A 63,409-nucleotide genomic window follows, 5' to 3' on the forward strand; every position below is an offset into this window, starting at 1 on the left:
AGGGTTGGAGGGAAGAGGAGAGGGTTGGAGGGAAGGGGATAGGATTGGAGGGAAGGGGTAGTGTTGGAGGGAAGAGGGAGGATTGGAGGGAAGGGGATAGGGTTGGAGGGAAGAGGAGAGGGTTGGAGGGAAGGGGATAGGGTTGGAGGGAAGAGGAGAGGGTTGGAGGGAAGGGGATAGGATTGGAGGGAAGGAGGTAGAGTTGGAAGGAATGGGGTAGAGTTGTAAGGAAGGGGAAGGATTGGAGGGAAGGAGGTAGAGTTGGACGGGGTAGGGTTGGAGCAAGGGAGTAGTGTTGGAGGGAAGGGAGTCGGGGTGGAGGGAAGGGGTTTGTGGTGGAGGGAGGGGGTTTGACATGGAGGGAAGCGGGTAGAGTTGGAGGGAAGCGCGGGTCGGGTGGCATGGGAGGGGAGGACGAGGTAATGAAATTGGGTGAGCGTTGGCAGAATGGCGGACCTGAGGTGGCTATCTCCGGCGGTTTGTGTTACGGTTAGACAGAGCCGAGGCATGAGACCCTCCTCTGACCAGGAGAACTCCAATGCCAAGCAGGTAAAAATAACATTCGTGGCACCTTGCACTGCCTCTAGGCCGTCCATTCAATGTTATGGCGGATAGGCAGGATTGTTGGCACCTCTGATACGGTGGGCCAGTTTCCACATTTTCCACACCAGCCATTGGGACTGTCCAACCTTGCAAATCACCACCTTGTGATTGACCCAACTCAAACTGAGGAGACTTCCATCCCTTAACTCAGCACTGGATTGAATCCACAGGCCACATAACCTGTGGCTAACTGACTGCCGGTTCTCTCTGCTGGTAATTTTAGCAAGTTGTTTTACACTGACCCACAGCTGCACTTAACTTCATGCTTTGTCCCTCGCCCTGTCACAACTGAAGTTCTTCAAAACCATTTTGAGGTTAGCCCACCTCCCAACTGATAGGTGTTTTGCCAAGATTGTTGGGATCCTAATTAGGGCATATTGTTATCCTGTTGGGCATCCCTCTCTAACTGAAGGAGGCAGAGTAGGATCAGAGGAGTGAGCAAGGCCAGCGTGTCAACATCCTGGGCATTTGACAAGATGGTCCCCGTACCTGCAGAAGGCGACAGTACAGATTAAGTAAGTGGTCATCTCAAAAATGATCTGCAAGAGGAGACTATAACTTTACCGGACAGAGCATGTCCAATATTACTGACCGTTTACAACTTCAGTGGAGAGTCAAAGGTGGGAGAGTGTAAATCCATCCTTCCACCCGATCTGCCAGTTTCCCACCAGTTAAAATGGACCCGATAACCACTTTCCTGAAAGGAACAACTTGGCCCCTGGCCTTCAATGTGACGGCTTGCTTCACTACGTTATGTTATTGAGCAATGCCAGGGTAGGTACAGCAGCAGCCTACCTTCACACGTGGAGCACAGCCTTTGTAATTGTACACAGCATTTGGGAGACCCTGTGATATGGTGATTGCTGACGTAAACTTGTGTTCAACTTCGGGTAGTTTATAAATTTCAAGACAGCATGGACGCTATTCTGCAAAGGTTGAGTCTCAAGAAACTGAACTAGTTTCTCATTTTGTCACGCAAGTGAAGCCCTGGAGTCTCACATTCTTGATACCATTTTCCTGCCCTCCATGTATGTCAGGTTCAACCTTCTAGCTCAGAGCTTTTTCTCAGTGCCCAGAATATTGACAAAATATTCTTGTAACGTTGCAGGCTGCCTTAGGCTATAGAGCTTGCACATCACCACTTGTAGACATTCAAACTCCTCATTAGGATTCCCTATCAGACCTTTCTTCGTTCTTCGAAAATGTAACAAGCAAAGTGGATAATGGGATCCTGTAGATATAGAATGTCTGGACTTCCAGAAGGCAGTTGATAAGGTGCCGGACAAAAGGTTAATTCACAAGTTTAGATCACATGGGATTAGGGGTAATTTATTAGTTTGGATAGGTGACTGGCTAATGGACAGAAGACAAAGAGTCTAGATAAATGTTTTTTTTTGTGGATGGCAAGAAGTAACTGGTGGGGGTGCCCCAGGGTTCGGTCCTTGTGCCCCAGCTATTTACAATCTATATTAATGACTTGGATACAGGGATAGAGGCTCTGTAGCCAAATTTGCAGGTGACACAAAAATAGTCGGGACAGTAAGTTGCAATGAGGAAATAAGAACCTTACAAATGGATATCGATAGGTTAGGAGAGTGGGCCAAAATGTGCCAATGGAGTTCAACATGGATAAGTGTGAGGTCATGCATTTTGGTCCCAAAAATGGGAAGGTAACTTATTATCTAAATGGGGAGCGACTTCAGGGTGCCCCGGTGCAGAGGGGTCTGGGTGTCCTCGTTCATGAGTCACAGAAAACTAGCATGCAGGTACAGCAGATAATAAAGAAAGTGAATGGAATGTTGGCATTTATAGCGAAAGGAATAGAATATAAAGGTAAGGAAGTATTGCTGCAACTATACAAGGCATTGGTGAGGCCGCTCCTGGAGTATTGTGCACAGTTCTGGTCCCCTTATTTGAGGAAAGATGTAGTGGCATTGGAGGCAGTTCAGAGGAGGTTCACTAGATTGATTCCAGAGATGAGGGGTTTGTCGTATGAAGAGAGATTGAACAGTTTAGGCCGATACTCTCTGGAATTTAGAAGAATGAGGGGAGATCAAATTGAGGTATTCAAGATGATAAAAGGTCTGGATAAAGTAGATGTGGAGCGGATGCTGCCTCTTGTGGGGCATTCTAGGACGAGAGGTCACAGTCTTCGGATAAGGGGCAGCAAATTTAAAACAGAGTTTGAGGAGAATCTGTGGAATTCGCTGCCCCAAAGTGCGATGGATGCTGGGACAGTGAGTAAATTTAAGGAGGAGTTAGACATTTTTTAATTGGTAATGGGGTTGAAGGGTTATGGGGAGAAGGCAGGAAAATGGGGATGAGGAGCATATGAGCCATGATTGAATGGTGGAGCAGACTCGATGGGCCGAATGGCCTAATTCTGCTTCTATAACTTATGAACTTTCACGTAGATTGTGTTCAGGAACATTTTCAACTGTGGTTATGTGTCCAGTCCAACAAGAAAGGATGCACTTTTGGACTGGAGGCATTCAAGAGGGTATGAGATGATTATTTGAATAGAAAAAATGTACAGGGGAAAAGGCAGGGGAATGGCACTAAATCATAGGGTACACAGAACAGTACAGCATAGTAACAGGCCCTTCGGCCCACAATGATGCCAAATTAAACCAATCCCCTCTTCCTGCACTTGGTCCATATCCCTCTATTCCTTGCATGTTCATGTACTTATCTAAAAGCCCCTTAAATGCCCCTATCGTATCTGCATCCACCACCACCCCTGGCAGCGCGTTCCAGACACCCACCACTCTCAGTATAAAAAACCTGCCCCTCACATCTCATTTGAACTTTCCCCCTCCTTAAGTGGGTGCCCCCTAGTATTAGACATTTCAACTCTGGGAAAAAGATTCTGACTGTCTGACTCTGTCTATGCCTCTCATAATTTTATAGACTTCTATCAGGTCTCCCCTCAGCCTCCGCCACTCCAGAGTTTGTCCAGCCTCTCCTTATAACTCATACCCTCTAATCCAGGCAGCATCCTGGTGAACCTCTTCTGCAGCCTCTCATGATGTTCGTTTGGAGAGCCAGTGCAGGTGCAATGGGCCGAATGGCCTCCATGCACAGTAACAATTCTGCGATTCTGTGACATGAAGAGCCAGAATATAGAAGAAATTGCGGGACAGACCAAGGTCGTTGAATTTATTCTGTTCTGATCCGGTGCTTGGTCTTCAGATGGACTATATAATCCCATGCCCTTTCCTCATTTTGAATTCTGTTTTGAATGATGTTATGATCTCACTCTTAGCCGCTTATGTGGTAAACACTCCTTGTTCTAATACACATCTGGATTAAATAAGGTTCTTCTAATTGCAACCTTCTGGTGGAAATTTTATATTCCACCTAGTTAATGATTTGCCAACCATGGAAAGAATCCATTTGTGCTCTCAAAACCTTCTTGTAAATATTCAAAATCCTTACCAGATCATCCTGCAGACGTCTCTAATCCAACAAAAAAGTTGTTTGCTGATAAATCACAGAATTGTTACGGTGCAGAAGGAGGTTATTTGGCCCCTCTTGTCTGCACCAGCTCTCAATGAACATTTTACCTACTACTGTTCCCCTGTAATCCTGCAGATTGGTTCTTTTCAAATAACCATCCAATTCTCTCCAGAATGCCTCATGAAACTCAGTGAATTATGTATGGACTAAAATACAGTGAGGGGGGAGTTTTCCCATCCTGCCCGCCAGTTGAATGGTAGCGGACATGGGATGGGGGACGGAGGGGGGGGGATGCGAAGGTGCGTTGACCTCGGACGGGATTTTCTAGTTTTGGGGTGAACACGGCTGGAAAATCCCGCCCTGAGTGCAAGACATATGTTCAGAAACACAGCGATATCTAAGAGACTTCCTACTCACAACAGTTAAACGTTACTCTGTGATTCCAGCAACAAAATAAAGCACCCACAACCACAGAACAAATCTGCTATTACTCCATAAATGAATAAACTAAACAGGCAGCAATGAAAAGTAATCGTTGTGGCTCACAGAAATTAAACACCTACCTGAACCAATTATCTTTACACCAAATTTTCAACATATATAATTACGCATGAGGTGACATTGCCATTAATGAAACAAAATTAATCAAATCATTTCTACATTGAGGTAACAAACTCTGCTTGTTACACTTTGTAACCCTAGCTTTGAATTTAACTAGCTGGTATCTTTCAATTCTGGTCCCATTCCAGTGAATCTTTGCTGCAACCTTTGTAAAAGCTAATCGATTTCCTATAATTGAGTAGGTGAGCTGCTTACAGGCTCCAGCTGTGGCCTAACCAATGCCTCGTGCAAATTCAACACTACCGGAGTGTTTGTGCGCCCCCGTCTGCCTCTCGAGCGTAAACAGCGACCATGGCCTGGGTTTTGTGGTCAACAAATTGGTGACGTTTGCCACTGACTTCGAACAAAACTGCCTCCAGAGATTGAGTGAGCTCGGGGCTTAGCCAGTGACGCCCGCATCCCATGAACGAATAAATCAAACTTGTGGATGAATCCAACAAGAAGGGTCAAAAATATGAGAAGTAATTTTTTTTAAAAATCAGGAGAAACTTTACCCAGAGAGCAGTTAGAATGTGAAACTTGCTACCAGGTAGCAAATAGGGTAAATAAGATAAATGCATTTAAGCAGAAACGATGTGTGTAGATGTGGGAGAAAGGAATAGAAAGTTATTCTGATCACATTAAGATTTGCAGAGGACACAAAGGCATGAAAATGACTGGGTGAATTGCTCATTCAGAGAGCCAGTGCAGACATGGTGGATCGAATGGCCTCCTCTGTGCTGTATGATTTCATTCATTGCACAGATTGTTCAATATCTCATCAATAGGGTGGTGCGATGGCACAGTGGTTAGCACTGCTGCCTCACAGCGCCAGGGACCCGGGTTCACTGCTGCCTCACAGCGCCAGGGACCCGGGTTCACTGCTGCCTCACAGCGCCAGGGACCCGGGTTCACTGCTGCCTCACAGCGCCAGGGACCCGGGTTCACTGCTCCCTCACAGCGCCAGGGACCCGGGTTCACTGCTGCCTCACAGCGCCAGGGACCCGGGTTCACTGCTGCCTCACAGCGCCAGGGACCCGGGTTCACTGCTGCCTCACAGCGCCAGGGACCCGGGTTCACTGCTGCCTCACAGCGCCAGGGACCCGGGTTCACTGCTGCCTCACAGCGCCAGGGACCCGGGTTCACTGCTGCCTCACAGCGCCAGGGACCCGGGTTCACTGCTGCCTCACAGCGCCAGGGACCCGGGTTCACTGCTGCCTCACAGCGCCAGGGACCCGGGTTCACTGCTGCCTCACAGCGCCAGGGACCCGGGTTCACTGCTGCCTCACAGCGCCAGGGACCTGGGTTCACTGCTGCCTCACAGCGCCAGGGACCCGGGTTCACTGCTCCCTCACAGTGCCAGGGACCCGGGTTCACTGCTGCCTCACAGTGCCAGGGACCCGGGTTCACTGCTGCCTCACAGTGCCAGGGACCCGGGTTCACTGCTGCCTCACAGCGCCAGGGACCCGGGTTCACTGCTGCCTCACAGCGCCAGGGACCCGGGTTCACTGCTGCCTCACAGCGCCAGGGACCCGGGTTCACTGCTGCCTCACAGCGCCATGGACCCGGGTTCACTGCTGCCTCACAGCGCCAGGGACCCGGGTTCACTGCTGCCTCACAGCGCCAGGGACCCGGGTTCACTGCTGCCTCACAGCGCCAGGGACCCGGGTTCACTGCTGCCTCACAGCGCCAGGGACCCAGGTTCACTGCTGTCTCACAGCGCCAGGGACCCGGGTTCACTGCTGCCTCACAGCGCCAGGGACCCGGGTTCACTGCTGCCTCACAGCGCCAGGGACCCGGGTTCACTGCTGCCTCACAGCGCCAGGGACCCGGGTTCACTGCTGCCTCACAGCGCCAGGGACCCGGGTTCACTGCTGCCTCACAGGGCCAGGGACCCGGGTTCACTGCTGCCTCACAGGGCCAGGGACCCGGGTTCACTGCTGCCTCACAGGGCCAGGGACCCGGGTTCACTGCTGCCTCACAGCGCCAGGGACCCGGGTTCACTGCTGCCTCACAGCGCCAGGGACCCGGGTTCACTGCTGCCTCACAACGCCAGGGACCCGGGTTCACTGCTGCCTCACAGCGCCAGGGACCCGGGTTCACTGCTGCCTCACAGCGCCAGGGACCCGGGTTCACTGCTGCCTCACAGCGCCAGGGACCCGGGTTCACTGCTGCCTCACAGCGCCAGGGACCCGGGTTCACTGCTGCCTCACAGCGCCAGGGACCCGGGTTCACTGCTGCCTCACAGCGCCAGGGACCCGGGTTCACTGCTGCCTCACAGCGCCAGGGACCCGGGTTCCATTCCCGGCTTCGATCACTGTATGTGCAGAGTTTGCACATTCTCCCCATGTCTGCGTGGGTTTCCTCCGGGTGCTTCGGTTTCCTCCCACAGTCCGAAAGACGTGCTGGTTAGGGTGCATTGGCTGTGCTAAATTCTCCCTCAGTGTAACCTGATCAGGCGCCGGAGTGTGGCGATTTTCACAGTAACTTGCAGTGTGAATGTAAGCCTTGCTTGCAACACTAATAAATTTAAAAGGATGACCCCTAATTTGAAAACAGCGCCCACTCATTCTGGTCGCCCACAAGATGAAAAGTTCTTTCCATGCCCACCTTATCAAAACCGTTCAGGAGCTTATAAGCTTCAATCAGGTCACCCCTCACTCTTCTAAACTCCAATGGGAACAAGCCCAGTCTGTCCAACCTTCCCTCATTAAACAACCCACTCATTCCAGGTATCAGTCTAGAAAATCTCCTCTGGACCACCTCCAATGCATTTACATCCTTCATTGTCTGTGTGGAGTCTGCACATTCTCCCCATGTCTGCGTGGGTTTCCTCCGGGTGCTCTGGTTTCCTCCCACAGTCCAAAAGATGTGCAGGTTAGGTTCATTAGCCATGCTGAATTCTCTCTCAGTGTCCCCGAACAGGCGCCGGAGTGTGGCGACCTGGGGGATTTTCACAGTAACTTCATTGCAGTGTTAATGTAAACCTACTTGTGACACTAATCAATAAACTAGATGAAACTAAACCTTAAATAAGGAGACCAAAGCTGCACACAGTATTCAGAATGCTATCTCACCAAAGCCCTGTATAACTGGAACATAACACCCTTACCTTTATGTTCAATCCTGCTCCTAATAAAGAATAGCATTCCATTAGCCTTTATCTGTTGCACCTGCATGCTGTTTGTGACTCATGCACTAGAACATCTGGATCCCTCTCCACCACAGACTTCTGCAATCTTTTTTCATTTAATTAATACTCTGCCTTCTGGAGAACCACCTTGTCTTTACCAGGGTCATCATTGAATTGAATTTATTTTCACTGGAGCCTACCTGGTAGCCTTTAGCATGTTCCTTAGGGCAGAGCGTACTATTCATAGCGTCACAATGAAGAAATGGTTGCCTCTTTTGGAACTGAATGAGAAGAGGATGAAGAAGGGCAGAGAATCTCCATCCCTTGTAGAGACTGCGTTACAAGTGATGAATGCGGTGGGACTATATGCCCAGCAGCCAGAGAAAAGAAAAAACGTACAGCCTAGCGCTTGCAATGCATTACAGTTGATAGTCGCTTTCCTAATTTCCTCCCACTCCTTTACAAAGTCCATATTGTCAAAGGACTTTTGCCAATTCCCTTCCTAAGACAAAAGTCTACATTTCTCCCGCATTCAGCCAAGTACCAAAGTTTGCAAGCATACACAGAACACTTCAGTCAAGCCAGGTTTACTTTGCAGAACAGCATTCACCAACTTCTCAACATCGTGACTGCCACTAAAACCAACCTCATACGGTTAGACATGATATGCCATCTTATCTCGTTGTCTACTAGTTCTATGAGGTTCTTTCTAAGTCAGATGAGCTTTAACCATGTAAAGTTGGCACAGTTCCTTGGATACTGAGGCCTGAGGTGACACCTATCCTGATGAATGAGCTGTCTCAGAAGCAATTTCCACACTGTTGCAACGTGCAGACAATCCTCAGTGTGGGCTCCTGGATGCCGAGCTCCCAGTTATTCTGGTTCCTTCTCTACAATCAGATGCAGCACGAGATTAAAAAGTCAAAGAAAAATATCACATTATTACTGGAACAGAAGTACCAAGGCGGAGCAAACTGAACATATTTGCTTTACACAGTCTAAAGATCAGATAATAGATGTCAGGCCTTAGATGATGAATAGATTTAGATCGGGGAGATGCTGTTTCATTCAGTTGTTTTAATCTGATACAAAATTGGCCGATTAATAGGAAGCAGGGAGTAATGGTCAGTGGATATATTTCAGGCTGGAGGAAGGTTTGTGGTGCAGTGCCCCAGGGGTCGGTATTGGGACCCTTGCTTTCCCTGAGATATATATATCAATAATCTAGATCTTGGTGAGCAGGGGGCAGTTTCAAAGTTTGCAGATGATACAAAACTTGGAATTATTGTAAACTGTGAAGGAGACAGTGCAGGACAAAAGGACAGGGACAAGTTGGTGGAGTGGGTGGATAGGTGGCAGATGAAGTTCAATCCAGAAAACAGTAAGAAGTCTCCAACACCAGGTTAAAGTCCAACAGGTTTACTTGGTATCATGAACTTTGAGAGCGCTGCTTCTTCATTAGGTGAGACTTCTTACTGTGCCCACCCCAGTCCAATGCTGGCAACTCCACATCAATGCAGAGAAGTGTGAGGTCATCCATTTTGGTAGGAGGAATATGGAGAGACAATATAGAATAAGGGGTATAATTCTAAAAAGGGTTCAGGAGCAGAGGGAGCTGTGTGTATCTGTTCAGAGATCATTGAAGTTGGCAGGACAGGTGGAGAGAGCAAGGAGGTTATGCTGAATTTATACAAAACACCAGTTAGACCTCAGCTGGAATATTGTGTACAATTCTGGGTGCCATAGAAACATAGAAGATAGGAGCAGGAGGAGGCCATTCGGCCCTTCGAGCCTGCTCCACCATTCATCACGACCATGGCTGATCATCCAACTCAATAGCCTAATCCTGCTTTCTCCCCATAACCTTTGACCCCATTTGCCCCAAGTGGGATATCCAGCCACCACTTGAATACATTCAATGTTTTGGCATCAACTACTTCTTGTGGTAATGAATTCCACAGGCTCACCACTCTCTGGGTGAAGAAATGTCTCCTCACCTCTGTCCTAAATGGTCTACCCTGAATCCTCAGACTGTGACCCCTGGTCCTGGACTCCCCCACCATCGGGAACATTCTTCCTGCATCTATATTGTCTAGACGTTAGAATTCTATAAGTCTCGATGAGATCCCCCCTCATTCGTCTGAACTCCAGTGAAAACAATCCTAACCTAGTCAATCTCGCCTCATACATCAGTCCCGCCATCCATGGAATCAGCCTGGTAAACCTTCGCTGCACGCCCTCGAGAGCAAGAACATCCTTCCTCAGAAAAGGAGACTACAACTGCACACAATACTCGAGGTGTGGCCTCACCAAGGCCCTGTATAATTGCAACAACACATCCCTACATAGAACATAGAACAGTACAGCACAGAACAGGCCTTTCGGCCCACGATGTTGTGCCGAGCTTTGTCTGAAACCAAGATCAAGCTATTTCCTCCCTATCATCCCGAAGTGCTCCATGTGCCTATCCAATAGCTTCTTAAATGTTCCTAAAGTTTCTGACTCCACTATCCCTGCAGGCAGTCCATTCCACACCCCAACCTACCTAAAAAACCTACCTCGGACATCCTTCCTATATCTCCCACCATGAACCCTATAGTTATGCCCCCTAGTTACCGCTCCATTCACCCGAGGAAATAGTCTTTGAACGTTCACTCTATCCCCCTCATCATCTTATAAACCTCTATCAAGTCTCCTCTCAATCTCCTCCGCTTCAAAGAGAAAAGCCCAAGTTTCCTCAACCTTTCCTCATAAGACCTACCGTCCAAACCAGGCAGCATCCTGGTAAATCTCCTTTGCACTCTTTCCAGTGTCTCCACATCCTTCTTATAGTGAGGTGACCAGAACTGCACACAATATTCCAAATGTGGTCTCACCAAGGTCCTATACAGTTGCAGCATAACCCCACGGCTCTTAAACTCAAACCCCCTGTTAATGAACGCCAACACACTATAGGCCTTCTTCACGGCTCTATCCACTTGAGTGGCAACCTTCAGTGATCTGTGGATATGAACCCCAAGATCTCTCTGTTTCTCCACATTCTTCAGAACCCCACCTTTGACCCTGTAAACCACATTCAAATTTGTCCTACCAAAATGAATCATCAGGGTTAAACTCCATTTGCCATTTTTCAGCCCAGCTCTGCATCCTATCTATATCTCTTTGCAGCCTACAACAGCCCTCCACCTCATCCACTACTCCACCAATCTTGGTGTCATCAGCAAATTTACTGATCCACCCTTCAGCCCCCTCCTCCAAGTCATTTATAAAAATTACAAATAGCAGAGGACCCAGCACTGGTCCCTGTGGCACTCCGCTGGTAACCGGTTTCCAGTCTGAAAATTTTCCATCCACCACCACCCTCTGTCTTCTGTTAGATAGCCAGTTACCTATCCAATCGGCCAAACTTCCCTTGATCCCACACATCCTTACTTTCTTCATAAGCCGACCATGAGGGACTGTATCAAACAGTCCATGCATATGACATCAACTGCACTACCTTCATCAACACACTTAGTTACCTCCTCAAAAAATTCTATCAAATTTGTGAGGCAAGACTTGTCCTTCACGAATCCGTGCTGATTAAGCTGCATCTTTCTAAATGGTTGTAAATTCTATCCCTAAGGACCTTTTCCCTGCTCCTGTACTCGAAACCTCTCGCAATGAAGACCAACATGCCATTTGCCTTCTTTACCGCCTGCTGCACCTGCATGCCTACCTTCAGCGACTGGTGCACAAGGACACCCAGGTCCCGCTGCACACTCCCCTCTCCCAATTTACAGCCATTCAGGTAGTAATCTGCCTTCTTGTTTTTGCTTCCAAAGTGAATAACCTCACATTTATCCAAATTATACTGCATCTGCCATTGGTTAGCCCACTCACCCAACCTGTCCAGGTCATTCTGAAGGATCTCTGCATCCTCGTCACAGTTCACCCTCCCACCCAACTTGGTATCATCTGAAAACTTTGACATGTTACACTTTGTTCCCTCATCCAAATCATTAATATATATTGTGAATAGCTGGGGTCCAAGTACTGATCCCTGTGGCACCCCGTTAGTTACTGCCTGCCAAATTGAAAAACATCCATTAATTCCTACTCTTTGTTTCCTCTTGCCAACCAGTTTTCCATCCATCTCGATACACTTCCTCCAATCCCATGTGCTTTAATCTTGCACAATAACCTCTTGTGTGGGACTTTGTCAAATGCTTTCTGAAAGTCCATATATACCACATCTACTATAGGAAGGATGTAACACATTGGAGAGAGTGCAGAAGAGGTTTACAAGAAAGGTTCCAGGGATGAGAAACTTCAACAATGAGGAGAGATTGGTTGGGACTGTTCTCCTTGGAGAGAAGAAGGGTAAGAGGAGATTTGATAGAGATGTTCAAAATCATGAGGGAGCTGAACAGAGTAGGTGGGGAGAAACTTCCTGCTCGGCAAAGGATAAAGAACGAGAGGGCACAGATTTAAAGTGATTTGCAAAAGAAGCAAATGTGATAAGAAATAACTTTTTCACAGCGAGTGGTTAGGATCTGGAATACACTGTCTGAGAGTGTGGTGGAGACAGATTCACACAGCGAGTGGTTAGGATCTGGAATGTACTGTCCGAGAGTGTGGTGGAGACAGATTCACACAGCATGTGGTTAGGATCTGGAATACACTGTCTGAGAGTGTGGTGGAGACAGATTCACACAGCGAGTGGTTAGGATCTGGAATGTACTGTCCAAGAGTGTGGTGGAGACAGATTCACACAGCGAGTGGTTAGGATCTGGAATGTACTGTCTGAGAGTGTGGTGGAGACAGATTCACACAACGAGTGGTTAGGATCTGGAATGTACTGTCTGAGAGTGTGGTGAAGACAGATTCAGATAGCGAGTAGTTCAGATCTGGAATGCACTGTCTGAGAGTGCGGTGGAGACAGATTCAGATAGCAAGTAGTTCAGATCTGGAATGTACTGTCTGAGAGTGTGGTGGAGACAGATTCACACAGCGAGCAGTTGGGATCTGGAATGTACTGTCTGAGAGTGTGGTGGAGACAGATTCGCACAGCGAGTGGTTAGGATCTGGAATGCATTGTCTGAGAGTGTGGTGGAGACAGATTCAATCAAGGTTGTCAAGAGGCCATTGGATGATTAATTGAACCAATGTGCAGGGGTACGGGGGAAAAGGCAGGGAAATGGCACTAAATCTTTCTGCTCACCTTGAGCCGGTGCAGACACAATGGGCCGAATGGCCTCCTGCACTGTCACAATTCTGTGATTCTGACAGTCATGTAGAGGCGTTGTTCTATTTGTCAAGGATATTGGACAGGGAGGTTGGTGACCACTATACGGTGAATATTTCAGGCATGTAACAGAAATGTATCAGTTCCAGCCTGTCACACAGACGGTGCTGAGCAATCAGCTTCTGAGAGTGATCTGTCATCGAACACTGGTTGCTGCTGTGCCTGTCTCCTACTTCCCGGCCCATAGCAACAATCCCTTTCAGGGGAAAAGCTGTGCTCGAAGCAGCAAGAAACAATATTGTTGGATATTCTGGATTCCATGTTTCCTCTCATTCTGCCCTTCCCCCTCCCCCAGCCTGAACCATCAGATAGAGAATGACATTCGGTTACCGTGGCTGCAATGTTAATCTAGCCTCAGCTCCCTGATGGGATCAGGTGCAGTGATGAATTTACACCCTAATTATTTTATTCTCCATTGAAGTCAACGCGAGTAACATTGGGTCAGGGTAAAATGGTGGTCCACCCAATCCCATAGGTTTAAAATGGCCAGCCCACCAATAACCATTCAAGCAGAAAGGATGGAACAAGGATGTATCTTATGGTTAAGTGGTGATAAATGTTGTTAGAAAGGACTATTCAATTTTATAAATGATTTAATATTGATGAGCTGGAATCGTCGGACCATCAGGCTTTCCAACATCAGTTCATCATATCCAGTGCATGTTATTCTTGATCATTTAAAATACATTAAATTTTTTTGCTGGTGCTGTTTCCATTGTCTGGGCGCACTGAATCCTCCACTCTTTTTCTAACATAAGAGTTCCCAAAATCCTGAACGGAACCCCACAGCTGGAATATTCCCCATAAGATTCTTGAGAGGGCATTGGTGAGGCCGCAGCTGGAATACTGTGTGCAGTTTTGGTCCCCTTATTTGCGGAAGGATATATTGGCCTTGGAGGGAGTGCAGAGAAGGTTCACCAGGTTGATACCAGAGATGAGGGGTGTTGATTATGAGGTGAGACTGAGCAGATTGGGTTTGTACTCGTTGGAATTTAGAAGGCTGAGGGGAGATCTTATAGAGACCTATAAGATAATGAAGGGGCTGGATAGGGTAGAGGTGGAGAGATTCTTTCCACTTAGAAAGGAAGCTAGAACTAGAGGGCACAGCCTCAAAATAAAGGGGGGTCAGTTTAGGACAGAGTTGAGGAGGAACTTCTTCTCTCAGAGGGTGGTGAATCTCTGGAATTCTCTGCCCACTGAAGTGGTGGAGGCTACCTCGTTGAATATGTTTAAATCACGGATAGATGGATTCCTGATCGGTAAGGGAATTAGGGATTATAGGGATCAGGCGGTAAGTGGAACTGATCCACTTCAGATCAGCCATGATCTTATTGAATGGCGGGGCAGGCTCGAGGGGCTAGATGGCCTACTCCTGCTCCTATTTCTTATGTTCTTATGTTCTTATGTTTCAAGTGAGCATTCGAAAGACCACATCAGCCGATGTACGTGCTCTGAATTTAACAGTGAGTGTTTTTCAGGTTTGATCGGAAGCTGCAGAACATCTTTTCTCATCTCACTCCAAAACGCTGAAAATGAAATACCTTTTGATCTTGTTGCTTCTTTTCGACATCATCACTCTGGGTAAGAAAGACCACGAGTGCACACGATGAATTTAAAATGGAGGAATGTTGATCTAATGAGATTAATTTTTTGTAGATGTGTTACACTGCTGACTTAGTTGATTCAATATCGAAGCTTGTTATGCCAACTTTACATTTACCATTCAAAAGCAAGTATGATTGGAGTAATCAATTCAAAGTATGGTGAAAATCCTCTTGTAAAAAAAGTAATAATTAATTCTATTTGATTATCCGTTAGTAAATTTTTTACACTCATCCTGGCATCCTCCAGTCAGTCGAGGCCTTGTGAATTCAGTAATTTTGCCAGGATGCATTTATCAGCCATGGAGCAGAGTCGATGGGACGAATAGCCTAATTCTGCTCCTATATCTAATGGTCTTGTGGTTAATCAACATGTATGTATAACCTGAAGTTACTGATGCAGTTTTTAAACATTCACTCCCTCCACCACCAATGCTCAGTGGCAGCTGTGTGTACCATCTACTGCAGCAACTCACCAAAGATCCTTAGACAGCACCTTCCAAACCCACGACCACTTCCATCTAGAAGGACAAGGGCAGCAGATACATGGGAACACCACCACCTGCAAGTTCCCCTCCAAGCCACTCACCATCCTAACTTGGAAATATATCACCATTCCTGGGTTAAAACCCTGGAGTTTCCTCCCTAACAGTATTATGGGTCAACCCACAGCACGTGGACTGCAGCGATTCAAGAAGGCAGCTCACCACCACCTTCTCAAGGGCAACTAGGGATGGGCAATAAATGCTGGCCCAGCCAGTGACACCCGTGTCCACGCATGAAAAGAAGCGAAGTATCACTATTTCTTACAGCTGGGTTACCAGTACCATTGTGTTGTCATGAAATCAGAATGGTTGCAAGTGCCTGACTTTCTGCCTGCAAGCTCACTGCCCCTTAGGGCTGCCAAGTGAATTTTTACAGGACCACAGGACGATCCATTAGCCTAGTTCAGTACCACACTATCTGGATGTGAGACACAGAGGGGCCACCACAGTATCACATGGTGAAATCCAGCAAAGAATATTTGCAGGCCTTCAAAAAAAGTATTTCATGGGATGTGGCCCAGCAGTTGTTGCCCATCCCTCGTTCCCCTGAACTGGGTGTCTCGTTCGGCATTTCGGAGGGCATAAAGAATCAACCACATTGCTGTTGATCTGGAGTCACATATATCGTATACTCGCAACATTGCAGGAGAGGCCTTTCAGCCCATTGAGTCTACACCAACTCTCCAAAAGAGCATCTTACCCAGGCCCACCCATTGCCCTATCCCCGTGAACCCATTCATTTACCCCGCTAATTCTCATAAGCTGCACATCTTGGGACACTAAGGTGCAATTTAGCATGGCCAATCCCCCTAACCTGCACATCTTTGAACACTAAGGGACAATATAGTACAGCCAATCCACCTAACCTGCACATCTTTGAACACTAAGGGACAATATAGTACAGCCAATCCACCTAACCTGCACATCTTTAGACACTAAGGGGCAATTCAGCATGGCCAATCCACCTAACCTGCACATCTTTAGACACTAAGGGGCAATTCAGCATGGCCAATCCACCTAACTTTCACATCTTTGGACACTAAGGGGCAATTTAGCATGGCCAATCCACCTAACCTGCACATCTTTAGACACTAAGGGACAATTTAGCATGGCCAATCCACCTAACGTACACATCTCTGGACACTAAGGGGCAATTTAGCATGGCCAATCCACCTAACCTGCACATCTTTAGACACTAAGGGGCAATTCAGCATGGCCAATCCACCTAACTTTCACATCTTTGGACACTAAGGGGCAATTTAGCATAGCCAATCCACCTAACCTGGACATCTTTGGACGCTAAGGGGAAATCTAGCATGGCCAATCCACTTAACCGACATATCTTTGGGCACTAAGGGGCAATTTAGCATGGCCAATCCACCTAACCTCTCATTTTTGGACTATGGGAGGAAAGTGGAGTACTTGGAGGAAACCCATGTAGACATGGGGAGAACATGCAAACTACACTCAGACAGTCACCCAAGACCGGAATCGAATCCAGCTCCCTGGTGCTGTGAAGCAACAGTGCGAACCACTGTGCCACCGTGCTGCCCATAATATGTCAGATTAGGTAGGGATGCAGCTTTCCTTCCCTAAAGGACACTGGTGAATCAGATGGGTTTTTCCAACAACCAATGACAGTTACTGAAACCAGCTTTATATCCCAGATATTATTGATTGAATTGAAATTCCATCATCTCCCATGGTGGGATTTGAATCCGTGTCCCTCGGACATTAGCCTGGATTTGTGGATTACTAGTCCAGTGACATTGCCACTGGCCCACCATCTGGTGAGAGAGATTGGGGAACAGAGGTGTGTAGCCTTCTTTCTCTGACAGATGCGTGAATTGGTTCAGGATGGCTTTCCAAATGGATTCCATGTACAGGAAAAAGCAAGTGAAGGAGTTACCAGCCTGGAGTTCTGCCAATCTCAAACTGTTTCGATATGTTTAGTGTTCAGGCTGCTTACGTGTCTTTCCAGCTCGCCCTCTGTTATTCCAGCATAGTTAATGCACATTGCTTACTTTTCCCATCCATATGACACTTGCTTATACTGAATTAGAGTCATAGAATCATAGAGGTTCACAGCATGGAAACAGGCCCTTCGGCCCAATTTGTCCATGCCACCCTTTTTTTTTAAACCCTTAAGCTCGTCCCAATTGCCTGCATTTGGCCCATATCCCTCCATACCCATCTTACCCATGTAATTGTCTAAATGCTTTTTAAAAGACAAAATTGTACCCGCCTCTACTACTTCCTCTGGCAGCTTGTTCCAGACACTCACCACCCGCTGTGTGATACAATTGCCCCTCTGGACACTTTTGTATCTCTCCCCTTTCACCTTAAACCTATGCCCTCTAATTTTAGACTCCTCTATCTTTGGGAAAAGATATTGACTACCTAGCTGATCTGTGCCCCTCATTATTTTATAGACCTCTATAAGGTCACCCCTCAGCCTTCTATGCTCCAGAGGAAAAAGTCCCAGCCTATCCAGCCTCTCCTTATAACTCAAACCATCAAATCCCGGTAGCATCCTAGTAAATCTTTTCTGCACTCTTTCTAGTTTAATAATATCCTTTCTATAATAGGGTGACCAGATCTGTACACAGTATTCCAAGTGTGGCCTTACCAATGTCTTGTACAACTTCAACAAGACGTCCCAACTCCTGTATTCAATGTTCTGACCAATTGTACCTGCTTTTCATCTTCCCACTTCATTCAACGCTCGCTGTCATGTTTTGAGTTGCTTCTGACAATTCCATGGCAAATTTCACCACTCTTCTAACAATTCCAACAATTCCATGGCAAATTTCACACAGTGCAGTGAGATTCTGAGAGCTGGATATTTCTCCGAATCAGTCGAGAGGCAGTTCACTCAGTACTCCTCCCACCACACTGACGTCTCTCATCCGATGACTCTATCCAGTTTCTTATCCTTCCCTAGTGTTTACTCAGAACCCCTATAGTTTGCAGCCCGGCTTGCAATCTTTTATGAAGGACCTTATGAAATGTATTTGCATGTGTGGGAATGTTATGCCACAGGGCAGTGATTCCCAAACCTCTATTGGTCATGTTGCCCCATTTAGATTCACCACTCTTTTGCCTATCCTTCAGAAAGTTACTTTTTTAACGACCTTACCTTTTGTAAATCAATATAATTGCACATTACGGTAAACATACATCCATAAGAATAACTTTCACTCACCATTAATGTGGGTTACCTTGCTTGTTGAAGCATAAGCAACTGAAGTTGGGAGGAGTTGGCCATAATTTCAGTCGGAAACTGTTTTCAATGTGCGTACAGTGACAGTGCTTTGCTTTCATTCGTGTAAGTGGTGAAAATCCCCTTTCACAAAGGTTTGTTGCAATTAATGGCATCAAACATTGATAGCTCTGCCTGATGTCTGAGGATACTCCATTTGGATGTGCACCCAGGGATCTGCTAATTGCTTTTGGTGGAACTCAAACACGTGCATGCCATTAGCTGCAGTATTAAGAAAATCCTCTTGTTCCTTCATGGTCAGCTCTCCTTGTGATCTGGGAGTTGGAAAATTTGAGAAAGGCAAACAAATCCTTCGGGGAGAAGTAACCATAAAATTGCTGTGCCAGTCCAGTGATATGCTGTTTGGGGGTCAACCTTCTGATGACTTGACAAAGATCCCTGAAGAGCATTGGTCTCCAAAGCTACTGATTGTTGTGGAACAGTTCAGGTTCCAACGAAGGAATCAAGTGGAAGGCAATGGGAAAAAGGCTGGCACAACATTGTGAGTTTGGTGAGTCATTAGAAGATACTCTTTGAGATTGTCTAGTTTGTGGTCTCCTCTGTGAGGCTATCCAAAAAAGATTGCTTCATTAAACATGCTTTGACATTAAAGACAGCAGCAGAATTCACAGTGTCGATGGAACTGGCTGCCGAAGGGGCTTCACAATTTGGTGCAGGAATGAAGATCCACAAGTTGGGAACTGCTCATAAGAAGTCAAAGCAACAACAAGCATGTTGCAGATGTGCCGAAATGGGTCATTAACTGACTGAACGCGAGGGCAAGGCTAGTCAACACAAGAATTGTGGAAAATGGTTCGCAAACATCAGAGTTGCCTCTCCATGTGGTCCATGGTAATTTTTCAGCTCTATTTGAGAGATCATGGTTGGAGACGATGAAGCTTAATTGGAGTGCAGTCAACAGATTGGTTGACGCCAGAACAGACCCACAGCACCTTCTGGGTAAATACAAGAGTGTATTCGAAGAGACATTTGGCTGAATGAAGGGAGTTCAAGTGAAACTCAACATAAATCATAATAGAATCATAGAATCCTGACAGGGCAGAAGGAGGCCATTTGGCCCATCGAGCCTGTGCCAACAACAATCCCACCCAGGCCCTATCCCTGTAACCCCATGTATTTACCCTGCTAATCCTGCTAAAAGGGAAATTTAGCACGGCCAATCAACCTAACCCGCACATCTTTGGACTGGAATAGTCAACCAAAACATCTCAAAGCAAGAGGGGTGCCATATGCAATTCATCCTAAGGTCAAAGAAGAATCAGTGCAACTTGTTAACAATGGTATGTTGGAGTCAGTTACAATGAGTGACTGGGCTACCCCCATCGTACCCATCATGAAACCAGATGGTTCAGTTTGTACTTTTGGTAATTTTAAAATAATTATCAATCCAGGATTGTGCGCTGATCAATATCCACTTCCTTTAATTGAAGATTTGTTTGAAATTCAGCAAGATTGATCCCTGACAAGCGTATTTACCGATGAACGTAGCCGCTGAATCTCAACCATTGCTCACCATCGTTACACATAAAGGTCTTTTCATTATAAAAGATTGCCTTTTGGAATTGTGTGCTCAGGAAGAATTTCTCATTCAGTGTGTGGATGGCCCGACTAGAGAGGGGGCAAAACTTGACCTCCTCTTGGGAAATAAGAAAGGGCAGGTGACAGAAGTGTAAGTGAGGGATCACTTTGGGACCAGTGACCATAATTCTATTAGTTTTAAAATAGTTATGGAGAATCATAGGTCTGGCTCAAAAGTTAAAATTCTAAATTGGGGCAAGGCCAATTTTGATGGTATCAGGCAGGAACTGTCAAAGGTTAATTGGGGGAGTCTGTGGGAAGGCAAAGGGATATCTGGTAAGTGGGAGGTTTTCAAAAGTGTGTTAACCAGGGTTCAGGGTAAACACATTCTTCTTAGAGTGAAGGGCAAGGCTGGTAGAAGTCAGGACCCTGGATGACTTGGGATATTGAGGCCCTGGTCAAGAAGAAGGAGGCACATGACATGCATAGAACATAGAACATAGAACATTACAGCGCAGAACAGGCCCTTCGGCCCACGATGTTGCACCGACCAGTTAAAAAAAAAACTGTGACCCTCCAACCTAAACCAATTTCTTTTCGTCCATGAACCTATCTACGGATCTCTTAAACGCCCCCAAACTAGGCGCATTTACTACTGATGCTGGCAGGGCATTCCAATCCCTCACCACCCTCTGGGTAAAGAACCTACCCCTGACATCGGTTCTATAACTACCCCCCCTCAATTTAAAGCCATGCCCCCTCGTGCTGGATTTCTCCATCAGAGGAAAAAGGCTATCACTATCCACCCTATCTAAACCTCTAATCATCTTATATGTTTCAATAAGATCCCCTCTTAGCCGCCGCCTTTCCAGCGAAAACAATCCCAAATCCCTCAGCCTCTCCTCATAGGATCTCCCCTCCATACCAGGCAACATCCTGGGAGCAGCTGGGATCAAGTGAATCCCGTGAAGAGTACAGGGGGTGTAGGAGTAGAGTTAAGAGAGAAATCAGGAGGGCAAAAAGGGGACACAAGATGTTTTTGGCAGATAAGGTGAAGGAGAATCCAAAGAGCTTCTACAAATACATAAAGGGCAAAAGAGTAACTAGGGAGAGAGTAGGGCCTCTTAAGGATCAACAAGGTCATCTATATGCAGATCCACAAATATCCTAAATGGATATTTCTCATCAGTATTTACTGTTGAAGAAAGCATGGATGTTAGGGAACTTGGGGACATAAATAGTGATGTCTTGAGGAGTGTACATAAAACAGAGAAGGAGGTGCTGGAATTCTTAAAGCGCATCAAGGTAGATAAATCCCCGGGACCTGATGAAGTGTATCCCAGGACATTGTGGGAGGCTAGGGAGGAAATTGCTAGTCCCCTAGCAGAGATATTTGAATCATCGATAGTCACAGGTGAGGTGCCTGAAGATTGGAGAGTGGCAAATGTTATGCCTTTGTTTAAAAAGGGCTGCAGGGAAATTCCTGGGAACTACAGAGCCTCACATCTGTGGTGAGTGAATTGTTGGAAGGTATTTTGAGAGACAGGATCTACAGACATTTAGAGAGGCAAGGATTGATTAGGGACAGTCAACATGGCTTTGTGAGTGGAAAATCATGTCTCACAAATTTGATTGGGTTTTTCGAAGGAGTAACCAAGAAGGTAGATGAGGGCAGTGCAGTTGATGTTGTCTACATGGACTTTAGCAAGGCCTTTGACAAGGTACCGCATGGTAGGTTGTTGCATAAAGTTAAATCTCATGGGATCCAGGGTGAGGTAGCTAAATGGATATAAAACTGGCTTGGCCGGGTGGTTGTGGAGGGTTGTTTTTCAACCTGGAGACCTGTGAGCAGCGGTGTGCCTCAGGGATCAGTGCTGCGTCCACTGTTATTTGTCATTTATATGAATGATTTGGATGAGAGTATAGGAGGCATGGTTAGTAAGTTTGCAGATGACACCAAGATTGGTGGCATTGTGGACAGTGAAGAAGGTTATCTCCGATTGCAATGGGATCTTGATCAATTGGGCCAGTGGGCTGACGAATGGCAGATGGAGTTTAATTTAGATAAATGCTAGGTGATACATTTTGGTAGATTGAACCAGGGCAGGACTTACTCAGTTAATGGTAGGGTGTTGGGGAGAATTACAGAACAAAGAGATCTCGGGGTACATGTTCATAGCTCCTTGAAAGTGGAGTCACAGGTGGACAGAGTGGTGAAGAAGGCATTCGGCATGCTTGATTTCATTGTTCAGAACATTGAATACAGGAGTTGGGACGTCTTGTTGAAGTTGTACAAGACATTGGTAAGGCCACACTTAGAATACTGTGTACAGTTCTGGTCACCCCATTATAGAAAGGATGTTATTAAACTAGAAAGAGTGCAGAAAAGATTTACTAGGATGTTGCCAGGACTTGATGGTTTGAGTTATAAGGAGAGGCTGGATAGACTGGGACTTTTTTCTCTGGAGCGTAGAAGGCTGAAGGGTGATCTTATAGAGGTCTATAAAATAATGAGGGGCATAGATCAGCTAGAAAGTCAATACCTTTTCCCAAAGGTCGGGGAGTCTAAAACTAGAGGGCATAGGTTTAAGGTGAGAGGGGCAGATGCAAAAGTGTCCAAAGGGGCAATTTTTTCACACAGAGGTTGATGAGTGTCTGGAACAAGCTGCCAGAGGTAGTAGTAGAGGCGGGGACAATTTTATTTTTTAAAAAGCATTTCGGCAGTTACATGGGTAAGATGGGTATAGAGGGATATGGGCCAAATGCGGGCAATTGGGACTAGCTTAGGGGTTTAAAAAAAAGGCAGCATGGATAAGTTGGGCCGAAGGGCCTGTTTCCAAGCTATAAACCTCTATAACCTCTATGACCTCTAATAACATTCACACCAGCCCTATTCCGAAGATCGAGGGATCAGATTTTAAGTGGTCTCTCTGGTGTACAATGTTACCTGGATGATATTCTAATTACAGGGTCACTTGAATAAGGGCACTTGAATAATTTCAAAGCAACATTGGAATGTTTTCAAGCACATGGAATGCATATGAAGAAAGAAGGATCAGTCCAGTATTTGGGTTATGTTATTGATAGTAAAGGCCTACACAGAGCACCTAAAGAATTGGAAGCTATTTTAGAAGCAACATGTCCGCTGAATGTGACACAATTGAAGTCCTTTCTGGGATTAGTAAATTATTTTGGCAAATTAGTTAATTATTGAAGCCATTGCATAATTTACTGTGTGAAACAGTCATGGGACTGGATAAAAGAACATGAGAAAACATACAAGGATGTCAAAGATGCTTTGCAGAAGTCTGAAGTATTGGTTTGTTTTAATCCAAAGCTAGCATTACCACCTGCTTGCGACACTTCACCTTATGGAGTAGGGGCAGTCGTTTCACATGTTATGTCTTTAGGAGAAGAACGACTAATAGTTTCTGCTTCACATACTCTCTCTGGTGCTGAATCTATCGATGCTCAGCGAGAAAAAGAAGCATTGAGTATAATTTTTGGTATACTAAGTTTTCATCATTATTTATATGGTCGTCGTTTCACATTATTGACTGATCATCGGCCTTAGCTACTATTTTTGGGCTGTCTAAAGGAAAACCTTCATTAGTCAATTGAGAAGATGGCCACTGATCTTATCTGCACACTGCTACGTTATAAAGTATTGTCAGTCAGAGTGCCATGCTAATGCTGATGCATTATCGCACTTACCTTGGGCAGATGCCACCAACTAATTTTGCTAACATCCTTTAATTTTCATTAGTAGCTCATTTGCCTGTGGCAACTCATCAAGCTCAGAGACATACCAGAGATAGTCCCAATGATGGGGAAGATGATGGATATGGTATTGAGAGAAACAATAGCTGGAACCTATCGTCCTGATTTCAAACGATATCTGTCAAGAAAGCTTGAGTTGACCGTCCAAGGTGGGTGTCTGTTGTGGGGAAAGTGATCACTCCTCATAGTCTTCGTGGAAGAGTTCTTGAACAACGACATGAAGGACATCCTCTTATCGTCCAGATGAAAGAATTAGCACATATTATTTTTGGTGGCCAAGTCAGATTGAAGAAAAAGTGGGACATTGTCAATCACGAGAACAAATAAGAAATACACCACTGCTGTCATCACCTGGAATGAAGAGCTTGTCGTATGAGGAATGGTTGAGGACTCTGGGTCGTACTCGGAGTTTAGAAGGATGAGGGGGGATCTGATTGAAACTTACAGGATACTGCGAGGTCTGGATAGAGTGGACGTAGAGAGGATGTTTCCACTAGTAGGAAAAACTGGAACCAGAGGGCACAACCTCAGGCTAAAGGGACGATCCTTTAAAACAGAGATGAGGAGGAATTTCTTCAGCCAGAGAGTGGTGAATCTGTGGAACTCTTTGCCGCAGAAGGCTGTGGAGGCCGGGTCATTGAGTGTCTTTAAGACAGAGATAGATAGGTTCTTGATTAATAAGGAGATCAGGTGTTATGGGGAAAAGGCAGGAGAATGGGGATGAGAGAGAAAATCAGCCATGATTGAATGGCGGAGCAGACTCGATGGGCCGAGTGGCCGAATGCTACTCCTATATCTTATGGTCTTATATATCCTAAGCAGCAGAAGTTCAGTCACCTCACTATAAGAAGGATGTGGAAGCGCTGGAAAGAGTGCAGAGGAGATTTACCAGGATGCTGCCTGGTTTGGAGGGTAGGTCATATGAGGAAAGGTTGAGGGAGCTGGGGCTGTTCTCTCTGGAGCGGAGGAGGCTGAGGGGAGACTTAATAGAGGTGTATAAAATGATGAAGGGGATAGATAGAGTGAACGTTCAAAGACTATTTCCTCGGGTGGATGGAGGTATTACAAGGGGGCATAACTATAGGGTTCGTGGTGGGAGATACAGGACGGATATCAGAAGTAGGTTCTTTACGCAGAGAGTGGTTGGGGTGTGGAATGGACTGCCTGCAGTGATAGTGGAGTCAGACACTTTAGAAACATTTAAGCAGTTATTGGATAGGCACATGGAGCACACCAGGATGATAGGGAGTGGGATAGCCTGATCTTGGTTTCAGATAAAGCTCGGCACAACATCGTGGGCCGAAGGGCCTGTTCTGTGCTGTACTGTTCTATGTTCTATGTTCTAAAAAGAAACCTAGTTTCTGGCAGGTCTACAGACGTCAGAGACTCAGAGCTATTTCTTCTTTCTACAGCTCCCAAAAAGCAGCTGAGTTTGCTTTCCCTCTGTGAGCCTCATCCCCCGCAATCATATGACCTTACCTGCTAATCAATCTAATCAAGCCCCACTCTGAAAACCACCAGGGGAAAGCACAACAATAACAACCCTGCATTAGTTCAGATTAAAATAAAAATCTTAGCAATTAAGATCAATTATGCTGCTGCAGCCACAATATGGGGCCTCTGGGTACAGACAAAATGGCTCCGATAATAATACAAACAGCCAAACAAATCCTGCGCAAGAAACATGAGCCAAATACATTTCTTAAAGGCACCATGTCATCACACCCCCAACTCCAAGTCACCTGGCTATTAAACTATTTTCTGGCACCTTTTCAAATTTCTTTTGGAAGTGCATTGCTAAGGCTTCCTAAGACTAATAAATTCCAACAATTCAACTGCTGTAAGCACCGTCTAATTTATCCATAAAACTGTCTGACCACTCTTCCAGCCCATCAGTTTGCATTCCCTTATTGACAAATTTGATGCAGAAGTTAAAATGGACAATGGAATTGAATGGTTTACATGACCAAAACTATTGTCAGTTTTCCTCTGTACTCAGTGATGATTGTTTTGTTGCAATGAGAAATCCTCATCAGTTCACGAGCTTTTTCACACCATAGAAACATGAGGTGAGTGAACATTTCCTCGCGCAACCTCACGTCCCCGAGTTTCACATCTATTCGCTAAACTCATCAGTAAACCTGCCCGACACCCATGTCTGAATCTAACTTGTAACCTTCTGCAACGTAACTCAGGTTCCTCATCAATTAATACTTTGTGACAAAGTAATGTTACCTTGAACTAGTTGAAAGCTGGACGCTGAATAAATCAATTTACTGAGTAAAATTAATGGACTCTATGTTCTTAACAAACAGGTACGAGTCTGAAGTGCTACCAGAATGCTCTAAGTCCTTTAGATTGCAAGATGGAAACAGTCATCTGTAATGCTGGTGAAAAATGCTACAAAAAAGTTGGTAAAATAAGTAAGTGTCACCTAGATTTTATTATAGAATCCCTAGCCAGTTGGCCCATCGAGTCTGCACCAACTCTCTGACAGAGTATCTTACCCTGCCCTACCCTCATAACCTCACACATTTTTCATGGCCAATCCACCTAACCTGCACATCCTGGGACACTAAGGGGCAATTTAGCATTGCCAATCCACCTAACCTGCACATCCTGGGACAGACACTAAGGGGCAATTTAGCATAGCCAATCCACCTAACCTGCACATCCTGGGACAGACACTAAGGGGCAATTTAACACGGCCAATCCACCTAACCTACACATCTTTGGACACTAAGGGGCAATTTAGCATGGCCAATCCACCTGACCTGCACATCTTTGGACTGTGAGAGGAAACCGGAGCACCCGGGGAAAACCCATGCAGACATGGGAGAGCGTGCAAACACTACACAGACAGTGACCTGAGGCTGAACCCGGGTTCCTGGCACTGTGAGGCATCCTGCTGTGCGCAAGTTGGCAGCCGTGTTTTCCTCAGAGCCCTGCAATGAAAGTACTTCCTTGGCCATAAAGCACTTGGGGAGATGCGGTGGTCATGAAGGGTGCAACGTAAAGTCTTTTCTGGACATGCGTGTGGTCGTAAAATATTGTTCCCGTCTCGTCTGTGGGACTTTGAATGTGGATAACTGTGTATTTTTATTAAATTTACCTGCAGGAAAGAATTATCTTGCCAGCCGCGGATGCGTAGCAAATGAACAGTGTCAGAAAAGCCACGTGGATGAATTTGCCGGTTTGAAAGTTACTTTGAGAACATTGTGTTGTGATAAGAACTTATGTAATGGGAGCAAAGATGTGAAAGTGTCACTTGCGATGGGTTCCTTATTGCTGTTTGGCTGGTTGACATGTTTTCTGTAGGGTTAGGGCTACTTACGGCACTGTGTGAACACATATTGCACGCCCATCGTCACTTCTCAGAATCCCTCAGAACAGTAGATGTGAAAATGACATTTGGCCTCATGCTCGTGAAGCAATTCCAACAAAGTATCAGAATATCACCAGAGAGAGGCCACCACAACTGCCCCTTGGTTATTCACTTTGTGCCTGTTGTCATAGATAGCCAGCCAGTCCAATTGTGTGGGAAAAAATAACAGCCACTTGAACCCTCGAAAGGTTTCAGTTACAGCTGTGACAATCCTACAAGCATAGAAAAATGTTGGAAGTTCCTTCAAGATGTTTTTTACTCTCCACTGAATATGACCTGATTTTATAACTTTGGGGTGGTGTGAAAATTAATTAGATTCTCTGGGCAGAATTTTACAGCCTCTCCTGCCAGCATTTTACCACGATGGGGGGGGAGGGTCCGTAAAATCCTGCCCTCTATTAAAAATGTTATTAGTTAGCGTCACCAGTCAACGGTTTAAGCCATGTTGCAGTTTCCAACTCACTCCATCCTCTCGATTAGATGCACTCTGAATAACAGGGACACCTCGAGGCATTAAGAACTTGGTGGAAATGTGAGTTGGACTAGTGAAATAAGGGCAGAGGGAGTGCTGCTCCAATTTGAAGGGTATCATTAAAAATGATTCACCTGGCTTCTGATGTCTGGGCTTAGAGATTCTCCTTAAATGCTACTTTGTCTAGAACAGTGCTGACACGATCTTGTGAAGTTCCCTTGTGGCCTCATCTTATGCCATTTTTGCAAACTGGCTTTCTTTCTTTTAATGCCACCATTAAAATGGCGTGCAGTGGAATGTGATCCTTGATGGAATTCTAAAGAGCAGTTTGGGCCTCCAAGAGAGCACCTATTTGGATGGAGCTTGGCAGATTTCTGTCTCAGAATGAGAAGGAAGTGCCATCAGTAACATTCCAAAGCAGTTGCCTGTTCCCCCCCGTCTCCCGTTTTTCAGGCGTCTCAGCCCTGGAGGATGGAGTAGCCCGAATGGAACCTGTCTCATTTCCCCATTCAGTGCTGTATATTTTACAGAGCTTCCAGTCTAACGCCATGCCCAGCTGGCACAACATCCATCGGTCCGAGAACGGGAAAAGATGCACATCAATCCAGGCACTACCCTGCAAATTAATGCATCTGCTTCACTGTCGGCCCATCTAACTGGCAAACAGAACTTCAGCACGAGTCTTTATAAAGCAGGTTTGGAACAACAGTCCCTGCCCATGGCCCAGGAATAAGGATTTACCTCACAAGGCCCTGAGATTATCCTTCCGGTTGAGATCTTAAGCTGCTGGGTGGGTAGTTGAGCTATGATTTCCATTTCAACGTGATTTCCTGTCTTTGTTCAAGAGAATGATTTTATATATAACCGTTTGGTACAGGCAGGGCAGGGGCAGTTAGATAATACCATCTGAAAGGTCTCCCTGTGGTCATCGTATGTCATACCCCTTCATTTAAAGAGTGCCAGTTACCCACAGTGGAGAGTATTGGAATCTTTCAAATACATAGTCAGGAGCTGAGGACAACTTTGATCTGGAGACGCTGGGTCCAATGGGACATGGTGGAACCTGGATTCTGCCCTTTCTGACCTGCCCATCAGTCTCAGGCGGCGGGGACGTTTTGGCTCCTACCTCCCTGCACTGTCCCCTGCCTTGTCACAGGGACATGTCTGGGACCACTCAAAGCTATTGCAGGATTTCTGCCCGTTACCTCCTGAACCCTTGCTGGAATCACCTGTTGAAGGCCTAGGAATGGTCGTGAGAGGAAAGGCCAGCAATTGCCTTTCCAACTGTGGCAGTGTCCCGCTGGGCATGGCTTTAACTTTACTGTTAGACAGGAACCTCACAGGGGTAACACTTCCTCCCAGAAAGAATGAGGGCTGACAATTCTGTAACTTCCCCAGACTTCAGTGCAAAGAGAGGTACATGGACCCACAGAATACCATTCACCCACAAGGAGACACTCAGGACCTTGCAGTCAAACTCAATTTGAAGACATCACAGCGTTATCTAAGGTTGTGGTAACACGAGCAAACACATTGCTCACGTGTCGCTGTCAACCGGAGACCAGTAGTTATTTTGTATGTCATATGTTATAGTTAAAAATTGACTTCTTTTGACAAAAAATTGCCCGATTAAACCACAGTGCAAAAAGATTGACCTGGCTTGTTTTATCGAGATAATTTTGAGGATTCTTTGTAGTGTAACAAATGAGTAGAGTTGACAACAGTAAGTATTTTAAGGGAGATTTCTGATGCTAGATCACAAAGAAGTGTAACTACTGAAGTCAAATCAACTGTATTTATTTCCAGTATCTTCAACAGGTTCCCAGTTGGCTTCGTGTTACATCTTTCATATAAATAATTTAAAATAAAGGATAGATTTTTTTTTTAAACTGTACTTACAGATCCAGATTGCAAAAGTTAAAGTTACACTTGCAGAATTGGCTGTTGAATGGCAGAACAGGCTCGATGGGCGGAATGGCCACACTCCTATTCCGATAAATGATAGGAAGATTCTCAAAGCAAAATCAGCTGGTGAGAAAGATTTGTGGCGGGGAAGCGGAGGGGTACGGGGGGGGGAGCGCGGAGGGGTATGGGGGGAGCGGAGGGGTATGGGGAGGGGAGCGGAGGGGTACGGGGGGGGAGCGGAGGGGTACGGGGGGAGCGGAGGGGTACGGGGGGGGAGCGGAGGGGTACGGGGGGGGAGCGGAGGGCTACGGGGGGAGCGGAGGGGTACGGGGGGGGGAGCGGAGGGGTACGGGGGGGGAGCGGAGGGGTACGGGGGGGAGCGGAGGGGTACGGGGGGGGAGCGGAGGGGTATGGGGGGAGAGCGGAGGGGTACGGGGGGAGAGCGGAGGGGTACGGGGGGAGAGCGGAGGGGTACGGGGGGAGAGCGGAGGGGTACGGGGGGGAGAGCGGAGGGGTACGGGGGGGAGAGCGGAGGGGTACGGGGGGAGAGCGGAGGGGTACGGGGGGCGAGCGGAGGGGTACGGGGGGGAGAGCGGAGGGGTACGGGGGGGAGAGCGGAGGGGTACGGGGGGCGAGCGGAGGGGTACGGGGGGTGGAGCGGAGGGGTACGGGGAGGAGCGGATGGGGACGGGGGGGAGCGGAGGGCTACGGGGGAATAGCGGAGGGGTACGGGGGGAGCGGAGGGGTACGGGGGAGCAGAGGGGTACGGGGGGAGCAGAGGGGTACGGGGGGGAGCGGAGGGGTACGGGGAGGGGGAGCGGAGGGGTACGGGGGGGGAGCGGAGGGGTACGGGGGGAGCGGAGGGGTACGGGGGGGGGAGCGGAGGGGTACGGGGGGGGAGCGGAGGGCTACGGGGGGAGCGGAGGGGTACGGGGGGAGCGGAGGGGTACGGGGGGGGAGCGGAGGGGTACGGGGGGGGAGCGGAGGGGTACGGGGGGGAGCGGAGGCGTATGGGGGGAGAGCGGAGGGGTACGGGGGGAGAGCGGAGGGGTACGGGGGGAGAGCGGAGGGGTACGGGGGGAGAGCGGAGGGGTACGGGGGGGAGAGCGGAGGGGTACGGGGGGAGAGCGGAGGGGTACGGGGGGAGAGCGGAGGGGTACGGGGGGAGAGCGGAGGGGTACGGGGGGCGAGCGGAGGGGTACGGGGGGAGAGCGGAGGGGTACGGGGGGCGAGCGGAGGGGTACGGGGGGTGGAGCGGAGGGGTACGGGGAGGAGCGGATGGGGACGGGGGGGGAGCGGAGGGCTACGGGGGAATAGCGGAGGGGTACGGGGGGAGCGGAGGGGTACGGGGGAGCAGAGGGGTACGGGGGGGAGCAGAGGGGTACGGGGGGGAGCGGAGGGGTACGGGGGGAGCGGAGGGGTACGGGGGGAGCGGAGGGGTACGGGGGGAGCGGAGGGGTACGGGGGAGCGGAAGGGTACGGGGGGAATAGTGGAGGGGTACGGGGGGAGCGGAGGGGTACGGGGGAGCAGAGGGGTACGGGGGGGAGCAGAGGGGTACGGGGGGGAGCGGAGGGGTACGGGGGGGAGCGGAGGGGTACGGGGGGAGCGGAGGGGTACGGGGGGAGCGGAGGGGTACGGGGGGAGCGGAGGGGTACGGGGGGAGCGGAGGGGTACGGGGGGAGCGGAGGGGTACGGGGGGAGCGGAGGGGTACGGGGGGGAGCGGAGGGGTACGGGGGAGCGGAGGGGTACGGGGGGAGCGGAGGGGTACGGGGGGAGCGGAGGGGTACGGGGGGGGAGCGGAGGGGTACGGGGGGGAGCGGAGGGGTACGGGGGGGGAGCGGAGGGGTACGGGGGGAGAGCAGAGGGGTACGGGGGGGTAGCGGAGGGGTACGGGGAGGGGAGGGGTACGGGGAGGGGAGCGGAGGGGTACGGGGGGAGCGGAGGGGTACGGGGGAATAGCGGAGGGGTACGGGGGGAGCGGAGGGGTACGGGGGGAGCGGAGGGGTACGGGGGGAGCGGAGGGGTACGGGGGGAGCGGAGGGGTACGGGGGGAGCGGAGGGGTACGGGGGAATAGCGGAGGGGTACGGGGGGAGCGGAGGGGTACGGGAGAGCAGAGGGGTACGGGGGGGAGCAGAGGGGTACGGGGGGAGAGCAGAGGGGTACGGGGGGGTAGCGGAGGGGTACGGGGAGGGGAGGGGTACGGGGAGGGGAGCGGAGGGGTACGGGGGGAGCGGAGGGGTACGGGGGAATAGCGGAGGGGTACGGGGGGAGCGGAGGGGTACGGGGGGGAGCGGAGGGGTACGGGGGGAGCGGAGGGGTACGGGGGGAGCGGAGGGGTACGGGGGGAGCGGAGGGGTACGGGGGAATAGCGGAGGGGTACGGGGGGAGCGGAGGGGTACGGGAGAGCAGAGGGGTACGGGGGGAGCAGAGGGGTACGGGGGGGAGCAGAGGGGTACGGGGGGGAGCGGAGGGGTACGGGGGGGAGCGGAGGGGTACGGGGGGAGCGGAGGGGTACGGGGGAGCGGAGGGGTACGGGGGGAGCGGAGGGGTACGGGGTGGAGCGGAGGGGTACGGGGGGAGCGGAGGGGTACGGGGGGAGCGGAGGGGTACGGGGGGAGCGGAGGGGTACGGGGGGAGCGGAGGGGTACGGGGGAGCGGAGGGGTTCGGGGGGAGCGGAGGGGTACGGGGGGGGAGCGGAGGGGTACGGGGGGGAGCGGAGGGGTACGGGGGGGAGCGGAGGGGTACGGGGGAGAGCAGAGGGGTACGGGGGGGTAGCGGAGGGGTACGGGGAGGGGAGGGGTACGGGGAGGGGAGCGGAGGGGTACGGGGGGAGCGGAGGGGTACGGGGGGAGCGGAGGGGTACGGGGGGGAGCGGAGGGGTACGGGGGGAGCGGAGGGGTACGGGGGGAGCGGAGGGGTACGGGGGGAGCGGAGGGGTACGGGGGGAGCAGAGGGGTACGGGGGGAGCAGAGGGGTACGGGGGGAGCAGAGGGGTACGGGGGGAGCAGAGGGGTACGGGGGGAGCAGAGGGGTACGGGGAGGAGCGGAGGGCTACGGGGGGAGCGGAGGGGTACGGGGGGGGAGCGGAGGGGTACGGGGGGAGCGGAGGGGTACGGAGGGAGCGGAGGGGTACGGGGGGAGCGGAGGGGTACGGGGGGAGCGGAGGGGTTCGGGGGGAGCGGAGGGGTACGGGGGAGCGGAGGGGTACGGGGGAGCAGAGGGGTACGGGGAGGAGCGGAGGGGTACGGGGGGAGCTGAGGGGTACGGGGGGGGGAGCGGAGGGGTACGGGGGGGGAGCGGAGGGGTACGGGGGGGGAGCGGAGGGGTACGGGGGGAGAGCAGAGGGGTACGGGGGGGGTAGCGGAGGGGTACGGGGAGGGGAGGGGAGGGATACGGGGAGGGGAGCGGAGGGGTACGGGGGGGAGCGGAGGGGTACGGGGGGAGCGGAGGGGTACGGGGGGAGCGGAGGGGTACGGGGGGAGCGGAGGGGTACGGGGGGAGCGGAGGGGTACGGGGGGAGCGGAGGGGTACGGGGGGAGCGGAGGGGTACGGGGGGAGCAGAGGGGTATGGGGGGAGCAGAGGGGTACGGGGAGGAGCGGAGGGCTACGGGGGGAGCGGAGGGGTACGGGGGGGGAGCGGAGGGGTACGGGGGGGAGCGGAGGGGTACGGGGGGGGAGCGGAGGGGTACGGGGGGAGAGCAGAGGGGTACGGGGGAGAGCAGAGGGGTACGGGGAGGGGAGGGGTACGTTGAGGGGAGCGGAGGGGTACGGGGGGGAGCGGAGGGGTACGGGGGGGAGCGGAGGGGTACGGGGGGAGCGGAGGGGCACGGGGGGAGCGGAGGGGTACGGGGGGAGCGGAGGGGTACGGGGGGGAGCGGAGGGGTACGGGGGGGAGCGGAGGGGTATGGGGGGTGCGGGGGGGTACGGGGGGCAAGCGGATGGGTACGGAGGGGAGCGGAGAGGTACGGGGGGAGCGGAGGGGTACGGGGGGAGCGGAGGGGTACGGGGGGGCGGAGGGGTACGGGGGGGTGCGGAGGGGTACGGGGGGGAGCGGAGGGGTACGGGGGGGAGCGGACGGGTACGAGGGGGGAGCGGACGGGTACGAGGGGGGAGCGGACGGGTACGAGGGGGGAGCGGAGGGGTACGGGGGGGGAGCGGAGGGGTACGGGGAGGAGCGGAGGGGTACGGGGGGGAGCGGAGGGGTACGGGGGGGAGCGGAGGGGTACGGGGGGGAGCGGAGGGGTACGGGGGGGCGAGCGGAGGTGTACGGGGGGGAGCGGAGGGGTACGGGGGGGCGAGCGGAGGTGTTCGGGGGGGAGCGGAGGGGTACGGGGGGGCGAGCGGAGGTGTACGGGGGGAGCGGAGGGGTACGGGGGGGGGAGTGGAGGGGTACGGGGAGGAGCGGAGGGGTACGGGGGGGAGCGGAGGGGTACGGGGGGGGCGAGCGGAGGTGTACGGGGGGAGCGGAGGTGTACGGGGGGGAGCGGAGGGGTACGGGGGGAGTGGAGGGGTACGGGGGGGAGCGGAGGGGTAAGGGGGGCGAGCGGAGGTGTACGGGGGGGAGCGGAGGGGTACGGGGGGAGCGGAGGGGTACGGGGGAATAGCGGAGGGGTACGGGGGGAGCGGAGGGGTACGGGAGAGCAGAGGGGTACGGGGGGGAGCAGAGGGGTACGGGGGGGAGCAGAGGGGTACGGGGGGGAGCGGAGGGGTACGGGGGGGAGCGGAGGGGTACGGGGGGAGCGGAGGGGTACGGGGGAGCGGAGGGGTACGGGGGGAGCGGAGGGGTACGGGGGGAGCGGAGGGGTACGGGGGGAGCGGAGGGGTACGGGGGGAGCGGAGGGGTACGGGGGGAGCGGAGGGGTACGGGGGGAGCGGAGGGGTACGGGGGAGCGGAGGGGTTGGGGGAGCGGAGGGGTACGGGGGGGGAGCGGAGGGGTACGGGGGGGAGCGGAGGGGTACGGGGGGGGAGCGGAGGGGTACGGGGGAGAGCAGAGGGGTACGGGGGGGGTAGCGGAGGGGTACGGGGAGGGGAGGGGTACGGGGAGGGGAGCGGAGGGGTACGGGGGGAGCGGAGGGGTACGGGGGGAGCGGAGGGGTACGGGGGGGAGCGGAGGGGTACGGGGGGAGCGGAGGGGTACGGGGGGAGCGGAGGGGTACGGGGGGAGCGGAGGGGTACGGGGGGAGCAGAGGGGTACGGGGGGAGCAGAGGGGTACGGGGGGAGCAGAGGGGTACGGGGGGAGCAGAGGGGTACGGGGGGAGCAGAGGGGTACGGGGAGGAGCGGAGGGCTACGGGGGGAGCGGAGGGGTACGGGGGGGGAGCGGAGGGGTACGGGGGGAGCGGAGGGGTACGGAGGGAGCGGAGGGGTACGGGGGGAGCGGAGGGGTACGGGGGGAGCGGAGGGGTTCGGGGGGAGCGGAGGGGTACGGGGGAGCGGAGGGGTACGGGGGAGCAGAGGGGTACGGGGAGGAGCGGAGGGGTACGGGGGGAGCTGAGGGGTACGGGGGGGGGGAGCGGAGGGGTACGGGGGGGGAGCGGAGGGTACGGGGGGGAGCGGAGGGGTACGGGGGAGAGCAGAGGGGTACGGGGGGGGTAGCGGAGGGGTACGGGGAGGGGAGGGGAGGGATACGGGGAGGGGAGCGGAGGGGTACGGGGGGGAGCGGGAGGGGTACGGGGGGAGCGGAGGGGTACGGGGGGAGCGGAGGGGTACGGGGGGAGCGGAGGGGTACGGGGGGAGCGGAGGGGTACGGGGGGAGCGGAGGGGTACGGGGGGAGCGGAGGGGTACGGGGGGAGCAGAGGGGTACGGGGGGAGCAGAGGGGTACGGGGAGGAGCGGAGGGCTACGGGGGGAGCGGAGGGGTACGGGGGGGGAGCGGAGGGGTACGGGGGGAGCGGAGGGGTACGGGGGGGGAGCGGAGGGGTACGGGGGGAGAGCAGAGGGGTACGGGGGGAGAGCAGAGGGGTACGGGGAGGGGAGGGGTACGTTGAGGGGAGCGGAGGGGTACGGGGGGGAGCGGAGGGGGTACGGGGGGAGCGGAGGGGTACGGGGGGAGCGGAGGGGCACGGGGGGAGCGGAGGGGTACGGGGGGAGCGGAGGGGTACGGGGGGGAGCGGAGGGGTACGGGGGGGAGCGGAGGGGTATGGGGGGTGCGGGGGGGTACGGGGGGCAAGCGGATGGGTACGGAGGGGAGCGGAGAGGTACGGGGGGAGCGGAGGGGTACGGGGGGGAGCGGAGGGGTACGGGGGGGCGGAGGGGTACGGGGGGGTGCGGAGGGGTACGGGGGGGAGCGGAGGGGTACGGGGGGGAGCGGACGGGTACGAGGGGGGAGCGGACGGGTACGAGGGGGGAGCGGACGGGTACGAGGGGGGAGCGGAGGGGTACGGGGGGGGAGCGGAGGGGTACGGGGAGGAGCGGAGGGGTACGGGGGGAGCGGAGGGGTACGGGGGGGAGCGGAGGGGTACGGGGGGGAGCGGAGGGGTACGGGGGGCGAGCGGAGGTGTACGGGGGGGAGCGGAGGGGTACGGGGGGGCGAGCGGAGGTGTTCGGGGGGGAGCGGAGGGGTACGGGGGGGCGAGCGGAGGTGTACGGGGGGGAGCGGAGGGGTACGGGGGGGGGAGTGGAGGGGTACGGGGAGGAAGCGGAGGGGTACGGGGGGGAGCGGAGGGGTACGGGGGGGGCGAGCGGAGGTGTACGGGGGGGAGCGGAGGTGTACGGGGGGGAGCGGAGGGGTACGGGGGGAGTGGAGGGGTACGGGGGGGAGCGGAGGGGTAAGGGGGGCGAGCGGAGGTGTACGGGGGGGAGCGGAGGGGTACGGGGGGGAGCGGAGGGGTACGGGGGGGAGCGGAGGGGTACGGGGGGAGCGGAGGGGTACGGGGGGAGCGGGAGGGGTACGGGGGGGCGAGCGGAGGTGTACGGGGGGGAGCGGAGGGGTACGGGGGGGAGCGGACGGGTATGAGGGGGGAGCGGAGGGGTACGGGGAGGAGCGGAGGGGTACGGGGGGGCGAGCGGAGTGGTACGGGGGGCGAGCGGAGGGGTACGGGGGGAGCGGAGGGGTACGGGGGGAGTGGAGGGGTACGGGGAGGAGCGGACGGGTACAAGGGGGGAGTGGACGGGTACGAGGGGGAGCGGACGGGTACGGGGGGAGCGGAGGGTTACGGGGGGGGAGCGGAGGGTTACGGGGGGGAGCGGAGGGGTACGAGGGGGGAGCGGAGGGGTACGGGGGGGAGCGGAGGGGTACGGGGGGCGAGCGGAGGTGTACGGGGGGAGCGGAGGGGTACGGGGGGAGCGGAGGGGTACGGGGAGGAGCGGACGGGTACAAGGGGGGAGCGGACGGGTACAAGGGGGGAGCGGACGGGTACGGGGGGGAGCGGAGGGGTACGGGGGGAGCGGAGGGGTACGGGGAGGAGCGGACGGGTACGAGGGGGAGCGGACGGGTACGGGGGGGAGCGGAGGGTTACGGGGGGGAGCGGAGGGTTACGGGGGGGGGAGCGGAGGGTTACGGGGGGGGAGCGGAGGGTTACGGGGGGGGAGCGGACGGGTACGGTGGGGGAGCAAGGTGGTCATGTGACTGGGAGCATAGTCGTGATTCAACCTGCAGTGGCAGCGCAAAGCGCGGGTACGGCTGATAACCTGGAGATACGGGGACAAAGCAGACAAAGTTCTCCAGCTACAAGATCGCTTCCAAAAAGAAACACAATTTATCTTCAAAGATGTTAGCTTTTTATTAGAACAGAGTGATACATCCAGCTCCAGTCTGTGCTGGGCAAGCCTATCCAAACAATTCAACTCGGACCCAGATTAATCTTGGCACTGGTTAAGACATTCCTCATTCGGCCAGGCAATTTTACAGCTTGCCAGGAATCCTCCGACCTCGCCCGCAGCTGGGATTCTCCAGTTCTGCTGCAGCAAACGGAGATTCGGCTGAGCGCCAAATTCTCCGTTCTCGCTGGTAGCGGGGGACGAGCGAGATCGGCGAGTCCTGGCTGGAGTTGGGTGTGACAGTTTCAGATGGTAAGCGCCGCTCCAATTTTCTTGTACACCAGATGCTGGGGTTGGTTCTCTCTCCACGACTTGCCCCGTTTCCATTGGACACTCATTGATCCTTTTTAAAATTCATTCACCGTGTGATATCGGCGCCCCTCATCACCCTGGAGAAGTCAATCAGTCTGGATTGGAGTCTTTCTGTATGGTTTTTGATACAACTGAATATCTCACTTGGTTATCTCAGAGGGCAGTTGAGAATCAACCACATTGCTGTGGCTCTGGAGTCACATGTAGGCCAGACCGGGTGAGGACGGCAGATTTCCTTCACTAAAGGAGCATTAGTGACCCAGATGGGTTTTTACAATAATCAGCAGGCTTTTAATTCCAAGTTTTTATTGAACTCAAAAAGAAATTAGATATAGTTCTTGGGGCTAAAGGGAGCAAAGGACACGAGGATATTGAATTTGATGATCAGAATGGCGGAGTGTTTCAAACTTCACCATTTGCCGTGGTGGGATTTGAACCCGGGTCCCCAGAGCATCACCCTGGCTCTCTGGAGGCCACCTGCCCCCCCTGTTACCATCTGGGCTTGCTGCTTCTGTGAGTTGAACACATGTCTAAAACCCTTTGCTTGAAGTGGCCCACAAAGCCACCAAGTGAAGTGACCCATCCAGTGGGGTCGCCGGTGGTTAACGCCTTACCCTTCGAGCCCCCTTTGAGCCATACAGCTGCCGCACCTGGGTTAAAGTTAAAGTGTCAAGATAAACCCCTACAAACATTGCAACAAACAGGAAAAAAAAATCAACTGCAAAGCACACACCTCCATTAACATCACAGCAAATCATTGTATCAGGGAGACAGCCAAATGGTTAGCTGGAAATCCATAAAGAGTTAATTTCACCCTCAGAGGAAAGTTGACCCCGGCCTGGGACCTGTCGGTACTTCATTCCCATGTTCCTTTTTCCCCCTCAAATTCGCATTGCCCTGGGACTTGTCCCGTTTACACTGGACTTTTATTTCCCTCTCATGAACTGGGGAATCATTGTATACAGCTCATTGCCAGAAACATACATCAACTCCTTTCACACCTGTCCCACCTCTGACTCCCCGCCCCGACCCACACACACATTGCCCCCCCCACCCGACCCACACACACATTGCCCCCCCCCCCCCCCCACCTCCCCCCCATCCAGAATGATGCAGTCCATTCACACACCACGCCCGCCGCTGCTTAGTTAGCGGAACCCGGCCAAGCACAGTGAAGCCAGTGCAAAGATCAGCAGCAGAGAGGATTGAACGTGGCTGCTTCCGTTGCACCGGTCCTGTTTGCAGCATTTGGTGGTCAGAGACACCTTAAAGTTGAGGAAACTTTCTTCAATCGTTTTGTTGCAGCTGGAAGGTGAGATGCAGCCAGAAGAGGTGGCTGTCGCACTGCCTGTAAAACATGGAAACGTGCTTAAGCGGGTGAAGTGCGTCACTCTCCACAAAGGTTGTTTCTTTTCAATCCTTGGGTACGGACACCATCCCTAATTACCCTCGAACTAGGTGTGACCTACTGTGCCTTTCAAAATGTATTGTGTCATGTTTCCTGTGCAGGATCTGTTTAAGCAGTCAGTTCTATTATCGGTGCCACTTTGTCTGTACCCGGCAGCCCCATGTTGTTACTGCAGCAACATAATTGATCTTAACTGCTGGAGTTAAAGCAAATTACTGCGGATGCTGGAATCTGAAACCAAAACAGAAAATGCTGGAAAATCTCAGCTTTGACAAAGGGTCATCTGGACTCGAAAGGTCAGCTCTTTTCTCTCCTTACAGATGCTGCCAGACCTGCTGAGATTTTCCAGCATTTTCTCTTTTAATTGCTGGAATGTTAAGCTGGACGAATGCAGGGATGTTAGTTTAGTGTTTTCCCCCTGGGTTTTTGTCAGAGCGGGGCTTGATGAGGTTGATTGATAAGTAAGGTCATGTGACTGGGCAGTGCTAGGCTGAGAGAGAAACCCAGCTTATTTGCTTGGGAACCTGTAGAGAGAAGTCTGGAGACTGCCAGAACTAGGTCTTTTTCTCTGCTGTTTGAAGTTCGATCCTTCTCTGGACACTGCTTTATGGGAGTCAGAAGGCAGGTGTCTTTCTGTGCCCGGAAGGATTAAAAGGCTGGATATCTAGCATCCACATAAGCAAGTTTACTTTTGGTACTAATTGGTTCTGAAGTGGTTAGCACTGCTGCCTCACAGCGCCAGGGACCCAGGTTCGATTCCCTGCTCGGGTCACAGTCTATGTGGAGTTTGCACATTCTCCCGTGTCTGCGTGGGTTTCCTCTAGATGCTCCGGTTTCCTCCCACAGTCCAAAGATGTGCGGGTTAGGTGGATTGGCCATGCTAAATTTCCCCTGAGTGTCAGGGGACTAGCAGGGTAAATGCATGGGGTTATGGGGATAGGGCCTGGGTGGGATTGTGGTCAGTGCAGACTCGATGGGCTGAATGGCCTCCTTCTGCAGTGAATGATTCTATGATTCTATAAGTAGGAATTATGTCTATGAGAATATTACGTCTCTGGGGATATTGCTTACATTGGAACTATAGAGATAGATAGCTGTTATACTTTGTCATGTTTAAGTATTTTAATTAATACTTACGATCAAGTTAGTTATGATTAAGATTAAGGCGATGGTCTAGCGGTATCATCTGTGGACTGTGAATCCAGAAACTCAGCTAATGTTCTGGGACCCGGGTTCAGATCCCACTACGGCAGATGATGGGATTTGAATTCAATAAAATATATCTGGAATTAAGAGTCTACTGATGACCATGAAACCATTGTCGGAAAAACCCATCTGGTTCCTTTAGGGAAAGAAATCCACCGTCCTTACCCGGTCTGGCCTACATGTGACTCCAGAGCCACAGCAATGTGGTTGACTCTCAACTGCTCTCCAAGGGCAACGAGGGATGGGCAATAAATGCTGGCCCGCCAGTGACGCCCATGTCCCACGAATGAATGAAACAAAGGTAAAAGTTGTGCCAATTCTTTTTATTATTCTAAATAAATAAAGTTTGTTCTCAATAGAAACCACCTGGTGTGTCAATAGAATCACACCTGGAGTGAAGCAGCTTATCCTCACACTAATGCCAAAATCAAATAAAGTTGGTGTCCAGGCTAACTTCCTAATAAACCTCAGAGTTCCTGATCTGATCCCTAAACTAGAACATTTAAGAGTCAACCGGCGTCACATGTAGGCCAGACCCGGAAGGACGGTAGATTTCCTTCCCTAAAGGACATTAGTGAACCAGTGGCTTTTTAAACAATTGATTTACAGTCATTGAAGGGGTTAATATCATTGAACGCAGTAGAGTTCCCCTGTGGATTTCCCTGGGAAGTCTCAGGGTACAGGGGAAGCCATTAAGGGACTGAGGTGAGGAGAAATTTCTTCATTCAGAGGGTGGTGAACCTGTGGAATTCTGTACCTCAGAAAGCTGTGGAGGCCAAGTCACTGAATAGGTTTAAGAAGGAAATAGGTTTCTAGACTCTAAAGCTGTCAAGGGATATGTGCTGAACGCAGGAATATGGTGTTACGATGAAGGATCAGCCATCATCACATTGAATGGCGGAGCAAGCTTGAAGAGCCAAATGGTCTCCACCTGCTCCTATTTTCCACGTTGCCATGTAACACAGGTGTGGGCTGTGTGGCCAATTTCAGAAATGACAACTGGACAAGTCACCATAGGAATTAGCAGCAGGAGTAGGGCCACTTGGCCCCTCAAGCCTGCCCCGCCATTCAATAACTAATCAGCAAAACAGTGGTTAGCACTGCTGCCTCACAGGGCCAGGCACCCGGCCTCAGGTCACTGTCTGTGCGGAGTTTGCAAGTTCTCCCTGTGCTTGCGTAAGTTTCCTCCGGGTGCTCCGGTTTCCTCCCACACTCCAAAGATGTGCAGCTAAGTTGGATTGGTCATGCTAAATTGCTCTTTAGTGTCCAAAGATGGGTAGGCTGGGTAGATTGGCCATGGAAAATTGCCCCTTAGGTGTCCAAAGATGTGCAGGTTAGTTGGATTGGCCATGCTAAATTGTCCCTTAGTGTCCAAAGATGTGCAGGTTAGAGTCATAGAGGTTTACAGCATGGAAACAGGCCCTTTGGCCCAACTTGTCCATGCCACCCTTTTTTTTTTAAACCCCTAAGCTAATCCCAATTGCCCGCATTTGGCCCATATCCCTCTATACCCATCTTACCCATGTAACTGTCTAAATGCTTTTTAAAGGATAAAATTTATCCGCCTCTACTATTGCCTCTGGCAGCTTGTTCCAGACACTCACCATTGTCTGTGTGAAAAAATTGCCCCTCTGGACACTTTTGTATATCTCCCCTCTCACCTTAAACCGCTGCTCTCTAGTTTTAGACTCCCCTACCTTTGGTAAAAGATATTGATTATCTAGCTGATCTATGCCCCTCATTATTTTATAGATCTCTATAAGGTCACCCCTCAGCCTTTTATGCTCCAGAGAAAAAAGTCCCAGTCTATCCAGCCTCTCCTTATAACTCAAAAAATCAAGTCCCGGTAGCGTCCCAGTAAATCTTTTCTGCACTCTTTCTAATTTAATAACATCCTTTCTATAATAGGGTGACCAGAACTGTACACAGTATTCTAAGTGTGGCCTTACCAATGTCTTGTACAACTTCAACAAGACATCCCAACTCCTGTATTCAATGTTCTGACCAATGAAACCAAGCATGCCGAATGCCTTCTTCACCATTCTGTCCACCTGTGACTCCACTTTCAAGGAGCTATGAACCTATACCCCTAGATCTCTTTGTTCTGTAACTCTCTCCAACGCCCTACCATTAACTGAGTAAGTCCTGCCTTGGTTCAATCTACCAAAATGCATCACCTCGCATTTATCTAAATTAAACTCCATCTGCCATTCGTCAGCCCACTGGCCCAATTGATCAAGATCTCGTTGCAATCAGGAATAACTTCCTTCACAATCCACTACGCCGCCAATCTTGGTGTCATCTGCAAACTTACTAACCATGACTCCTATATTCTCATCCAAATCATTAATATAAATGACAAATAACAGTGGACCCAGCACTGATCCCTGAGGCACAGGCCTCCAGTTTGAAAAACGACCCTCTACAACCACCCTCTGGCTTCTGTCAAGAAGTCAATTTTGTATCCATTTAGATACCTCACCCTGGATCCCGTGAGATTTAATCTTCTGCAACAACCTACCATGCGGTACCTTGTCAAAGGCCTTGCTAAAGTCCATGTAGACAACATCAACTGCACTGCCCTCATCTACCTTTCTTGGTTCCCCGTTATCTATGGGACATAGATAAGCTGCAGAGCTGGGCTGAAAGGTGGCAAATGGAGTTTAATGCAGAAAAGTGTGAGGTGATTCACTTTGGAAGGAGTAACAGGAATACAGAGTACTGGGCTAATGGTAAGATACTTGGTAGCGTGCATGAGCAGAGAGATCTCAGTGTCCATGTGCATAGATCCCTGAAAGTTGGCACCCAGGTTGATAGGGTTGTTAAGAAGGCGTATGGTGTGTTAGCTTTTATTGGTAGAGGGATTGAGTTTCGGAGCCATGATGTCATGTTGCAACTGTACGAAACTCTGGTGCGGCCACACTTGGAGTATTGCGTACAGTTCTGGTCGCCGCATTATAGGAAGGATGTGGAAGCATTGGAAAGGGTGCAGAGGAGATTTACCAGGATGTTGCTTGGTATGGTAGAAAGGTCTTATGGGGAAAGGCTGAGGGACTTGAGGCTGTTTTCGTTAGAGAGAAGAAGGTTAAGAGGTGACTTAATAGAGGCATACAAGATGATCAGAGGATTAGATAGGGTGGATAGTGAGAGCCTTTTTCCTCGGATGGTGATAGCTAGCACGAGGGGGCATAGCTTTAAATTGAGGGGTGATAGATATAGAACATAGAACATAGAAAGTCACAGCACAAACAGGCCCTTCGGCCCACAAGTTGCGCCGATCACATCCCCACCTCTAGGCCTATCTATAGCCCTCAATCCCATTAAATCCCATGTACTCATCCAGAAGTCTCTTAAAAGACCCCAACGAGTTTGCCTCCACCACCACCGACGTCAGCCGATTCCACTCACCCACCACCCTCTGAGTGAAAAACTTACCCCTGACATCCCCCCTGTACCTACCCCCCAGCACCTTAAACCTGTGTCCTCTCGTAGCAACCATTTCAGCCCTTGGAAATAGCCTCTGAGAGTCCACCCTATCCAGACCCCTCAACATCTTGTAAACCTCTATCAGGTCACCTCTCATCCTTCGTCTCTCCAGGGAGAAGAGACCAAGCTCCCTCAACCTATCCTCATAAGGCATGCCCCCCAATCCAGGCAACATCCTTGTAAATCTCCTCTGCACCCTTTCAATGGCTTCAACATCTTTCCTGTAATGAGGTGACCAGAACTGCGCGCAGTACTCCAAGTGGGGTCTAACCAGGGTCCTATAAAGCTGCAGCATTATCTCCCGACTCCTAAACTCAATCCCTCGATTAATGAAGGCTAGTACGCCATACGCCTTCTTGACCGCATCCTCCACCTGCGAGGCCGATTTAAGAGTCCTATGGACCCGGACCCCAAGGTCCTTCTGATCCTCTACACTGCTAAGAATGGTACCCTTCATTTTATACTGCTGCTCCATCCCATTGGATCTGCCAAAATGGATCACCACACACTTATCCGGGTTGAAGTCCATCTGCCACTTCTCCGCCCAGTCTTGCATTCTATCTATGTCTCGCTGCAACTTCTGACATCCCTCCAAACTATCCACAACACCACCTACCTTGGTGTCGTCAGCAAACTTACCAACCCATCCCTCCACTATAGGACAGATGTCAGAGGTAGGTTCTTTACTCAGAGAGTAGTAAGGGCGTGGAATGCCCTGCCTGCAGCAATAGTGGACTCGCCAACATTAAGGGCATTTAAATGGTCATTGGATAAACATATGGATGATATTGGAATAGTGTAGGTTAGATGGGCTTTAGATTGGTTTCACAGGTCGGTGCAACATCGAGGGCCGAAGGGCCTGTACTGCGCTGTAATGTTCAATGTTCTATGTTCTAAAACTCAATCAAACTTGTGAGACATGATTTTCCACTCACGAAGCCATGCTGTCTGTCCCGAATCAGTTCTTGCGTCCCTAAATGCCTGTAGATCCTGTCTCTCAAAATACCTTCCAACAACTTACCCACCACAGATGTGAGGCTCACCGGCCTGTAGTTCCCAAGCTTTTCCCTGCAGCCCTTTTTAAACAAAGGCACAACATTTGCCACCCTCCAATCTTCAGGCACCTCACCCGTGACTATCGATGATTCAAATATCTCTACTTGGGGAACCGCAATTTCCTCCCTAGCCTCTCACAATGTCCTGGGATACACTTCATCAGATCCCAGGGCTTTACCTACCTTGATGCGCTTTAAGACTTCCAGCGCTTCTTTCTCTGTAATATGTACACTCCTCAAGACATCACTATTTATGTCCCCAAGTTCCCTAACATCCATGCTTTCCTCAACAGTAAATACTGATGAGAAATATTCATTTAGGATCTCACCCATCTCTTGTGGATCTGCACATAGATGACCTTGTTGATCCTTAAGAGGCCCTACTCTCTCCCTAGTTACTCTTTTGGCCTTTATGTATTTGTAGAAACTCTTTGGATTCTCTTTTGTCTTATCTGCCAAAACAATCTCGTGTCCCCTTTTTGCCCTCCTGATATCTCTCTTAACTCTACTCCTACATCCCCTATACTCTTCAAGGGATTCACTTGATCCCAGCTGCCTATGCATGTCATGTGCCTCCTTCTTCTTCTTGACCAGGGCCTCAATATCCCGAGACAGCCAGGGTTCCCTACTCCTGCCAGCCTTGCCCTTCACTCTAAGAGGAATGTGTTTACCCTGAACCCTGGTTAACACATTTTGAAAGCCGCCCACTTAACAGTCATCCCTTTGGTTGCGTGGATTGGCCATGCTAAATTGCCCCTTAGTGTCCAAAGATGTGCGGGTTAGGGGGATTGGCCATGCTAAATTGCCCCTTAGTGTCAGGAGGTTTAGCAGGGTAAATACGTAGGGTTACAGGAATAGGGCCTGAGTGGAATTGTTGTCAGTGCAGGCTCGATTGGCCAAATGGCCTCCTTCTGCACTGTAGAGACTCTACAATTCTCCCTAAGATCCTGGCTGTTCCGATTGTAACTTCAACCCCACATTACCCCGCCTCTCTTCAATAACCTTACACCCTCTTGTTAATCGAGAATCTATCTCGCTGTGACTTAAAAATATTCAAAGACTCTGCTTCCACTGCCTTTAGAGGAAGAGAGTTCCAGAGATGCACAACCCTCTGAGGAAAAGAAAATTCTCTCCAGCACCGTCTTAAATAGGGACCCTCCCCCCAGTTGCATGTTCAAGAATCCAGTAAGACAGGGTTTCTACAGAGCGGCGTCTGAGCTGGTTCAGGCTTACCTGCTTTCCCAATACGTTCGTAGCAAACCTCGTTCGCATTGGTGCAGTTTTTGGCACCGGTTGTGCATCTACTCAGTGAGAGACTGCAATGGTAGCACTCTAAGCAAGCGCCTGTACATTGGGAACATGGGAGAGAATGGAGAAAGGGATTAGAGTTTAAAGACATAAATCAGACTGCAGCACTGATTCACAGAAAACAATCACTGAACCAGAGCAGCAATAATACCCGACATGCCAACCAGGCCACTCAACCCCTTCAGGGGAAGTGATGAATCTTCCAGATCTTACTGGGTGGATCCACGTAGATCTGATAGGCTGAAGAGCCCTCTCCATCAATAACCTGATACAGTCTCTCCTCATTGCTCTCACATTGGCCGAGGGAGAGACCAATGGCAGAACAGAAATCTCATCACAAAAATGAAAGTGGCCACCTCCTTGTTAAATGGCAAACTCACTCTCTGGCGAGTTATTCCTCTTTACCTCTTCCCCTCCCTGCCCTTTTTCCTATCTCTGTTTCTATCTATCCATCTGTTTTATCACTGTTTTCTATTCACCTGCACCCCTGGCGATCTCAGTGGGTTATACTGGGAATATTCCAAGATCTTGGAGGGTTTTCATAACAGAGCCAGCTCCTCCTCTCATTGCTCTTGTTACCCGATCCACAAATAAATTCACTCCCTCCACCACCGACGCACAGTGACTGCCGTGTGTACCATCTACAAGATGCACTGCAGCAACTCACCAAGGCTCCTTAGGCAGCACCTTTCAAACCCACAATCACTACCATCTAAAAGGACAAGGGCAGCAGATACCTGGGAACACCACAACCTGGAGGTTCCCCTCCGAGTCACTCACCATCCTGAGTTTGATTTGATTTATTATTGTCACATGCATCAGGATACAGTGCAAAGTATTGTTCCTTGCATGCTATACAGACAGTACATACTGTTCATAGAGTATATAGGGGAGAAGGAAAGGAGAGGGTGCAGAATGTAGTGCTACAGTCAGAGCTAGGTTGTAGCGAAAGATCAGCTTAATATAAGGTAGGTCCATTCAAAATGGACCTACCTTTAAGGTGGCATGGTAGCACAATGGTTAGCACTGCTGCTTCACAGCTCCAGGGACCTGGGTTCGATTCCTGGCTTGGGTCACTGTCTGTGTGGAGTTTGCATGTTCTCCCCATGTCTGCGTGGGTTTCCTCCAGGTGCTCCGGTTTCCTCCCACAATCCAAAGATGTGCGGGTTAGGTTGATTGGCCATGCTAAAATTTCCCCTTAGGGTCCTGAGATGCGTAGGTTAGCGGGTAAATATGTAGGGATATGGGGGTAGGGCCTGGGTGGGATTGTGGTCGGTGCAGACTCGATGGGCTGAGTGGCCTCTTTCTGCACTGTAGGGTTTCTATGATTCTATGAAAAGTCTGACAGCAGCAGGAAAGAAGCTATTCTTGAGTCGGTTAGTACGTGACCTCAGCCTTTTGTATCTTTTTCCCAACGGAAGAAGGTGGAAGAGAGAATGTCCAGGGTGCGTGGGGTCCTTAATTATGCTGGCTGCTTTTCCAAGGCAGCGGAAAATGCAGACAGAGTCAATGGATGGGAGGCTGGTTTGCGAGATGCATTGGGCTACGTTCCCGACCCTTTGTAGTTTCTTGCGGTCTTGGGCGGAGCAGGAGCCCATACCAAGCTGTGATACAGCCAGGAAGAATGCTTTCTATGGTGCATCTGTAAAGGTTGTTGAGAGTCGTAGCGGACATGCCGAATTTTCTTAGCCTCCTGAGGAAGTAGAGGCATTGGTGGGCTTCCTTAACTATAGTGTCGGTATGGGGGGACCAGGACAGGTTGTTGGTGATCTGGACTTGGAAATACATTGGCCGCTCCTTCACTGTGGCTGGGTCAAAATCTTGGAGCTCCCTCCCAAACAGCACTGTGGGTGTACCTACACCTCAGCGGTTCAAAAAGTCAGCTCACCACCACCTTCTCAAGGGGCAATTAGGGATGGGTAATATAAGTTACCAGTTATTTACCTGCCTTATGTTTGAACAAATCCCTTGTCTAGTGACCCCCAGCTATGATTCTAATAGCCACCTTCTCTGTGTGGGGGAAATATTTATTTATTATCTTGGCCATTCTCTCCCACTCCAGTTGCCCCTTTCATCTCACTGCAGCTTTTCCCCAAATTGACAGGTTTCTCATCATCTGGTGAGGCAATGGCCTAGTGGTATTATCGCCAGACTATTAATCCAGAAACTCAGCGAAATGTTCTGGGGACCCGGGTTTGAATCCTGCCACGGCAGATGATGAAATTCGAATTCATAAATATCTAGAATTAAGAATCTACTGATGACCATGAAACCATTGCCGATTGTCGGAAAAACCCATCTGGTTAGAAACATAGAAACACAGAAAAACTACAGCACAAAACAGGCCCCACAAATTGTGTCGAACACATCCCTACCTTCTAGGCCTACCTATAACCTGCCATCCTATTAAGTCCCATGTACTGATCCAGGAGTCTCTTAAAAGATCCTATTGAGTTTGCCTCCACCACCACTGACGGCAGCCGAATCCACTTGCCCACCACCTTCTGTGTGAAATACTTCCCCCTAACATTTCCCCTGTACCTACACCCCAGCACCTTAAACCTGTGTCCTCTCGTAGCAGCCATTTCCACCCTGGGAAAAAGCCTCTGAGAGTCCACCCGATCTATGCCTCTCAACATCTTATATACCTCTATTAGGTCTCCTCTCATCCTTTGTCTCTCCAAGGAGAAAAGACCGAGCTCCCTCAGCCTATCCTCATAAGGCATGTCACTCAATCCAGGCAACATCCTTGTAAATCTCCTCTGCACCCTTTCAATCTTTCACTAATGTCCTTTAGGGAAGGAAATCTGCCGTCCTTACCCGGTCTGGCCTACATGTGACTCCAGGGCCACAGCAATGTGGCTGACTCTCAACTGCCCTCGGGCAACTAGGAATGGGCAATAAATGCTGGCCAGCCAGCAACGCCCTGTCCCACGAAGGAATTTTAAAAAAAACTTCACAAACAGAAAATCTTTTTAATGCTCTCTTTCTGAGCCTTCCTCACTTTGGCTTGCCAATATGCAATCCAGCATTTTAAGCAATCACTTATCCACTGACAGCCTCTGGGTACATATCATTTTGTTGGCTAACTCGACAATATTTCAGACTAACATCAATCCCACCCACTGCACCTCATTGTGTCTGTTCAAGTTTGGAGATACAAGACTGGAATGAAGCTGGCAGCAAGACTTGGCAGGGGTTGGATTATCCTCTCTTTGTGTGTTTGGACCCTTGTTGTGTCTTGTTACCGTCCTGTTTTTCCCAGGTTCTTTCTTTTTGGAAGATTACTTGGGAGGAAATCAGCGATCCCTCTCCACGCACTGACTGGAGCGGCACTGACAGCAGTGGTTCGCACTGCTGCCTCACAGTGCCAGGGACCCGGGTTCACTGCTGCCTCACAGAGCCAGGGACCCGGGTTCACTGCTCCCTCACAGCGCCAGGGACCCGGGTTCACTGCTCCCTCACAGCGCCAGGGACCCGGGTTCACTGCTCCCTCACAGTGCCAGGGACCCGGGTTCACTGCTCCCTCACAGCGCCAGGGACCCGGGTTCACTGCTCCCTCACAGCGCCAGGGACCCGGGTTCACTGCTCCCTCCCAGCGCCAGGGACCCGGGTTCACTGCTCCCTCACAGCGCCAGGGACCCGGGTTCACTGCTCCCTCACAGTGCCAGGGACCCGGGTTCACTGCTCCCTCACAGCGCCAGGGACCCGGGTTCACTGCTGCCTCACAGCGCCAGGGACCCGGGTTCACTGCTGCCTCACAGCGCCAGGGACCCGGGTTCACTGCTGCCTCACAGCGCCAGGGACCCGGGTTCACTGCTGCCTCACAGCGCCAGGGACCCGGGTTCACTGCTGCCTCACAGCGCCAGGGACCCGGGTTCACTGCTGTCTCACAGCGCCAGGGACCCGGGTTCACTGCTGCCTCACAGCGCCAGGGACCCGGGTTCACTGCTGCCTCACAGCGCCAGGGACCCGGGTTCACTGCTGTCTCACAGCGCCAGGGACCCGGGTTCACTGCTGCCTCACAGCGCCAGGGACCCGGGTTCACTGCTGCCTCACAGGGCCAGGGACCCGGGTTCACTGCTCCCTCACAGCGCCAGGGACCCGGGTTCACTGCTCCCTCACAGCGCCAGGGACCCGGGTTCACTGCTGCCTCACAGCGCCACGGACCCGGGTTCACTGCTCCCTCACAGCGCCAGGGACCCGGGTTCACTGCTCCCTCACAGCGCCAGGGACCCGGGTTCACTGCTCCCTCACAGCGCCAGGGACCCGGGTTCACTGCTCCCTCACAGCGCCAGGGACCCGGGTTCACTGCTGCCTCACAGCGCCAGGGACCCGGGTTCACTGCTGCCTCACAGCGCCAGGGACCCGGGTTCACTGCTGCCTCACAGCGCCAGGGACCCGGGTTCACTGCTGCCTCACAGCGCCAGGGACCCGGGTTCACTGCTCCCTCACAGCGCCAGGGACCCGGGTTCACTGCTCCCTCACAGCGCCAGGGACCCGGGTTCACTGCTCCCTCACAGCGCCAGGGACCCGGGTTCACTGCTCCCTCACAGCGCCAGGGACCCGGGTTCACTGCTCCCTCACAGCGCCAGGGACCCGGGTTCACTGCTCCCTCACAGCGCCAGGGACCCGGGTTCACTGCTCCCTCACAGCGCCAGGGACCCGGGTTCACTGCTGCCTCACAGCGCCAGGGACCCGGGTTCACTGCTGCCTCACAGCGCCAGGGACCCGGGTTCACTGCTGCCTCACAGCGCCAGGGACCCGGGTTCACTGCTCCCTCACAGCGCCAGGGACCCGGGTTCACTGCTCCCTCACAGCGCCAGGGACCCGGGTTCACTGCTGCCTCACAGCGCCAGGGACCCGGGTTCACTGCTCCCTCACAGCGCCAGGGACCCGGGTTCACTGCTGCCTCACAGCGCCAGGGACCCGGGTTCACTGCTCCCTCACAGCGCCAGGGACCCGGGTTCACTGCTGCCTCACAGCGCCAGGGACCCGGGTTCACTGCTGCCTCACAGCGCCAGGGACCCGGGTTCACTGCTCCCTCACAGCGCCAGGGACCCGGGTTCACTGCTGCCTCACAGCGCCAGGGACCCGGGTTCACTGCTGCCTCATAGCGCCAGGGACCCGGGTTCACTGCTCCCTCACAGTGCCAGGGACCCGGGTTCACTGCTGCCTCACAGCGCCAGGGTCCCGGGTTCACTGCTGCCTCACAGCGCCAGGGACCCGGGTTCACTGCTCCCTCACAGTGCCAGGGACCCGGGTTCACTGCTGCCTCACAGCACCAGGGACCCGGGTTCACTGCTGCCTCACAGCACCAGGGACCCGGGTTCACTGCTGCCTCACAGCGCCAGGGACCCGGGTTCACTGCTGCCTCACAGCGCCAGGGACCCGGGTTCACTGCTCCCTCACAGCGCCAGGGACCCGGGTTCACTGCTGCCTCACAGCGCCAGGGACCCGGGTTCACTGCTCCCTCACAGTGCCAGGGACCCGGGTTCACTGCTGCCTCACAGCGCCAGGGACCCGGGTTCACTGCTCCCTCACAGCGCCAGGGACCCGGGTTCACTGCTGCCTCACAGCGCCAGGGACCCGGGTTCACTGCTCCCTCACAGTGCCAGGGACCCGGGTTCACTGCTCCCTCACAGTGCCAGGGACCCGGGTTCACTGCTGCCTCACAGCGCCAGGGACCCGGGTTCACTGCTGCCTCACAGCGCCAGGGACCCGGGTTCACTGCTGCCTCACAGCGCCAGGGACCCGGGTTCACTGCTGCCTCACAGCGCCAGGGACCCGGGTTCACTGCTCCCTCACAGCGCCAGGGACCCGGGTTCACTGCTCCCTCACAGTGCCAGGGACCCGGGTTCACTGCTCCCTCACAGCGCCAGGGACCCGGGTTCACTGCTCCCTCACAGTGCCAGGGACCCGGGTTCACTGCTGCCTCACAGCGCCAGGGACCCGGGTTCACTGCTCCCTCACAGCGCCAGGGACCCGGGTTCACTGCTGCCTCACAGCGCCAGGGACCCGGGTTCACTGCTCCCTCACAGTGCCAGGGACCCGGGTTCACTGCTCCCTCCCAGCGCCAGGGACCCGGGTTCACTGCTCCCTCACAGTGCCAGGGACCCAGGTTCACTGCTGCCTCACAGCGCCAGGGACCCGGGTTCACTGCTGCCTCACAGCGCCAGGGACCCGGGTTCACTGCTGCCTCACAGCGCCAGGGACCCGGGTTCACTGCTGTCTCACAGCGCCAGGGACCCGGGTTCACTGCTGCCTCACAGCGCCAGGGACCCGGGTTCACTGCTGTCTCACAGCGCCAGGGACCCGGGTTCACTGCTGCCTCACAGCGCCAGGGGCCCGGGTTCACTGCTGCCTCACAGTGCCAGGGACCCGGGTTCACTGCTCCCTCACAGTGCCAGGGACCCGGGTTCACTGCTCCCTCACAGCGCCAGGGACCCGGGTTCACTGCTGCCTCACAGCGCCAGGGACCCGGGTTCACTGCTCCCTCACAGCGCCAGGGACCCGGGTTCACTGCTCCCTCACAGCGCCAGGGTCCCGGGTTCACTGCTGCCTCACAGCGCCAGGGACCCGGGTTCACTGCTCCCTCACAGCGCCAGGGTCCCGGGTTCACTGCTGCCTCACAGCGCCAGGGACCCGGGTTCACTGCTGCCTCACAGTGCCAGGGACCCGGGTTCACTGCTCCCTCACAGCACCAGGGACCCGGGTTCACTGCTGCCTCACAGCGCCAGGGACCCGGGTTCACTGCTGCCTCACAGCACCAGGGACCCGGGTTCACTGCTGCCTCACAGCGCCAGGGCCCCGGGTTCACTGCTGCCTCACAGCGCCAGGGACCCGGGTTCACTGCTGCCTCACAGCGCCAGGGACCCGGGTTCACTGCTCCCTCACAGCGCCAGGGACCCGGGTTCACTGCTGCCTCACAGCGCCAGGGACCCGGGTTCACTGCTGCCTCACAGCGCCAGGGACCCGGGTTCACTGCTCCCTCACAGCGCCAGGGACCCGGGTTCACTGCTGCCTCACAGCGCCAGGGACCCGGGTTCACTGCTCCCTCACAGCGCCAGGGACCCGGGTTCACTGCTGCCTCACAGCGCCAGGGACCCGGGTTCACTGCTGCCTCACAGCGCCAGGGACCCGGGTTCACTGCTGCCTCACAGCGCCAGGGACCCGGGTTCACTGCTGCCTCACAGCGCCAGGGACCCGGGTTCACTGCTGCCTCACAGCGCCAGGGACCCGGGTTTACTGCTGCCTCACAGCGCCAGGGACCCGGGTTCACTGCTGCCTCACAGCGCCAGGGACCCGGGTTCACTGCTGCCTCACAGTGCCAGGGACCCGGGTTCACTGCTCCCTCACAGCGCCAGGGACCCGGGTTCACTGCTCCCTCACAGTGCCAGGGACCCAGGTTCACTGCTCCCTCACAGCGCCAGGGACCCGGGTTCACTGCTCCCTCCCAGCGCCAGGGACCCGGGTTCACTGCTCCCTCACAGTGCCAGGGACCCAGGTTCACTGCTGCCTCACAGCGCCAGGGACCCGGGTTCACTGCTGCCTCACAGCGCCAGGGACCCGGGTTCACTGCTGCCTCACAGCGCCAGGGACCCGGGTTCACTGCTGCCTCACAGCGCCAGGGACCCGGGTTCACTGCTGCCTCACAGTGCCAGGGACCCGGGTTCACTGCTGCCTCACAGCGCCAGGGACCCGGGTTCACTGCTGTCTCACAGCCCCAGGGACCCGGGTTCACTGCTGCCTCACAGCGCCAGGGACCCGGGTTCACTGCTGCCTCACAGCGCCAGGGACCCGGGTTCACTGCTGCCTCACAGCGCCAGGGGCCCGGGTTCACTGCTGCCTCACAGTGCCAGGGACCCGGGTTCACTGCTGCCTCACAGCGCCAGGGACCCGGGTTCACTGCTGCCTCACAGTGCCAGGGACCCGGGTTCACTGCTCCCTCACAGCGCCAGGGACCCGGGTTCACTGCTGCCTCACAGCGCCAGGGACCCGGGTTCACTGCTCCCTCACAGCGCCAGGGACCCGGGTTCACTGCTCCCTCACAGCGCCAGGGTCCCGGGTTCACTGCTGCCTCACAGCGCCAGGGACCCGGGTTCACTGCTCCCTCACAGCGCCAGGTTCCCGGGTTCACTGCTGCCTCACAGCGCCAGGGACCCGGGTTCACTGCTGCCTCACAGTGCCAGGGACCCGGGTTCACTGCTCCCTCACAGCGCCAGGAACCCGGGTTCACTGCTCCCTCACAGCGCCAGGGTCCCGGGTTCACTGCTGCCTCACAGCGCCAGGGACCCGGGTTCACTGCTGCCTCACAGCGCCAGGGTCCCGGGTTCACTGCTGCCTCACAGCGCCAGGGACCCGGGTTCACTGCTGCCTCACAGCACCAGGGACCCGGGTTCACTGCTGCCTCACAGCACCAGGGACCCGGGTTCACTGCTGCCTCACAGCGCCAGGGACCCGGGTTCACTGCTGCCTCACAGCGCCAGGGACCCGGGTTCACTGCTCCCTCACAGCGCCAGGGACCCGGGTTCACTGCTGCCTCACAGCGCCAGGGACCCGGGTTCACTGCTCCCTCACAGTGCCAGGGACCCGGGTTCACTGCTGCCTCACAGCGCCAGGGACCCGGGTTCACTGCTGCCTCACAGCGCCAGGGACCCGGGTTCACTGCTGCCTCACAGCGCCAGGGACCCGGGTTCACTGCTGCCTCACAGCGCCAGGGACCCGGGTTCACTGCTCCCTCACAGCGCCAGGGACCCGGGTTCACTGCTCCCTCACAGTGCCAGGGACCCGGGTTCACTGCTCCCTCACAGCGCCAGGGACCCGGGTTCACTGCTCCCTCACAGTGCCAGGGACCCGGGTTCACTGCTGCCTCACAGCGCCAGGGACCCGGGTTCACTGCTCCCTCACAGCGCCAGGGACCCGGGTTCACTGCTCCCTCACAGCGCCAGGGACCCGGGTTCACTGCTGCCTCACAGCGCCAGGGACCCGGGTTCACTGCTCCCTCACAGCGCCAGGGACCCGGGTTCACTGCTCCCTCACAGTGCCAGGGACCCGGGTTCACTGCTCCCTCACAGCGCCAGGGACCCGGGTTCACTGCTCCCTCACAGCGCCAGGGTCCCGGGTTCACTGCTGCCTCACAGCGCCAGGGACCCGGGTTCACTGCTCCCTCACAGCGCCAGGGTCCCGGGTTCACTGCTGCCTCACAGCGCCAGGGACCCGGGTTCACTGCTGCCTCACAGCGCCAGGGACCCGGGTTCACTGCTCCCTCACAGCACCAGGGACCCGGGTTCACTGCTGCCTCACAGCGCCAGGGACCCGGGTTCACTGCTGCCTCACAGCACCAGGGACCCGGGTTCACTGCTGCCTCACAGCGCCAGGGACCCGGGTTCACTGCTGCCTCACAGCGCCAGGGACCCGGGTTCACTGCTCCCTCACAGCGCCAGGGACCCGGGTTCACTGCTGCCTCACAGCGCCAGGGACCCGGGTTCACTGCTGCCTCACAGTGCCAGGGACCCGGGTTCACTGCTCCCTCACAGTGCCAGGGACCCGGGTTCACTGCTGCCTCACAGCGCCAGGGACCCGGGTTCACTGCTCCCTCACAGCGCCAGGGACCCGGGTTCACTGCTGCCTCACAGCGCCAGGGACCCGGGTTCACTGCTCCCTCACAGTGCCAGGGACCCGGGTTCACTGCTGCCTCACAGCACCAGGGACCCGGGTTCACTGCTGCCTCACAGCGCCAGGGACCCGGGTTCACTGCTCCCTCACAGCGCCAGGGACCCGGGTTCACTGCTGCCTCACAGCGCCAGGGACCCGGGTTCACTGCTGCCTCACAGCACCAGGGACCCGGGTTCACTGCTGCCTCACAGCGCCAGGGACCCGGGTTCACTGCTGCCTCACAGTGCCAGGGACCCGGGTTCACTGCTCCCTCACAGCGCCAGGGACCCGGGTTCACTGCTGCCTCACAGCGCCAGGGACCCGGGTTCACTGCTGCCTCACAGCGCCAGGGACCCGGATTCACTGCTGCCTCACAGCGCCAGGGACCCGGGTTCACTGCTGCCTCACAGCGCCAGGGACCCGGGTTCACTGCTGCCTCACAGCGCCAGGGACCCGGGTTCACTGCTGCCTCACAGCGCCAGGGACCCGGGTTCACTGCTGCCTCACAGTGCCAGGGACCCGGGTTCACTGCTGCCTCACAGCGCCAGGGACCCGGGTTCACTGCTCCCTCACAGCGCCAGGGACCCGGGTTCACTGCTGCCTCACAGCGCCAGGGACCCGGGTTCACTGCTGCCTCATAGCACCAGGGACCCGGGTTCACTGCTGCCTCACAGCGCCACGGACCCGGGTTCACTGCTCCCTCACAGCGCCAGGGACCCGGGTTCACTGCTGCCTCACAGCGCCAGGGACCCGGGTTCACTGCTGCCTCACAGCGCCAGGGACCCGGGTTCACTGCTGCCTCACAGCGCCAGGGACCCGGGTTCACTGCTGCCTCACAGCGCCAGGGACCCGGGTTCACTGCTGCCTCACAGCGCCAGGGACCCGGGTTCACTGCTGCCTCACAGCGCCAGGGACCCGGGTTCACTGCTGCCTCACAGCGCCACGGACCCGGGTTCACTGCTCCCTCACAGCGCCAGGGACCCGGGTTCACTGCTCCCTCACAGTGCCAGGGACCCGGGTTCACTGCTGCCTCACAGCGCCAGGGACCCGGGTTCACTGCTGCCTCACAGCGCCACGGACCCGGGTTCACTGCTGCCTCACAGCGCCAGGGACCCGGGTTCACTGCTGCTTCACAGTGCCAGGGACCCGGGTTCACTGCTCCCTCACAGCGCCAGGGACCCGGATTCACTGCTGCCTCACAGCGCCAGGGACCCGGGTTCACTGCTGCCTCACAGCGCCACGGACCCGGGTTCACTGCTCCCTCACAGCGCCAGGGACCCGGGTTCACTGCTGCCTCACAGCGCCAGGGACCCGGGTTCACTGCTGCCTCACAGCGCCAGGGACCCGGGTTCACTGCTCCCTCACAGCGCCAGGGACCCGGGTTCACTGCTCCCTCACAGCGCCAGGGACCCGGGTTCACTGCTGCCTCACAGCGCCAGGGACCCGGGTTCACTGCTCCCTCACAGCGCCAGGGACCCGGGTTCACTGCTCCCTCACAGCGCCAGGGACCCGGGTTCACTGCTGCCTCACAGCGCCACGGACCTGGGTTCGATTCCCGGCTCGGGTCACTGTCTGCGTGGAGTCTGCACGTTCTCCTCGTGTCTGCGTGGGCTTCCTCCGGGTGCTCCGGTTTCCTCCCACAGACCAAAAGACGTGCTGGTTAGGGTGCATTGGCCGTGCTAAATTCTCCCTCAGTGTACCCGAACAGGCATCGGTGTGGCGACTGGGGGGTTTTCACAGTAACTTCATTGCAGCATTAACGTATGCCTACTTGTGACTAATAAAGTGAGAATCTGTGGAACTCTTTGCCGCAGAAGGCTGTGGTGACCAGGTCATTGAGTGTCTTTAAGACAGAGATAGATAGGTTCTAGATTAATATGGGGAAAAGGCAGGAGAATGGGGATGAGAAAAATATCAGCCATGATTGAACGGCCAAGCAGATTCAATGGGCCGAGTGGCCAAATTCTGCTCTTATGTCTTATGGTCTTATAGCTGCACTGGCCCACGGGACCCTGCGCTGCCCATGAACTGTTGGCATGGCAGTCAGAATCGCTTTGGGCATTGTGCCAACCTGTCTCTATCGGGGTGCTGCTCCCCCCCCCCCCCCCGCCCCCCACCACGCCCCCGCCCGAGGCTGAGCTGTGGCGCTGATTCCCCCCCCCCCCCCAAACTTCTAGATGACCCCTCCCCAGTGAACCTAGACAGAAAGGGATTGGGGGGGAGGGGGGGGGATGCAGCTGCGATCTTCCTGAACGATTCAGCCCAAAATCCCCCGCCCTGTTCAGGGCCAACATTGCTTCCATTTCCTGGAGAGTGAAGGGGGGGTTGGGGCTGAACGTGTCCGTCAGCCCATGAATAGCTTCAGGGACACCTCTCCACATAATCTCCACTGAGCTGTACAAGATCTGGCTTTCCACCCCCCCTCCTCCCAGGGGGGGAGGGGGGTGGCGTTACCATTGCCGAATCCCCCTCCCTCAGCGGGGGGTGGCATTACCATTGCTGAACTCCACCCCCCCACCACTGTCAACACCCTGGGGGGTTACCATTGATGTGGAGATGCCGGCGTTGGACTGGGGTAAACACAGTGAGAAGTTTAACAACACCAGGTTAAAGTCCAACAGGTTTATTTGGTAGCAAAAGCCACACAAGCTTTCGGAGCTCCAAGCCCCTTCTTCAGGTGAGTGGGAATTCTGTTCACAAACAGGGCAAATAAAGACACAGACTCAATTTACAGAATAATGGTTGGAATGCGAATACTTACAACTAATCTAGTCTTTAAGATACAAACAATGTGAGTGGAGAGAGCATCAAGACAGGTTAAAGAGATGTGTATTGTCTCCAGACAAGACAGCCAGTGAGACTCTGCAGGTCCAGGCAACCTGTAAGTATTCGCATTCCAACCATTATTCTGTAAATTGAGTCTGTGTCTTTATTTGCCCTGTTTGTGAACAGAATTCCCACTCACCTGAAGAAGGGGCTTGGAGCTCCGAAAGCTTGTGTGGCTTTTGCTACCAAATAAACCTGTTGGACTTTAACCTGGTGTTGTTAAACTCCTTACGGGGTTACCATTGAGCAGAGACTGAGCTGGGAAGCAGCCATATGAACACAGTGGCTGCCGGAGCAGGTCAGAGGCTGGGAATCCTGCAGCGAGTCACTCACTGGTTCAAATTCCATCCCCCTCCCCACACCGCCCTGTCCCAGCCACCCTGAACACAGCCCTCAGCCCCAAGCGCAGACCCGTCAGCCTGAGGTTTGACTGTTCCAATCGATCTCCCTCTATCCACCAACTGCCCAACCCCTGACTGCCCCCCCCTCCCCTGCACCCCCCTTCCCCCCTCCTGCACCCCCCCTTCCCCCCTCCTCCACCCCCCCTTCCCCCCTCCTCCACCCCCCCTTCCCCCCTCCTCCACCCCCCCTTCCCCCTTCCTCCACCCCCCCTTCCCCCCTCCTCCACCCCCCCTTCCCCCCTCCTCCACCCTCTGCCCCTCCACACCAGCCGTTCAGCTGAGTGAATTCCAGGCACACGCTCTGAGTGAAGGAACACTTCTCACCTTCAAACTTTACATTGGTCAAACTAATTTTCAGGTTGTGTGTCAGTGTGTGTGTGTGTGAGCCCCCCACCCCCTGTCCTGTACCATCCCACTCACCCCCTCAACACCCTCTGAAACCTCTCTCACACACACACACACACACACACTCTCACACATTCACTCAGAGGATAGAACGGGAAATATGGAATGACAAACACTTTTCAAACACCCCTGATCAAGTCAAGTCTGTAAATTCAAAACTCAGAAGAGATGCCAGACTCATTGTTGGAAAGCGTTTCACCCTTTCAAGCCCCTCCCCACCCCCTTGGCCATTCCCGATGCAATGATATCCCTTTCCCAAGCTGCTGTGGCCAGGACAGAATCGATCCCACGGGGGAAGCAGCCAGTGTTGTATAAAACATCACGGTAACATAACCCCACCCACTGTATCCCACAACTAAACTTAACAACTCCATTCTCCAGTGGAGTCTGGCAAATTATTTTTTGTACCTGACCCGATTCTCTTTTATTTTGGAAGCAAAGTTTCCCCCCGCTTCCTCCGCACCCCCTGTCCGCCCCGCTGCACCCCACCCCGACATCAGAAACTCAGAACAACACCGATTGACCAGAGTAGTATTTATCAGTCATTTCTTACCCAGCGAGACACACAGGACCACTGCGCAGCCAAGGAGAAAGAGGGACTTCATCTTTCAATTTCTTAACCTCTCCGCTGGAGATTTAGACACAGAGGGAACTGAAAATAATTGGGGAAAAATGCTCAGCTATCCCACGCCAGAGGTTTCTTCGTGTTCCTTCTGATGTTCTGAGGCAGATGAGCTGTATTATATACAGGCTGAAGGATGAGGAGGAGGGAAGAACTGGCTTTAACCCCTTCAGCATCAGACCTATGTTAGTCCTGGCAACTTGGGATATTGGCCACCTTGTGTTGCAGTGTGCAGCCAGAGATATTTACATACTGGCTGCTTTGTTTCCAGCAACGTGCCAGCCACAGGTGACTGTCTGTGTGGAGTTTGCACGTTATCCCTGTATCTGCGTGGGTTTCCTCCGGGTGCTCCGGTTTACTCCCACACTCCAAGGATGGGCAGGTTAGATGGATTGGCCATGCTAAATTGCCCCTTAGTGTCCAAAGATGTGCAGGTTAGGTGGATTAAAAGAATGACCAGGGTGAGGTTAGGGCCGGTCAAGGACAGTGGTGGGAACTTGTGTATGGAATCAGTAGAGATAGGCGAGGTGATGAATGAATACTTTTCTTCAGTGTTCACCAAGGAGAGGGGCCATGTTTTTCAGGAAGAGAAGGTGTTACAGGCTAATAGGCTGGAGGAAATAGATGTTCGGAGGGAGGATGTATTGGCAGTTTTGAATAAACTGAAGGTCGATAAGTCCCCTGGGCCTGATGAAATGTATCCTAGGATTCTTTGGGAGGCGAGGGATGAGATTGCAGAGCCTTTGGCTTTGATCTTTGGGTCCTCGCTGTCCACGGGGATGGTGCCAGAGGACTGGAGAGTGGCGAATGTTGTTCCTCTGTTTAAGAAAGGGAATAGAAATGACCCTGGTAATTATAGACCGGTTAGTCTGACTTCGGTGGTTGGTAAATTGATGGAAAAGGTCCTTAGGGATGGGATTTACGACCATTTAGAAAGATGCGGATTAATCCGGGATAGTCAGCACGGATTTGTGAAGGGCAAATCGTGCCTCACAAATTTGATAGAATTTTTTGAGGAGGTAACTAGGTGTGTTGATGAAGGTAGGGCGGTTGATGTCATATACATGGATTTTAGTAAGGCGTTTGATAAGGTCCCCCATGGTCGGCTTATGGTGAAAGTAAGGAGGTGTGGGATAGAGGGAAAGTTGGCCGATTGGATAGGTAACTGGCTATCTGATCGAAGACAGAGGGTGGTGGTGGATGGAAAATTTTCGGACTGGAGGCAGGTTGCTAGCGGAGTGCCGCAGGGATCGGTGCTTGGTCCTCTGCTCTTTGTGATTTTTATTAATGACTTAGAGGAGGGGGCTGAAGGGTGGATCAGTAAATTTGCTGATGACACCAAGATTGGTGGAGTAGTGGATGAGGTGGAGGGCTGTTGTAGGCTGCAAAGAGACATAGATAGGATGCAAAGCTGGGCTGAAAAATGGCAAATGGAGTTTAACCCTGATAAATGTGAGATGATTCATTTTGGTAGGACTAATTTAAATGTGGATTACAGGGTCAAAGGTAGGGTTCTGAAGACTGTGGAGGAACAGAGAGATCTTGGGGTCCATATCCACAGATCTCTAAAGGTTGCCACTCAAGTGGATAGAGCTGTGAAGAAGGCATATAGTGTGTTAGCTTTTATTAACAGGGGGTTGGAGTTTAAGAGCCGTGGGGTTATGCTGCAACTGTACAGGACCTTGGTGAGACCCCATTTGGAATATTGCGTGCAGTTCTGGTCACCTCACTATAAGAAGGATGTGGAAGCGCTGGAAAGAGTGCAGAGGAGATTTACCAGGATGCTGCCTGGTTTGGAGTGTCGGTCTTATGAGGAAAGGTTGAGGGAGCTGGGGCTGTTCTCTCTGGAGCGGAGGAGATTGAGGGGAGACTTAATAGAGGTTTATAAAATGATGAAGGGGATAGATCGAGTGAACGTTCAAAGACTATTTCCTCGGGTGGATGGAGCTATTACAAGGGGGCATAACTATAGGGTTCATGGTGGGAGATATAGGAAGGATATCAGAGGTAGGTTCTTCACGCAGAGAGTGGTTGGGGTGTGGAATGGACTGCCTGCAGTGATAGTGGAGTCAGACACTTTAGGAACATTTAAGCGGTTATTGGATAGGCACATGGAGCACACCAGGATGGTAGGGAGTGGGATAGCTTGATCTTGGTTTCAGATGAAGGTCGGCACAACATCGTGGGCCGAAGGGCCTGTTCTGTGCTGTAATGTTCTATGTTCTATGTTGGATTGGCCATGCTAAATTGCCCCTTAATGTCCAAAATTGTAAAATTGCAGCATGCTGCTGTGCAGAGGGACCTGGGTGTCCTTATGCAAGAATCACGAGGAGTTGGTTTGCAGGTGCAGCAGGTAATTGAGAAGACAAAGGGAATTTTGTCCTTCATTGCTAGAGGGATGGAGATTAAAAACAGCGAGGTTATGTTGCAGCTGTATAAGGTGCTGGTGAGGCCACACCTGGAGTACTGTGTACAGTTTTGGTCTCCTTACTTGAGAAAGGATATACTGGCACTGGAGGGGGTGCAGAGGAGATTCACTAGGTTGATTCTGGAGTTGAGAGGGTTGGCTTATGAGAGACTGAGTAGACTGGGGCGATACTCATTGGAATTCAGAAGAATGAGGGGAGATCTTATAGAAACATATAAAATTATGGGGGGAATAGATAAGATAGAAGCAGGGAAGTTGTTTCCACTGGTGGGTGAAACTAGAACTAGGGGGCATGGCCTCAGAATAAGGGGCAGCAGATTTAGAACTGAGTTGAGGAGGAACTTCTTCACACAGAGGGTTGTGAATCTGTGGAATTCCCTGCCCAGTGAAGCAGTTGAGGCGACCCCTCATTGAATGTTTTTAAGGCAAGGATGGATACATTTTTGAACAGTAAAGGAACTAAGGGTTATGGTGAGTGGGCGGGTAAGTGGAGCTGAGTCCACAAAAAGATCAGCCATGATCTTATTGAATGGCGGAGCAGGCTCGAGGGGTCAGATGGCCTACTCCTGCTCCTAGTTCTTATGTTCTGATGTCCCAGGATGTGTAAGTTAGGCTAAATTGCCCCTTAGTGTCCAAATATATGTAGGTGAGGTGGATTGGCCAGAATGAATGGATGGGAGGTTTGTTTGTGTGATGGACTGGGCGACATTCACAACACTTTGTAGTTCCTGGCAGTCTAGGTGAGAGCAGGAGCCATTCCAAGCTGTGATGCAACCATAAAGAATGCTTTCTTTCTTTAGTTTTTTTATAAGTAGGCTTACATTAACACTGCAATGAAGTTACTGTGAAAATCCCCCAGGTCGCTACACTCCAGCACCTGTTCGGGTACACTGAGGGAGAATTTAGCATGGTCAATGCACCCTAACCAGCACGTCTTTCAGACTGTGGGAGGAAACCGGAGC

At 53.1% G+C, this 63,409-nt stretch overlaps 1 protein-coding gene across 1 annotated transcript; it reads right to left on the reverse strand.

The window, feature by feature from the left end:
• Window positions 1-37,266: 37,266 nt before the first annotated feature.
• ly97.2 (lymphocyte antigen 97, tandem duplicate 2) lies at window positions 37,267-60,112 on the reverse strand. Its single transcript, XM_078217237.1, has 3 exons — window positions 59,951-60,112; window positions 46,034-46,144; window positions 37,267-38,993 (listed from the first exon to the last, which is right to left on the reverse strand). Exons 1-3 carry the CDS (start codon window positions 60,000-60,002, stop codon window positions 38,794-38,796), a joined length of 363 nt encoding a protein of 120 aa, XP_078073363.1. The 5' UTR covers window positions 60,003-60,112; the 3' UTR covers window positions 37,267-38,793.
• Between the last annotated feature and the right edge of the window lie 3,297 nt (window positions 60,113-63,409).

The sequence above is a fragment of the Mustelus asterias genome, chromosome 8 (genome assembly GCF_964213995.1).
Source record: "Mustelus asterias chromosome 8, sMusAst1.hap1.1, whole genome shotgun sequence".
Taxonomy (NCBI): Eukaryota; Metazoa; Chordata; class Chondrichthyes; order Carcharhiniformes; family Triakidae; genus Mustelus; species Mustelus asterias.

Bases quoted from the DNA above. Each gene is read 5' to 3' on its own strand.
- ly97.2 (XM_078217237.1), bottom strand. From the start codon at position 60,002: ATGAAGTCCCTCTTTCTCCTTGGCTGCGCAGTGGTCCTGTGTGTCTCG. The intron at 46,145-59,950 runs GTAAGAAATGAC...CCCAATGTACAG, and splicing joins GGTCCTGTGTGTCTCGCTGG to GCGCTTGCTTAGAGTGCTAC. The intron at 38,994-46,033 runs GTAAGCCTGAAC...CATGTTTTACAG, and splicing joins CGAACGTATTGGGAAAGCAG to GCAGTGCGACAGCCACCTCT.